The sequence below is a fragment of the Populus trichocarpa genome, chromosome 18 (assembly GCF_000002775.5).
Source record: "Populus trichocarpa isolate Nisqually-1 chromosome 18, P.trichocarpa_v4.1, whole genome shotgun sequence".
Lineage (NCBI taxonomy): Eukaryota > Viridiplantae > Streptophyta > Magnoliopsida > Malpighiales > Salicaceae > Populus > Populus trichocarpa.
In genome coordinates, this window is record NC_037302.2 from 7,216,628 (window position 1) to 7,280,164 (window position 63,537).

The window sequence follows — 63,537 nt, forward strand, 5'->3', positions numbered from 1 at the left end:
TGGGGAACACATATGTGCATCTCCATCTCTTCTATCTCGGTAAAATCATAGTCATAGCTCAAAGCTACGCTTAATCCATCCTCACAATCAAAATCAAAAACTTGCTGCACACACTTATCAACTTGGTCATAGCATGTGATAGAATAAACATTGCTAGAAGGATATTTCATTGCATCATGAAAATTAAATTCAATCTTTTCATCTCCTACTTTCATAGACAAAGTATCCTTACCAAGGTTGTCAATTCCGTTTCGGTAGGTGTTTCGTTTTTTCAATTGGAATGGAATGTTTCAGTTTCGGAGTGTTTCGGCGTGCCGTTTCGGGATTGTACTGTTCATATATATATATATTCAACAAACATAATTCAAATTCAAGATAAATTAATTATAAATTATGCAATACAAACACAATGCCAAACAAATATAATTTTAAAATTTAAAATATTTCTAAATAGTCAAGATTAAATAAATCTTTAACTTAAAGTAATTCAACTTAAACAAAATATCAAAATATTATGAAAGTAAAATGTTTTAACACAAATATTTTAAATCTAAAGTTAGGTTAATGTTATCAAGGCTAATGGAATCTAAAGCATCCTTTGTTTTGCTCAAATTCCTACAAAGTATAAACATGAAAAAAACAACATGAATATAAACCATATATATTAGTGATAAATCTAATTTTAAAAAATTAATATCATTGTTAATGAAAATAGTAATAATAATTTTCAATATTATTATTAATATCATTGTTATTGAAAATTATAATGAAAAAGAACTTTTTATAATTGGGTGGTTTAATTAATTAAATTGAACAAGGTTCAATTTGATTCAATGGCTTTTCAAGAGCGGAACGGAACATGTGGAATGAAACAGGAACGTTCCGGGTGGAATTTAGCCGAAAAATCCGGAACGGACCGAGATTTAAAATGAGATGAAATTTGTTCCGTTTTGTTCTGTTTTTTGAATTGGCATGGAACGTTTCGGCCATTCCGGGCGAAACGGAACGGAATTGACAACCTTGATCCTTACCACAATCTATCTTTGTATTGGCAGTTTTCAAGAATGGTCTCCCAAACAATATAGGAGTGCTATTTGATGAATCACAAGAATCATGTTCCATATCAAGAATATAAAAGTCGCATGGAATGACCAAACTATCAATCTTGACTAGGACATCTTCTATCACACCAAGTGGGTAAACAAAACTATGATCGACAAGTTATATTACAATGATAGTTTTATTCAAAGGCTCAAGACTAAGAGAATCATAAACATGTTTGGGCATAACACTAATGGATGCACCTAAATCGCACAAGGCCCTTTTGAAACTAGCATTACCAATAACACATGGGATAGTAAACGCACCTGGGTTTTTTTGCTTCAAAGGCATATTCTTTTGAACAACAGCAGATACAACTTCACCCATACTTACCATTTCATGACCTTTCAGTTTGAAAGCTCTCTTGGTAGTACACAACTCCTTCAAGAATTTGGCATACTTGGGAATTTGCTTGATAGCATCAAGCAAAGGAATGTTGAGTTCTACTTTCTTGAAAACCTCTAAAATCTCTTTTTCTTTGTCCTCTTTCTTTGACCTAGAAGAACTCACAGGAAAGGGTGCAATTGTTTTAAAACTAGAATTCATTGAGTGAGGACTTACCTTTAGAGTGTTGGTCGTGGTTTCAATTTGTGAAGGAGAAGGATGTTCCTTTTTTGTACTCAATTCAGTTTCTATCTCTTCTTCTTCCTCCATCTCAATTTGTTTCGACCTTTTCTCTTCAAGTTCTTTCCCACTTCGCAGCATGATCGCACTAACATTCTCTTTTGGATTCAATGCTTGGGAGGGCAATTTTCCATTCATTTGTGCTTCCAATTTCCCCACACTTGAAGCTACTTGCCCCATTTGCTTCTCCAAGTTGTGAATACTTGACCTTGTTTCCTGTTGAAAAGACATGACATTTTGTTGCAAGGTCACAGTGTTAGAAGCCAAAGTTTTCATCACCTCACGAGTATCATCACTGGATGACGACCCCATAACATTGGAGTTTGTGAATGCAGGGGGTTGTCTTGCTTGATAATTCTGTTGGGGCTGAAATCCATGAGGATGGAATTGTCGGCCTTGATTGCCTTGTTGAGACTGGTTCCCATACCATAGGTTGGGATGATCTCTCCATCCAGGATTGTACGTGTGGGAAAAATGATCATACTTACGCTGAGGTTGTCCATTGAATGCTCCATCAACTGCATTAGCTTGTTCAATGTAATCTTCTTGCATTGTTGGGCACATATCTGAAGCATGTCCTTGTAAGGAGCATATGCTACAAACTTTCACCTGTTGTACATTGCCACAAGCCAAAGAACGCACAAGAGAAGTAAGATCATTAACTTTATTCTCAAGGTTAGAAATACTTACCTCATTTACTCGTTTATTTGCGAAGTCTCCACGAGTGCCAAACTGTTTCGAGTTGGCTACCATGTTTGAGATCAATTGGCGTGCAGCCTCGGGTGTCTTATCTACCAATGCCCCTCCACTTGCAGCATCAATGATACTACGGTCAGTAGGCATCAATCCTTCATAGAAATATTCAATGAGCAGCTGATCGGGTAGTTGATGATGAGGGCATTGAATACACAGTTGCTCAAATCTTTCCCAATACTCGGAAAGTGTCTCTCAATGAGATTGTCGAATCCCACATATTTCTTTCCTTATGTTGGCAACTCGAGATGTTGGGAAATACTTCTCAAGGAAGATCTTCTTCATGCCATTCCACGTTCCAATTGAACCTGGGAGAATGGAGAAAAGCCATGCCTTTGCTGCCCCTTTTAAACAGAAAGGGAAAGCTTTCAACTTAACCTGTTCTTCATTAACTCCATTCGGTTTCATGCCAACGTAAACCATATGGAATTCCTTGAGATGAGTATGAGGATCTTCTCCTGCAAGACCATTGAAAGTTGGTAGCAAATGTATAAAACCAGATTTGAGCTCAAAGTTTACATTATTGTCGATGTTTATGCATAATGGCTGATTTTCCACGTTAGGAGCAGCAAGCTCCTTGAGTGTTTGTTGTCGTGCAACAGCCATGGTGTTGAGGCGAGCTTCCTTTCGTAACCTGCGTAAAGTTTTTTCTATTTCGAGATCCAACTGCACTTGACTTTGATTAGTAGAACGGGTTACTGGCATAAATCATCAAGAAAACTAAAAAAAAACCAACCACACAAGAGATCGAAAACAATGCAAATTGTACGAAAATCCTACGGTAGAAAACAAAAACTGCCTAAAAACCCTAGAAACAAAAGGCCGATACCTAATGGGGTGGGGCTAGTGGTTTACCACTAGTCCTGTTTAGAACGTCGTTTCCCTTCAGAAAACAAAAGACCGATACCTAATTCCACCAAACAATTTGTTTTGAACAGTACCGCTGCCGTAATGAACAGTACCGCAGCAAGCAAAAATTCTTTTTTTTTTTAAGAAAAAGAAATAACAATCACAGCAAATAAAAATAACAGCACAAGAATCAACTAAAATTACTTCCCCGGCAACGGCGCCAAAATTTGTTGTGATGTCGCGGTCGCACAAATTTTTTACCCTAACTTCAAACACAACACACAAGATAGTATAGAGCAAGCAAGGGGTCGATCCCACGAGGAATATTCAAGTCAGATTTTTATGCTAGATGAAATGCAATTTGGGGGGGTTTGGACGTTATCTAGGCTAAAGCAAAAGAAAACAGAAAACTATCAAACGAAATTTAATAAAATTAGAAAATTATCAAGAGAACAAACCTTGGTCACAAGCACACATCCACCTACAGAAATCAGAACTGATCATGGAAACGAAACATCAATTTATATTCTGAATATTTATCTCTTCTTAACATTGGTTAGTTAACGGATCCGCCGTATAACTAGCCCTAACCATCAAACAACCATAGTGTCCGCACTAGTAATTTAATTCAATGGCAGCCTTAAGAACTAGATAAGTTGATTAATCAAGAAAATATAATTGTCCGCAGTCTATGTTTGATTTGATTGAATGTTCTCCCTAAGATTAATAACGTAGATCCGCCACAATTATTAAACTCAGTTGCTTCACAAGTTCATATACCACAACTCCGGTTTTGATATCAAACTTAGCAATAGATTGTCTACAATAATAACTTAGAGTCCGCTCTAGCAATTAAAATAAACAATCATAGGAAAATAAGCATAGGAGAACAAACATATTCATCATATAAAATGAAAAGAAAAGGTAAAATAAATCTTACATTTCTTGAAATCCGAAGGTTTCCGTGTCCTTGCAACCAAGAAAAAGTGTTTAGCCTTGCATGTTTGTTGAAAAACTAATCAAAAAGAAGAAAGAATGCATAATTTAGGGTTTCTTAGAGGAAGGGGGTGTTTTTCTCTTCTTGGCTGGCTGCCCCCCTTCTTTTCTCTCATTCTTTTTATATCTTAGGAAACCCTAGGTCTCTATTTTACAAAATATTCCTCCATTAAATAGACTGTTTACATTTAAGTACTTCAATAACTATTTTCCTAAAAAAGGAGAAATATCCTTGCATGAAATCTTCAAGCTTTGACTTAGAGGAGCTAAATTGCTGAAATAAAAACTTGGATATTGGTTTAGATGCTTCGGAATGTAATTTGGACTCGTTTCTTCACGAAACCTGTTTGCTGGCAGAATTCAGATGTCATCTTTGAAAAATCATATCTCCCTCATATGACATCAGTTTTGGCTGAAATTTGGAGCTTTTATAGACCTTTGAGTCATGAATCCAAAAAAATTGAGTTTGAATCAATTGGACTTCTGTAGCTCCAGATATTCAAGTTGGAATGGCCGAAGGTCAACACTGGCAGATTGTGAGATTTGACTTTGAAGGCTGCGATTTCCATGCTCTTCCTTATTTTATTTTCTTGACTAAGATTTCCAGAAAGGTATGGATGTTAGCTTTTTAATGCCACTGGAATCACTTCATTTCAACCTCTAGAGCTCACGCTCTGCACAAAACATTGACTGAAGGTCAAATCTGCCAATTATCTCCAATTTACTCCTTTTTGCATCTTTCATCCAAAAGTGCCTTCAAAACATAAAACAAACAATATCAAGACATTTTATATATAAAACATAGGCAAAACACTAGTTAAATGTGGGTGAAACTATTAAATAATATGGTTGCATCAATGATGATACCAGTGAAAGTGGTATCGACAGTGTGTTAGGCGGAAATAGTTGTGGTTGATTTTATGGAATCTTGAAATGAAGTTGAAAATGGATGATTAAACAATTTTAGTAGTTGAATGAGAAAGAGTTCCAATGGAAACAAAAAGGAAGAATTGAATAGAATATGAATACATGTTTGCCTTTTTAAATTGTTGGATATTTGTGTTACTATACTTATTGTAATATTCATGTTCAATAATATGTATTTTGTTTCAAGAGCATCGCATGCACAACAGGAGTAGATCCTAGCTTTTGTTCACTTTTTTTTATCTAGTTCTAGGGAGTATATCCTTGTATTTTGTAATATTAAAACATTTATATAACTTAATTTGTATAATTAATATTTAAACTTGAATAGATGAACTTAACTCTGAAATTTATATAATCATGTTTCATGTATGTGTGCTTATCTCATTTATTCCTCTATAATGATATTTGTTGTTCAATGTATGTTATTAATATTATGGTTATGATGATGATGATGTTTGTGGGATTGAGACCCAGGACAAATGAGTCGTGATTGAATTATGAGATGTGAGATATTAGAAGTGTAAACAGGTTATATATCGATAACTTGGAACCTCCTGATATAGGGGAGACTCTGCCAAAATTTTGGTAGAAATTTCAGTAGATTTTTATATGAAAATTGTATAAAAAGTTTTTACCTTGTTTACCATTTGATATGTGATTGGTGTTTTATCTCGAATAAGAGGATGTTATATTTTTTTAGGGGATGTTTTACCCTTAACCATATACTTTTTGATTCATGTGTTGCATGTAATACTTAGTAGTAGAAATCAAATTGAACAACAAACATATGGTAGATCATAAAATGGAATTATTTTGAGTGAAAACACATAAGCTATAAAACACTTTAGTGTTAGAGAGTATACTAATGAGAGGACTTACTTCTTTGATATGACAAGAATTTCATTTAAGTTCCAAAGGCTATGGAAGATTCAAAAGTTGCATTTTTAATAAAACCATGAAATCTTATGCTTTAATCTCTTTTAGCTGTTTCTTGCCGATAACGCTTGTACGCTTTGATGTTATTGGGTGATTGAAGTAAAATTGAATGCTTAGGTGGTTTTGATCTGGTTTTCTTTTTAATTTCCTTGCTTTTATTTTGATTCATTTTTTTTCTTTCTTTTCAAGTTTTGAGTCTTATTTTTAGAGTCTATTGTCTTTACCTTTTCTTTTCCTTGCTCGAGATCATGTAAGATCTAAGAGTGGGGGAATTTGATACACTCATATTACTCTATCTTTTAGTACCTTATTCTTAGTTTTTTTATGCATGTTTTATATCTTACAATAACTTACTTAAATTGTTTTACACTTAATAGTGCTATACCAACACAAGTATTCCTTCATGAACCGTTTGTGTAAAATATGCATCGTTACAACATCTGGATCGAGAAAACTTTTTTATTTTTACACCTCTTGCATGGACACTTAATATCGCCTCCACTAATATTTCTCTGAATATATGTTGTGTAATTAATAAAACCCTAAACCTCATTATAATAATCCATCCTCCACAATCCTTGGTGAATCTTAATACATTCATGACTTTTATTGAACCTATATAAAAAATGATAACAACATGTATTAATTAACTACGTTAAGTAAATAAATTTGCAAAAATATTGGTTTAGCTCAAGATTATCCAACCTACTTTCATACTTCTCTTAATTCATTATCAATTATCTACGTAGATATAAATTTGTACACATTAATTTATGAAAATTAAAACTCGGCAACAAAATTGATAAAATATAAAACAAACTCATTAAACAAGCAATTATTTATTTTATCACAACACACCTAAGTTGAAAATTCGACATAAGTTTTAACAATTTACAAATAAATATAATTTTACAAAATCTAAAATAAACCATAACATGTACAAAATCATAAATCAATACAACAAGTTTGTTTGAGAAAAAACAATAAAACAAATAAACACCCAAACAAAAACATATACTACAAAAATATGCAATAAAAAAATTGACATTTTAAAATTGTGTTAAAAAATGATAGATTTACCCACTTAAAATGAAAAATCCGCAATAAAATTTCAATCAGAACACAAATGTTGTGACTGGAAAAGTTGAAGAAGGATGAGTTGTGTTGAGATGAGGAGGGATGTGGGGGGGTGTTTGTTTAGTTGCAGAGGGGAAGAAGGAGAAATAGGGGAGGGGAGGGTCGATGACCAGGTCACATATTAACTAATACTGATGGAGTGTTTTCGTCTGTCAATCCGTCGACAATTTTATCGGTATAAGTGACACATCACTATACGGGTTTTCCTATTTGAATCCAACTGTAATTTTGTCAGTAACATTATTCATAAAAACTTACACGTCATCATACTATTTGATTTTTTTTTAATTCCTTCTATTTCGATTGGGATTCCCTCGGTATATATCGACATAATATTTCTGTCGGTAAATACCGATGGAGTTAGCGATGGAAAAAATTTGGTCGGTAAATATCACCATAAAATAACGATAAAAAAAATATGTCAGTGATTTCATTTGTATTCGTAGATTTTCTGGTAGTGAGACCAAGTTCATACAGTTGAACAACATAAATAAAATTCATTGCAAGTTTAGAAATCAGATGTGTCTACAGAAGTTGTAGTGTGAAAAGGAAAGTATGCATGGGAGAACCACCAATAATTTCAAGAATGGGAGGTGAAAGCACATGGAACTAGGCGTCAAGTGATTACAATTAACAGTATCAAAAAACTAGGAGTAACATACATAATAATACAATGAGTGGTTGAGCTAGATAAAACTTGAGATAATATAGACTAAAGATCATCTAAGGATACAATATGGGAAGGGTAGAAGCTTTAGTGGTAATATTATAGGTGGCAAATGTAGTAGAGCGAGATACATGTTAAATTTGAGGGTGTTTGAGAGTGTAGTTGCAGTTGCTTTTTAAAGTGTTTTTCACTCAAAAATACATCAAAATAATTTTTTTTAAAAAAAAATTATTTTTGACTTCATCACATCAAAATAATCTGAAAATACAAAAAAAATATTAATTTGAAGCAAAGAAAAAAATAAAAAAAATTCAATTTTTTTCAAAAGCGCTTTTGAAACGCAAAAACAAACGATGCCAAAAAAACATGATAACAAGCCTTGAAATTTACGTATTTATCATGATAAGGGGACTTTACATGATAATTCTTCGGACACTATATGCCATAATCTTATAATTTACCCCTCTCAAATACCTATAAAAAAGGCAAAACTAGAAAATATTTCAGTGAAAAAATTGACAAGAAAAACACATTTAAGAAAAATAAAAAACAAAATTGAAAAAAAATTAATTAAAAAAGAAAAAAAATATAATTAAGGGTGAAATTGAGAAGAAAAATTGAGAAAGTCAATAAATAAGTGAATTGGAAAAAATGCCAATACTAATGAATTATTTTAATATAGTCAGAAACAAAATCGAGAGAATGGTTGAAATTGGCTAAAAATAAAAAGAAATTAAAGATCCAAAAAGTGAATTGGAAAAGTCGTCAATATTAAGGGACTATTTTAAATGCAATTAGTAACTAGATTGAAAGAAATTAAAAAAAAAGGTTGAAATTTACCAAAAGTAAATTAAATAAAAATCCAAAGACCAAACTAGAAAAAAAAACAACAAACTTTAGGGACCTATTTAAAAATATGAAAATTCTGACTTAAATGAAATGACATTTTTTACAATACTACATCATTCCATGCTTTAATTGGAAAAAGAAGAAAAAGCATGTCCAAAATGATGTTTTGGGCATGCTTTATTAGTACTTCTCCATAAATGACAGATCTGCAACCGTTGTCTTCATGTTTTGGCCTGCTTTTGACCACTATTTTCTCTCTCTCATGCCTCCCAAAAATTCCAAACAACACACCATTCACCTTCCCTTCATGTGTACTACATTCTCATAAAAAAAAGATATGTGTGTTATGGCCTTCTAAAACCACTAAAAAGCTAGTGCAAATAAACCGACTCAAGCATGTTTAACCAAAGTGTACAATCATGGTGAGGGGTTGAGATTAACCCAAGAAAATCAATGGTCATGATCATTCTACCAAGAAAGATTTCAGGAGCTTTATCCTCACCTATAAATAGGGAGAAATGCAAGAAACAAGAGGAGCCAAGCTAAAGAGAGAAAATGCCAAGTTTGTGTGTGTGTGTGTGTGAGAGAGAGAGAGAGAGAGAGATTTTTTTTTTTGCTAGAAATTGGTTTAGTTTGAACTAGGAAGTTTTGGAGGGGGAGAAGAGGAAGGAAGAAAGAAAATGGAAGAAACAAAATAAGAGAAAAAAGAAGCTAACTTGAAGAGAAACAAAGAAAACCTATAGGTAGAAAGAGAAACCACCCTCCGCCGCCAACACCGCCATCATTCTCCACCATCGGCAAAAACGATAATAGCCCCTTCTCATCTAGAACTAGTTGAGGTAAACCCTTTATCTCTTTTTCTTCTTTTCTTTTTCATTTATGTTTTGCATTGTTACTGTTCAAAATATCTTTTAATGACCATGTTATTACTCATGCATGGACATTATGATCACTCGTGCCTTTTTATTTTTATTTTCTTTGTGTTAACGTTATTTGCATTTTATAAAACTAAACTTTCACCTTTTTACATATACATAAATATTTATTTCTAAAAAGGAACAAAAAACAACGTCAACGAGTTTTTGTCAAGTTAGTTTCATGTTTTTTTTAATTAAGTTTGTGTTTTTATAACTAGGTTGGCGTGTCTTCTAGTTTTTAAGGACTGACATAGGTCTAGTGTGGTATTTTTAAACTTAAAATAAGTTCTATAATAAGTCGACGTGTTTTCGTTAAGTTAGCGTCAAGCTTGGATTAAGCTTAAATTTGGATTTTTAATAGTTAGATTGATGTGTCTTCTAGTTTTAGGAACCGACATAGTTCTAGTGAGGTGTTTTAAAAATATAAAACAAGATTGATAATAAGTCCATGAGTCTCCTTCGAGTAGGGACCGACGTGGGTCAGACTTGGTATTTTGTTCAACTTTTTTTTTGTTTTAAAAAATAAGATAATAAAAAATTTCATGAAATAAATAAATTATAGAGTTGTGAGACTCTTAATTTAAGGTGCGATGCTAACTCAACGAATATCCACTAATAATAAATAATTTATGAATAAATTCAAAAAATAAATTATATAATTAATGACATGTATAAAATATATTTATATGAAAATACATAGTTAGATAAACTTTCATTTAAAATGATTTTCTGTATTTTCTTAGAACTTAGAACTGGATTTAATTGACTAACGATTAACTGGTGTGGAATGGCGAGAGTAGCCAAAACCATGTCTGTGGGGCTAGGTTTCACCAGAGATAAGTTTAGAACCAGCATGCTCTCAATAGTAAATAAAGGATGGGGATGCAAGAGCAAGGCACGTAGGTTCAAAAATAGGTAATATATAGTGCCATAAAAACTGAATTAGACATAATTTATCACAATGAATTATATATTTACTAAAATTGGCAGAACACTCTTAGATTAGATTTATTAGTTATAGTATTTAAAAAGTAGTGATATTCTATCAACTTAATGAAGTTTTATGAATATAATTATATTATATTGTATTTTTAAATTACTTAAATTATAAATTAATTTTTATTTAAACAATGTATTTAAAGATATTTGAACTTTTCTATTATTTTATTTCATTTTTTTAATTGTTTAAACTGTTATTTACTACTTAACTAAAATTATCAATATATAATTAGTTAAAATATTTTACTAATAATTTTATAATCTAAATTTATTTACTCTCTAAAAGTCATTGGTTTGAGTTTCACAAATATTAGGGTTATTAAAAACTTACATAGTCGTTAACTTCAGGACTCATGAGATTAGTTGAGGTGCACGCAAGCTTAACCTATACACATTAATCTATATAAAAAAAACATGTCTCTCTCTCTCTCTCTCAACTCTCAACTCTCAAGCAAGGTTGTCAATTCCGTTTTGGTAGGTGTTTTGTTTTTTCAATTGGAATGAAATGTTTCAGTTTCGGAGTGTTTTGGCGTGCCGTTTCGGGGTTGTACTGTTCATATATATATATATATATATTCAACAAACATAATTCAAATTCAAGATAAATTAATTATAAATTATGCAATACAAACACAATGCCAAACAAATATAATTTCAAAATTTAAAATATTTCTAAATAGTCAAGATTAAATAGATCTTTAACTTAAAGTAATTCAACTTAAATAAAATATCAAAATATTATGAAAGTAAAATGTTTTAACACAAATATTTTAAATATAAAGTTAGGTCAATGTTATCAAGGCTAATGAAATCTAAAGCATCCCTTGTTTTGCTCAAATTCCTACAAAGTATAAACATGAAAAAAACAACATGAACATAAACCATATATATTAGTGATAAATTTAATTTTAAAAAATTAATATCATTGTTAATGAAAATAGTAATAATAATTTTCAATATTATTATTACTATCATTGTTATTGAAAATAATAATGAAAAATAGCTTTTTATAATTGGATGATTTAATTAATTAAATTGAACAAGATTCAATTTGATTCAATGGCTTTTCAAGAGCGGAACGAAACATGTGGAATGAAAACGGAACGTTTCAGGCAGAATTTAGTCAAAAAAATCCGGAACAAACCGAGATTTAAAATAAAATAAAATTTATTCTGTTTTGTTTTTTTAAAAATTAATATGAAATATTTTAATATTTTCAGACAAAATAAAACGGAATTAACAACCTTCTCTCAAGTCCATGCAAGCTCTCTCCCTCTCTCTTGCTTTCTTTGGCTATTTTCCAAGCTCGGTTTCTTCGGAAAATTTCTTCTTTTTGCAGCTCTAATGCTATCTCAAGCTACATTATTGCAACATTCTTAAAGTTTGCATCTTTCAAGTTTTAAGAGTTTAATTGCTCTGCTTGAGCAAGAAAGTTTTAGTGATGGGTGCATCAGGAAAATGGGTGAAATCCCTTATAGGTTTTAAAAAGTCTGATAAAGATCAAGACCATGTAAGCTAAACCACACTCATTAACCAAACAAATCCAACCCATTTGTTCTTTAATGTAGTAATAGTGATATTAATGATTTTTTTTTTCTGTACGAGAAGGTAAATGGCAAGAGCAAGAAATGGAAGCTATGGAGGAGCTCATCTGGTGACTTGGGGTCTTCATGGAAGGATTTTAAAGGGAAACATAGAACAGCGTCAGAGGCATCGGGTTCTTCACCATTAACTGATCCATTTACTACCGCAATGGCTACTGTGGTTAGAGCTCCTCCTAAGGGTTTTAGGGTTGTCAGGCAAGAGTGGGCTGCTATCAGGATTCAAACTGCTTTCCGTGGATTCTTGGTAAATGGGTTTCCCTTTTTGGTCTTGGATCTCTTTTAACTGTTTGTTTGCTGAGAAAATGGAGTAGGAGGGAGGGAAAGTTGAATGTTTTTTATTTTATGAATTGGGTTTGGCATTTACTGTTCTGTGGAAAATTAGGAACTTTCTCCCTCTTTCAAGGAGGAAAAAAATGGAACCTTTTGAATATACCTTACTGTTTGATTGCTGAGAAAATGGCAGAAAAGAAAGTTTGAATGTTTGATTTGGATTTTTGCTTTTTCTATCCATGGACAGAATAGGAACTTTCTTCAAGCTTTGAAATTGACAAAAATTGAAGACACCACACATCTGAGTTAAATGCACACAAAGTCTGTGTTAATGCGTAACCACTAACCACTAAACAGTGCGAAAAAAGCTTAACTTTTTTTCTTATGATCATTGACTCTTTTCTTTGCAATCTTACTGAATCTTAAGTGAGCAAATGAAACACTAATCGAACAAAGAAAACAGGTACTATAAGAGACGAATTTCCAGATTTAAAGCAAAAACTTTGAACATAATACTTGGCAAATCAATTGACAATGGTTGTTGAACAAGTGAGTGATTGGTTCTAGGCAAGAAGGGCTCTGAGGGCTTTGAAAGCAGTGGTGAGACTCCAAGCTATAGTTCGAGGTCGACAAGTGAGAAAGCAGGCTGCTGTGATGCTTTGGTGTATGCAGGCTCTTGTTCGAGTTCAAGCTCGAGTCAGGGCTCATCCTGTGCGAATGTCCATAGAAGGGCAGGCAGTGCAGAATATGCTAAATGAGCGACATAGCAAGGCTGATCTCTTGAAACATGCTGAGGTATCATAAAAACCACTAAATAGATATGATCCATTTTCATAGTCCTTAGCATTAGCTAGCTATTTCAACTCTTCTGCAATGCTCTAAGGAGTTTGATTCGATTTCAGGAAGGGTGGTGCGATGGCAAGGGGACATTGGAAGATGTGAAGTCAAAACTGCAAATGAGGCAAGAAGGAGCCTTCAAGAGAGAAAGAGCAATTGCATACTCCCTTGCTCAGAAAGTATTCTGCTATCATATGTTTTAGTGCCTTACTTTTTCACATATGCTAACCATGTTCACTAACTAATTTATTTTTTCAGCAATGGAGATCAAACCCCAGCTCAAATACTCGAACCAATAGCTCAGTATACTCATTCAAGAATCAGGAGTTTGATAAGAATAGCTGGGGATGGAGTTGGCTTTAACGCTGGATGGCAGCCAAGCCATGGGAGTCTAGATTGATGGAGCAATCCCACACTGATCCCTCAGTGACTCCACCGAAGTCGTGTAGATGTGAACATACATTCAAAATCCTCTGAACAAAGTTTAGTGAAAGTCAGAAAGAACAATGTAACTACTAGAATTTCAGCTAGGCCTCCAATTGGGCATATTACTCGCTCATCTTCCAGTCCAAGTTCTGAATTCCGCTTTGATGAGAGTTCAGCTTCTTCATCAATTTGTACATCTACAACACCAATATCAGGAAACACTGGCTTGGCCTCTGATAAAACAGAGGAGAGTGGTAACAGTAGGCCAAATTACATGAACCTGACCGAGTCAACCAAGGCAAAGCAAAAAACATCCGGTCATTTATCTCATAGGATCCAAAGGCAGTCTATGGATGAGTTTCAGTTTCTCAAAAAGTCAGGAGCATTCTCAAATGGAGATTCGAAAAACAGTACTGGTTCTGATCCGTCAGTTAATTTATCTAAGCCACTTTGCTTGCCAACAAGATTTGATAAGAACTCGACGAAACAACTAAGAGGAATGGATCATTTGTATGATTAGATGGGTTGATTAAGAAGTTTCAACAACTTCTTGTACTCCGTTGTTGAGATATGTGTATTAATTTAGAAGCATTTCTGCAATCATTATTGGCAAGCTGTAGCTAAGACAGCTTGGTGAGTTGCTAGTGTTTTGAGGGTTATCCATTCTGTAAAATAGTTAATTTTGGTTGTGCATGTGATCTTCACCAGTAGCCTCCAACTCATACCAAATTTTGACAGATAAATGGATTTTTGCAGGACCTGAATTGTTCTAGGACATCTGTGCCAGCACCAAATATCGTGAAATCACATTAGTATTGTGGCGTGTTTTCTCTGTCAAGAAGTGAGATTTAGCTTGGAACCAATCTGTTCCTACTAAATCATGGCCACAGATCATTGCATCTCAGAATATGCTTTGGATAAAAATTTAGTTGCTCTGAAAGCATGTCCTATCCATGTTAGTACTGGATAAATTCTTTGTACCGATCATCTTTTTAGTAGATTTATCAACATGAATATGTTTTTTTTAATATTTATTTGAAAGCAAGCTCTTTCCATGATAATTCTTCGTACAGGAGATATTTCTAGGTGATAGGAGATCTTTCTAGGAGATTTATCGAAACAAAGATGTTACAACCCAGCATAACAATCTTCAAGTTCGTTTTACAATTCTAAGCTTTACGCCATGCCTGAAGTTGAGAACTATGCCAAAGTCAAGTTCAAGAGGTTTTTCCATGTGAGGGGAATGTCGAAATAAATATTTCCGGTATAAATGTATCAGTGAGAGCTTGATTTCTTGTATGGAAAATTTCTGGCCAATACAAGCTCTAGGTCCAAGTCCAAAGGGTATGAGAGCATAAGGATGCCTTCGTTTCTCTTCTTCACAATTTGGATCAAACCTCTCCGGCTTGAACTTGTCTGGCTCTGGGAAATTCTTGGGATCTTTTGCTAGAACTCCAGGTGCTAACCAGATCCATGTACCCTGCTCGTCAAAAAAGGAAAAGAAAAAGAAAGAAGTAATGCATCTAAAATAGTAGGTGTACTAGTTATAGGTACATGATCAATTATACCTTTGGGAGAAGATAACCTCCTATCTCTACTTCTTTCGATGTTTCTCTTGCAATTAATGGAGAGACAACGTAAAACCTCATTGCCTCTTTAACTACCTGCAATTAAACCATAAATCAAAAAATGGAACTCCACAGTTCGATAACACACACCATGAAACATGGAGATCAAATTTGCAATGAAATGGACATCATTGTAGGTCAGATAAATTGGAGAAAATAACAACTCGGCATCATTGACCGATAGAAAACTCGAAGTGAACTTGAAGACTTGCCTGGTCAAGGTAGGGGAATTCGTTTTGAAGATCTTGAGCTGTTGGCATCTGCTCATGTGGACCAAACCCATCAATTTCAGCAAGCAGTTTCTTCTCGACTTCTGGATGTTGAGCAATTAAATAAACAACTGAAGATAATGTGAATGCTGTTGTAGCTGATCCTGCAAGCAGATGCTCATAAGTAACTGCACTGATATAGTCCGGAGTGAAAGCATTCTTTGACAGAGTCTCTGATTCCCTTGCCCGTAATATGAGTGACAAGAAGTCCTTTGAACCCTTATTTTTCTCTTCCATTTTCTTTCTAACAATCTCCTCAAGCCGGCCACTTATATTCTTATTAGTCCTATCAACTTTCCAGTCCATAGTGCCAGGAATTCGCTTAAGGATCTGCCTAAAGGGCTCCTGCAGTATTGGGACAAGTAGACCAAGAATAATAGAAAAGGAACCTGATAAGTCCATCTTAAGTTGTGTTGTTGAGTAGATATGTTGTTTAATGAACTCTGAGACATCAGTGTTGTCTTTTCCTTGGCTATGGAAACTGTTGAATGAATCACTGGTTGATTGTGGTTTGGAGAGGCCGAAGTCAACACCGAATGCAGCTTGTCCTATTACATCTGTGGCCAATTTGAGGGAGAGGTTGGAGAAAGTGATTTCTTCTTCTTTAAGAGATTGGAAATTCTCAGTTGCAGACTCAATGAATGATTGCATGGTGGGCACTAGGCTGGCCAAGTGTGATGGCTGGTAGACTGACAGTATTGAGTTTCTCATGGTTGACCATATTGCATCCCTGCAAGTTCAAATTTCACCAGAAACTTTTGAAAATCCGCTCATAATCTGCTTTTACCTGTATACCATTTTGGGTGAAGCCTTGGTGAAAGTAAATGAATGAAAAGATATATACAAGAGAAGCACGCTTGTTCCTGTAGTCATGTTACAAATTACCTGGTGAAGAAGAGACCTTTCTGATGAAGAGGTGAAGCTGAGATGGGAGAGGGTATACTTCTATTTGGGATGTCTTTGAACTTCTTTATTCCAATTTCTCTACAAAGCTCTGGGTCAGCTACTATGATCAGTGGTTGTCTCCCCATATGAAACCTGCTCCACACCAGCCTAAAATTTAGTCTGTTTTTCAATTCCAAATTTGTCAGTAGCCTAACCGAGTTTCAGCGTTTCACCATTTTAACCAAAGGGCTCTAGCAAAACAATAGCCGTTATGTAGATATTACATTTGACATTTACAATATCAGATGCAAATCCACAAGCTACACTTGTATGAGACAAGAGTGCACAATACAAGTTACAAAATGCTAAAATTTTGTTCTGTTTTCCTGACCAAGTGGTCATTGTTTCATCTTCTATTCATATTCAAGCGAAGCTAGACATTAATCTCTCCACTTCCATCAACCTCTCTTTCTTCTCCAATTACGAAGTTAGAAGAGTATAAAATAGATCTAACCTGTCACAAAATGTCTTTCCAGAGACCGTAATATCACAACTCATTTCACTAAGAAACCCACAAAAAAAGAGAAGCAAAATTGGACTTTAAATTAATCCTCTAAACAAGCTCAAAAGTCGAAATCACAGAGAATGAAGCAAAAGCTAAACGTTCAAGAACTTTCACCAGCTTTAACATGGCAGCAAATTTGAAGATTAAAACCAGTAAGCTGACCTGAAAATGGGGCCATAAAGCTTTGCAAGAAGTGTGAACACATCAGGGCCATGCTTTGCCATCAAGGGAAGGTGACCCAACAAGGGGATCACAGGCGGGCCTGGTACCTTCCTAACACCCCAGTAGGGCCCATACAAGTAACCCAATAGGCCTAATAGCATAGCCAACACTGTACATAAAGGTGTGACCATGGGTGTGAACAATACCTGTAAATCCGTACTCATCGTCCTTTGGAGAGTATTAAAGCACTCTAAGCTGATGCTCTCGTTTCAGAGATTAGAAGAAAGGGGAGAGCCATGTTTATAGCCCTACCAAAAAGGTGGGGAATGGAGAACAAGTGGTTCTCTCTCTAAGCATCTTTTTGGGCCCTATGTCTTTGTCGGTTTTCTGAATCATTATACCGGTGACTCTGTCTTTGATGCCCCTACCCTGTACATTATTTCTCAAGACTTGTTTATATACTTTTTTAGTGTGTGTGAGATAATCGATCCCCTCAACTTTTTTACATGGTCTATTCAAGGGTTGATGATTTAATATTGAGAAGGCAAATAGACACAAAATACATTTCGTATGGTTGGCTGGCTGGCATAGGAAGTAGGATCAAGTGACAAGGATATCTGGATTATTCCTATTTTGCCTTTGTCTTGTGAATAATCACAATCATTATTTTATATCTCGGATAATATTTTTTACTACATGGTGACTCTATTTCTTGCTGTGGTGGAAAAAATTGAGACAAACATGATATTCCACTATATAATATACAATATAATCTGTATATTATCATAACTCGATTTGACCCCTTTTCCTATTATATTTTTTTAAAAAATAAAAATACAAGAAAACCCCAAAAGATATTTTCAACCAATTCAACTAATTTTCAGCTATTTCATAAAGAATTTTAAAAAATCAGAAATTTTTTCTAAAAATAATTAAAAAATAACAAAGAAAAAAGTTTAGGATAGCACCTATCAACAACAGTGACAACCATTGTCATCAACCCCACGACACCAAAATAGCAGTAACAACAACCATTTATAAAAATAATAGAGAGAGAATTGAGAGAGAGAAATAAGAGAATTGAAAGAATACTGAAAGTTTTTCAGGCAACAGATCTCCCATTCCAGGCAACGGTGGATCTCATCGCCAATACATAAGGATGAGCTAGTAAACAGAGGCACACCCATCCCAACCATTCACGCGTCTCCAGCTTTTTTAGAGCATGAATCCACATGCCAACAACCTTCTCAACGCACTATAGTGTCTCATACATGCGACATCTTTGTCGAAACAATTCCAATAAACTCCGATCAACCTCAGCCACTTTAAAAGGTAAATTTTAAATCCCATATGAATTTTGGACAATTTTCAACATGATTTTGAACATTGTGATAAATTATTTTTGGTTGTTTGAGATGATTTTAAGATTGATTGTGTATTATTGTAAATGATTGTGATATTTGAAGTGTTGAGATCCACTTCATTGTGTGGCAACCCCTAGGGTTTGATGCCACTAGAAAATTTATTTATGATAGAATAAGGTTGAAATCAATAACCTATGACGGGGTTGGGAGGATCAGATTGGAACAAGTTTATCTGATGTGTAATGGCTTGGTCTCAATGTGAAATTTGTGTGTTGATATTGTTTTTAATTGTTATTTTATGTGTGTATGTTGTTTTCAAATTGTTTTATTGTGGTGAAATCAAATTGTTTGTTAAAACTCTTATTATGTCAATGTTTGTTCGTTTATGTCAATGTTTGTTCATTAATTATGAGTTTTTGTTATTAAATGTCGAAAAAAGTTTGATTTTAAAAACAAAAGTTGTTTTTATTTGTTTTAAGGATAATGGCTAACAAAAAAAATCGTTTATGGTTTTATGTGTTAATTGTTTCTACTACCCATTAGATAACCTAGGATGGTACGTGTCCAATGTTGGCCCCTATCCCTTGGATGTTGGTTATTAGGTAATATAACCATTTAATACATGATCCAATTGAAGATATGATTTTAAACTTGTTTTTATATGTTAATTGTTTCTATTATTTCGAGATTCCCAACATGGGATGTGTGAGATGTTGGGCCATGTCCTTTGGATGTTGTTTATCGGGTAATAGAACCAATTGATGTATGATCTTTTTTTTTAAGATATGAATTTAAACTCATTTTATTGATTGTTTCTATTACTCGTTGGGCAACCCAAGATGGCATGTATCTGACGTTGAACACTATCCTTCGAATGTTGTTTACAGGTAATAACATCAATGAATGTATGACATTTTTTTAAGATATGTTATTTAAGCCTGTTTTTATTAATTGTTTCTATTATTAGTTAAGCAACTCAGGATTGTATATGTTTGATGTTGGGCCCTATCCTTTGAATGTTTCATAGTAGGTAATGAAACCAATTAATACATGACCCTTTTTTAAAGTGCAAATTTAAATTTGTTTTTATATGTTAATTATTTATGTTATCCGTTAATCAACCTAGGATGATATGGTCTAATGCCAAGCCTTGTCTTTCGGTGTTGCATAGTAGATAATATGGTCAATTAATACATGATCCTTTTAATATGATTTTCATCATTTTACTTTAAAATAAATAATAAAGGTATTTCTTCTTTCTTATGAGAATATAGACCGGTGGGTTTGAGGGTGCCCTTAACAGTACTTTTTAGAGCTACTATTCCAATTATATAGTCATTCACCTTTAAAGAGCAGAGTCACTTTTGGTGACAACATTATTTATTGATAAATGTAAATATTTTTTAAAACATAACATTTATTTATTGTAAATATTATTTTGTTATTTGAATTTTATTTATTATGCTCGTGTTGACGTGTGCGTTGAATTTATTCTAGTGTTCTTGTTTTAAGGATATTTTCTTTGATGTGGCGAGCAAATTTGGTTGGATCGATATGATCCTATATAGGCCCACAAAGTAGGAGTGGTGGTCTTCAAGCCCATTTCCATCATGTAATCTTGAAAATGATAATACCTGTCATTGGTACACTATCCTTTTGAATCCAATGTTAGTATTAAAAAAAAAAAATAAGGATTAGGTTTTGTCACCATGCTCAAATCCAAAATCACTGTCTTAGGTCATACCCCTTACCCAAAATCTTTGAAAGATCAGTTAGGGTTTTTAGTTATTATAAAATTAGGTGACGACTCATGTTTCTACATTTACCTTTTTTCACATTTAGTTTGCCTTAATGTCCCTTGCAACAAAATGACGAATCCACTGGGATCTTGTTAAGGGCTAAGGTTTATTTGTTTATTTTCTAATGATAATGTGCTTGATGAGCTTTAATATATGCTTTGAATGTTTGTTTACCTAAACTGATTAATGTGTGGTTATTGTTTGGTATCGTTTCATGTTTATTTTAAATTTTTTAAATTGTTTCTTGTATGCCTAAATTTAATGCATTGTTCCTTTAAATTGGTTTGTTTAGATTGGATATGGAGTTGTGCCAATGCACACACAACTCAACACTTATATTTTGCACAAACATTGCTTGAGGTTAGGATGAGGAAGTGGTGATGCCTCAATGGTCTTTGACCTGGGAAACACTCATTAAACAACCAAAAATCTTATGGATAGTCTACTTGGTTGTGATGAGTATCCAATGTGATATTGTCCCGATCTATATTTTTTACAGCCTCGATTCAGTTCATTGAGATTGTTAACTAAACAATGGGGGACCTTTAGAAACCGATTTAGTTAGTTAACCTACCCATCTAGAACATGATGTTTCCCTATGTTATCATTACTTCACCTAATCGATCATTTTTTTTATTTTTATGAATATTTGTATATACAAAAGTTAGTTTTGAGTTCTTATAAAAAAAATGGGGAAAGAAATACAAGTTGTATTTTGAAAGCTCAATTTCCCTATAGTATGTTATTTTCCTTTCTAAAAACCAAGTACCTTAAGCACCTCTACCCGTTTTTCAACCTAGATATCATGCTTTTTAAAACATAGAAATTCTAAACCATAAAAAGAAGCCCTATGAACCATCTGCTTTTCCAGTTTCCCTCATTAACATCTATCAACATCTTGTGAATATGCACCAGATATATCCTCAATGGTTCAAACTCGTTCAACCATATTTTCTTAAATGGTATAACAATAGTGTTAAGTATGAGTACCATGCAGGAGCTGTTGGTCATTCCATTGACCACTATCAAGGTTTCAGGAAGCAAATCGACAAGTTAATTCAACATAGCTGATTATCATTTCAAGAGAAAATGGTGTACTCATTATAGCTATAAAGAAGCGCAAGGCCAATGAAATATGCCATGTGCCAAATGTTGGCCTTTCTAGAATATTTAAAGTTCTCAAGTTTGTTAAGTATATAGGAGCTCAATATCTAGAGACCCACCTCAAAGTGTACTATCGTAAAATGGCTAAATTTATTAATGATGAGAAACTTTTGATCAATTATTTATATTTAAGTCTGGTTGGACCTGCTCTTAACTGGTCTATAAGGTTGAATGACTCTAAAATAATGAAAATTAATCCATGTGCCAAATATTGTTTTTTTTTTTAAATTAAGTTCTCAAGTTTGTCAAGTATATAAGAGCAATGTCCAGATACCCATCTTAAAGTGCATTACAGTAAAATGGTTGAAGTTATTCATGATGAGAAACTTTTGATCAATTATTCTGGTGCAAGTTTGATTAGACTTGCTTTTAGTTGGTCTATGGGGATAGATGACTCTAAAATAAAGAAATGAGAATATTTGGCTAACATCTTTTTGAAATATTTTGGTATTAACTTGAAGGTGACTCCAACTAGGTCTAGCTTTCAAAGAACTTTGGAAAATTAAAGACAACATCAATAATAAAACACGAGGTATAATTTGAAAAATTATGATCGTAGTGAGATTAATCATTAATATGACCAAATCAATGTGACAAACTTATAAGATCTCCACATATAATTAATGATCATATATTTTTGAACCCTTAAATACCTTTTGAGCCTTATAGATATCTTATTCTTTTACAAACACAAGCTTCAACCTACATTACATGCTTATAAAAGCCTTTTATGATTAAAAAAAAAATAATTTGATTTTGTTGATAAGTTTTAGCCTCCAAAAAGAAGAAAAATGTTTTTCAAGCAAAATCATGAATTAAGCAAAATCATGAATTGTTTATGTGTTGCATATCATTCTTATGAAATTAAATCATGAGTTTTCACCAATAAATAGGCAAGATCAATACAACGTGAAGCAAGATACCTTTTGATAAGATAAAAAATCTCTTTAAAACCAACCCTTCTTTATAAAATAACCCTTAATTTATTACTAAAGAATCAATTTGAGCTATTCATATTTCAAAACATAGCCAAATTTTTCGGATAACCATTTTTTTCATAATCTCAACCAACACCCATTTCTTTATATACCTAGCAAAAAAATATAAAATTGTCTCATAGCATTTGAATGACATGTTTAGGGTTTACAAACAAAGAAATAAATGTCCATTTGATTAAATATTTTCAAATTTATAACTCAATGCTTTTAAAATCAATCCTGAGACATATATATGAATGTAATCATTAAAGTTTATGGCCTACTCCTGAAACATAAAAGATGATTTCTTGAAAGAAAAAAAGAAGAATTCTCATTGATTGGGTTTGCAAAGTTCTGTGATGATGATGATGATTATGATGGTGCATACATGCTTTTGACAACCGTTGGAAAGATGATAAGATCTAGATTAGTCGGGGGCAATTCTATTTAAAGAAACATTTTGCAATGACAATAGTCAAATAATGACATGAAGAATTTCATAATAAACCTTGAGTGGTAGAGGAAACAACTTTATCATGATGGTGATGAAAAATAAGCAATAATGAACAAGTACCCTAGATTAAACTTGGAGATGATGATAAATAGAACCAATATGGGATAAGATGATGGATGAAACATGTCTATCTAATAATCAAAAGTGGGTAAGATGAGAAGACAAACCAGTAATGAGCATTGAAGACATTTAAACAATTCAAGTAAGCCAGTGACTGATTGAAGACACTTCTAAAGCCAAAGATTTTTTAAGATACAGATTATGTAAAAACAAAATATTGAGCTTTCTACAATTTGTGTTTTCCCATTAATTTCAAGAATTTTTTTTTTACATAAGATCAGAATAGCTTGTTAGTACAAGATTGATATTAAAAAGAAAAAAAAAACAATAGGAAAATAACAAGAGCAAGTTAAGCTATGCAATCTGGACATTTTCACCAAATCATGTGGCCATGTAAGTCAAACCAAGCTCTACAATAATGATTTTTTTTTTATTTATTTCAAAGTGAAACCCATTAATTTAATGAAAATTTTATTTCAAATAAAACACACCAAATGACAAATTTTCTTTCAAATCTTTTTTTTTCCAAGTGAAGCCCATTAACCCGATGAAACTTTTCTCTCAAACAAAGCCTATTAATCCTATGACATTTTTATTTCAAAATGAAACTCATTAATCCAATTGCACTTTCTTTCAATCAAAACCCATTGATCCAATGACATTTTTATTTCAAAGTGAAGCTAATTAATCTAATGACACTTTAATTTCAAACAAAACTCATCAATCTAATGACAATTTTTCATTCAATCAAAGCCTATTAATCAAATGACATTTTTATTTTAAAATGAAACTCATTAATCAAATGACACTTTTATTTTAGACAAAGCCCATCAATTCGATGAAAAATTTTCTTTCTAGTGGTTTTTTTTTCAAAGCAAATCCGATGGGAAATTTTCTTTCAAAAGACATTTTTATTTCAAAATGAAGCTCATAAATTCAATGACAAATTTTCTTTCAAATGATTTCAAGTAAAGCCCACCAACCTGATTGCAAATTTCTTTTAAATAGCATTTTTGTTTAAGCATTAATTCTTTTATTTTGTTTACAAACTTATTATACAAAGTCAAAGAAAAATAATTTTTTTCTTGTCTTTGTACCGTAAGTATTGTAAAGAGGGAGCAACTATCATAAATCGATTTTGACCCCTATTTTGATCATATTTTCAAAATAAATTTCTAATATATAAATATTTCCAAAAAAATATATTTTCGACATGATTTGGCCAATGTTAGGCTATTTCATAAATTTTTCAACCTTCATGCTTGTCATATGCATATTGATGATTTTTTTTATATATAAAAAAACTTGCATTCGTATGTGAGTGAGACTTGTTTAGGATCAACATTATATTTTTGGATTCATTATTATGTTGAACATTGCATGCTTTAATTTGGGATAGATAATATCTTATAAAGCAAGATATAGCATACTTTTTTTCTTTAAGATTATTGAAGTACATCTTTCCTTGTAAAAGTTGTATGAGTTGTGTGATTATGCATAAAAGACGAGTGTGATGCTTTACTTGTGATCATCCCTTTTGATCTAGTTCTAAACATGGTTTAAGTAAATAGAGTAATAATTATTAGACAATTAAATAAATAAATGTGTACAAAGTTCTATCTACATCAATGTTTTGAGTTGCTTAGTAACTAGGGGTATTCATCACAAATGTTTATCTTTACGTCAAACAGGAGCATGAAATATGAGTATGCAAAAGCACTTTAAGTTTGTGACTTTGTGAGTAACCAGGTGCATTCATCACAAATGTTTGTGTTCGCGTCAAAAGGGAAGTGACCACTTAAAAACATAATAAATAATATCTCCAAAAAAAAAGAAAGAATATATATATATATATATATATATATATATATATATATATAGTTTGCTACCTTGTTTGTAGTTGTGGGAAGGGAAGATTACAAGTTGAGTTTTCGCGTGAATCAATTATGTTGGTTGCATGATAAATACGATTGAATTTGGAATTTTGTATGGATATTTGATTTAGAGAATGTGAGTATGTTTATTTTTCTTTATTCGCTATTGTGTATACACTAAGTTGAAGATACCAATGTTTGCATGATAGGTCCTTCAAGTGTGATGAGCCGAGCCTAATTATGGTTATTATTATTCTTTTTATTTCAAATTTGCCTTAAAAATCAATTCTATTCCAATCCTAGAAAAGATTATCATATGATCTATTTCAAGCCCAAACTTGCCTTATGTTGTGTGCAAACTTCAATCATCAAACACTCAAGGTTTCAATATCAATCTCAGCCCAAATAATAGGTACATTTGTATCCTTATATGATGCTTAAATTCAGCCCCAAATCAGCCCAAGCACAATCCATAATCTTACATGTCTACACAACAAATAACATTTGATTTATTTTGGGTAATCCATTGATCCAAAAGGGTAAGCACATGGATTGAAAGCTAGAGGGGACATTGTTACAATATTTTGGGTCAAAAATAAGAAAGAGACAGCTCATAAAAGAGGAAGAAAAACATGCACCAAAGTGTTCTCCAAGCTGGCCTGATTTGATTTTCCAGAACACCTTTTGGTGTTGTGCCCATAACTTTTGACTCAGATGTCCAAATTCTCTGTTATTTAATTATCTCGAAAGCTGACAGACTAGCCTATAAATTTGTTTCTAATAGACATCTCCATAGGAGGCTTCTAAGAGAGTCTAATTTCTCCAATAAAGCATGAAATTGTAGGATAATCAAGGTCTTTATATTTCAAAACATTATTGTTTTGAAGAATGACACTTACTTGTTCGGCTAAAAAGGCTTTCTTTTTTACATTCAGTTTTCTCTTCACGGTGCACAAGTCTTTCATAAATTTAGCATAATAAGGTACCTGTTTAATAGCATCCAACAAAGGTATATTGATCCTTACCTGTTTGAAAGTTTCAAAGATTTTTGAATTGTGATTGACTTTCCTTTGTTTGGTCATGGCATGAGAAAATGGAAGTACTGGTGGGGAATCAGTCTTTCTTTTTTTTGCAATGTTCAGGTTCAACCCTTTCCTTACCCTCAAAGAGTAACTCATCATCTTTCTCACAAGGTTCAAGAATAGGTTTTTCAATAACTTTACCACTACGGACAGTAATGACTGATTTGACTTGATCCATGTGTTGGCTTCCAGAGCTACTCGCTCTTAAATTGTATTGCCCTTTGGGATTTTGCTGAGGTTGAGATGGAAACTTACCTTTCTCTTGAAAACTGAGAGTAGATGTGAACTTTGTCAGAGTATCTTTCAAATCTGCCATAGTTTGAGCATTTTGAGTGTTGATTGTCTCTTGCTTTTCAATGAATGCATGCAATATTTCCTCAAGATTTCATCTAGGAGGGCGAATACAAGGAGGTGCATATCCATGAGAATTTTGAAAATTATGGTGTGCTTGAAATGGTGGCTGTGAAGTTTGTGCATTATTGTTACCATTATTCCAACTGAAATTTAGGTGATTTCTCCAACCAGGATTATATGTTTATGAGTATGGATTCTAATTTGGCCTTTGGAAACTGTTTAAAGCATTGCCTTGTTCATGGAGACATTCCTTGAAAGAAGGCAAAGTTGGACAATCATTGGTTGAGTGTTCATTAGTTTCACAGATTTGACATACAATTTCTTGAACAGATTTCAATTGACCACTCCTTTTCAATTCTAGTGCCTTGACTTTTCTAGCTAAAGATGCAAATTTGGCTTGGAGGTCATGATCTTCTCTAAGGTTATACATACCTCCACTAGATGTATGAGGTTGAGATTTACCTGGTGTCTCACAAGTACCTGTAGTGTCCTAATTTTGAGCATTTTCAGCTATGGATTCTAATTTGGCCTTTGGAAACTGTTTAAAGCATTGGCTTGTTCATGGAGACATTCCTTGAAAGAAGGCAAAGTTGGACAATCATTGGTTGAGTGTTCATTAGTTTCACAGATTTGACATACAATTTCTTGAACAGATTTCAATTGACCACTCCTTTTCAATTCTAGTGCCTCGACTTTTCTAGCTAAAGATGCAAATTTGGCTTGGAGGTCATGATCTTCTCTAAGGTTATACATACCTCCACTAGATGTATGAGGTTGAGATTTACCTGGTGTCTCACAAGTACCTGTAGTGTCCTAATTTTGAGCATTTTCAGCTAACAAGTCTAGGTACTTCATTCCTTCATCAGGGTCTTTATCTTTAAAAGTTCCATTGCATATTAATTCCACCATTTGCCTATCTGTAGGTGTTAACCCTTTATAAAAGTGTGAAATCAATCTCCATGTTTCAAAACCATAATGAGGACATGTATTAAGCAAGTCTTTATACTTATCCCAATACTGGTAAAATGTTTCTCCTAGCTTGTGAGTGAATGTGGTGATTTGTCTTTTAAAAGAGTTTATTCTATGAGAAGGAAAAAACTTCTTTAGAAACTATTGTTGCATTTCATCTCAAGCACGAATGGATTCTGACCTCAGGTTTTGTAGCCATGTTTTAGCTTTATCTTTTAAAGAAAAAGGGAAAAGCTTTAATCCGATGGTGTTCATGCTACAGTTTGAGTCACTATAAGTGTTACAAACTTCTTCAAATTCTCTCAAATGCAAGTAGGGATTTTCTTGATCTAAGCCATAAAAAGTAGGTAAAAGTTGAATAATGCCTGGCTTAAAATTGAAGTGAGATGCATCAGGAGGGAAAATTATACATGATGGTGCACTTGTTCTTGTAGGATTCATGTGGTCTCTAAGTGTCCTAACTCGATTATTCTCATTATTCTCATTATGAAGCGATTAATTATTCTCTTCGCCATGTTTTCTAAAAATAATGAAGATTTCCTAGGAAGTCTACCACTTAATGTGCATGTCCAAACTCTCATGCAAGTGCAGAAAGGGAAAAAAAAAACAAAAATTAGAAAAACATTAAAAGTGAAAAGAAAAATAAAATAAAATATATAATTTATACAGTAACTTACCTCCCCGACAACGGTGCCAAAAACTTGACACGATCAAAAGATTGATGTATTATCCCAAGTACAGGAGTGTCGAAGTAATAAATAATCCGGCAAGACCGGGGTCGAACCACATGGAGGTGAAATATATAAAATTACAAATAATAAATGAAAAGGAGTTGAAGAAAACTTTTGAGATGTGATATTGATGTAAGGATCAAACAAGGATAAAACAATTGTCAAGGTTAGAGGATCCACTAATGATATTTCAAACAAGTATAATATAAACTCTTTTTAGTACTCAACTGGAAACCACACACAAAGGAGGTTCCAATCGGTTTATAAATTATTAACATGATTGTCACACGTGTGCGGCGTCACGGCGATAAATATCCACTCTCAATATATTTTATTATCTATCTATTTGGCAAATATGGGAAGACAAAGAATTCTTGTCTCTTATATATGGAAAGAAGGAATGAGAATTGCCACCTAGTATTTTGGTCACTAGAAATCCTAACTAGTCTCAGAGATCGGGTACGGGGACTGGTTGCGTAAAGGGAAGGTATTAGCACCCCAAATACACCCTACCTAAGGTAAGCTGCATTGTTTTATTGTCTTATAAAATCTAAAGTCTTATCGTGTTTTCTAGTTGTTGGTCCGTCTATGGTTTAAGAAAAATCCTCCTCGGTAAAGAGACTCTTATCTTATCGGGTAAAACCTAACCGTTCTAACATCAACAAAAGAATTTAATATCTGGAATACGTCTTACGTATAAGGTCGTAACCCCAGAAAATAAAATAATTTATTTTGGAATTTTTGAAATATTGACCTAGTTCTCGTGACTTTAATAAACTGGTTATTAAAGCCAAAATGCATGCTAATACATATTTTTGAATTTGTTTTGTTGTATGAAAATATAATATGATTTTTTATTTTTGAGACTTGGCCGTATGCATGAAAACAAAAAAATATTTTTTTTATTTTTCAATGTTTTGATGAAAACTGGGTATTTTAATACCGGATTTGTATATTTACGGTATAAAAATACAAACAAATACTAAGCAAAATTCAGTAGAATAAAAATTTAATTTTTTTTAGGTGGGCCCAGCTCGAACCATGTGGCTGGGCTGGACCCAGCAACTCAAACCCGGTCTCTGGCCCAAGCCAGTGACCCGATTGGCTGAGACACATGAATTTGTTTCACGCGTGCATTAACAGTGCAAAGGTAATTAAATTACATTCGTATAGTGTATATGCTCATTTGTAGATTTAAGAGAATATGAAGACGAACGCACCTGGTTTCTAGAAAAACTGAAGATGATGACAATTCTGGTCTTTCATTCTTTTTATTATTCTAGACTTTCTCTTTGGGTTTCTTCCTTTGCTTCTATTTCTTTTGTTTTATTCCCTTGCCTTTGGTTCTGAAGGTCAAGGGACATCAACGATGGAGGCTGGTTGTTGTTGGGTTTTTCTTGCTTCTGTTCGTTTGTTCCTCTGTAACCGTCTTCCTATGCTGCCCAGTTCTCCTTCATGTCTCCCTCCGTTTCTTTTTACTCTCCATGTTCTCTTTTTCTCCCTCTATGTCTCGTCTTTCTCCTTGGCGCTGGAACCTGCTGCTTGCAGTTGCAGAAGAATATGACAGTGTGGAAGGGTTGTTCCAACACTGCTTCCTCTCCTCGTTTTTTTTTGTACTCTCTCCTTCCTTTCTTCACTTTGCCTCCCTGTTTTACTTTCTGCCTCTCTGTTTCTCGTCCTTATCCTCTTCCCCCCTCTGTCTCGTCTTTCTTCGCGTGTTCCCCCCCACTTGCTCGGTCCTTCCTCTGGCTTTTATAGCAAGAGGATGCAGACGTTTCCGACAATAACAAAGTAACGGTCGGCATGCATCATGGTGGCGTGAAACATGCCCCCAGATTGAAGTGGCTCCATTGCTAAGGGCTTCATTGCATTTACTGTCGAAACCATCGCGGATGAAGAAGGCGATAAACAATTGTCGAGGAAACAACGTCATTTTCAAATTCAAAAAAGAATGTTTCTGATTTGGTCTTTGGATGTTTTTGCAATTCCAGCATCCTTTTATCACTCCTATTATTTTTTTGGATTCCTTCCGAATATATATTTTTTAATATGTATTTTTTTTGTATATTTTTTTATTTTTTATGCAGGAACCCAAAAATGGGTAACAACAATGATCATATTAATTATCTTATTTAAGTGATGTCAATACTAGTAAATGTTGTCAAGTATTCATAGTGATAACTTATGGTAACAACAAATCAAATTCCTTTCATAGCATAGGTGTCGGTTATACTATACAGCTGGCTATGAAAGTTCCAAGTATTTGTTGTACCAAGGGTTGTACAACACAAATCAAGATTAACCATTTAACAAGCAAGGTATTAAGAGTAAGTAAGATAACAAATGCAAAACATGTTATTATCAAACATTAAAGTCCATGTTGAGTTTATACTATACATATTCTTACACCATTAGTGTACCATTTTCACATTGACAAAATAAACTTAGCTAAATATAATGAAGATGAGAAACATAAATAAACAAAATAAAAACATAATAATGATATACATTAACTAATTAAAGGAAAGGAAATGAAAAGTATAAACAAGAGATTAATATAACATGAAATAAAACTTGAACATTACAAAATACGAAGAAAGAGAGCAAGAGCAAGATCTTAATCTGAAAACCAAGATGTCTAAATGTATGGAAAATGCCTTCTTTTATAGGCTAAAATTTAAAACTATTGATTTGATGACTAATTATTGAGTGGGTGGCCACCTCTTGACTTGGTGACAACCATTATCTTCTTATCTGAACAAAACATCATTGCTAATATCGTAATTTGAATAAGAATAAGCTCATTTGGACTTCTAGAACTCGAGATATGGGCTTACCAGTATCTGGGCTAGAGGACAGGTTCCGACTTCTCTTTTGTTGCTACAATTTGAACTTGAAAACGGTTGTTTTGAATCTTGGAGTCTTCATGAAATTTTTAAGCCTATGACTTAGATTTCTATCCATATAAACCAAGACCTAAATCCAAGTTCTACAGCTCTAGTTATGATCCAATAACCGAATGGTTTTCCAGTTTGAATTGAACCAGCATCTCTTTTTTAAGCTTAGCCCTCTCTTTATCTTTTCACTTTCAATAGTTAAACACATCAATCAATCCTTTAAATTATGAGATATGTATGCATTCAAAATAAGCATTTACCATAAATTAAAGATATCTTATGTTATCAGACTTGCTATTATAAAACATGCTCAAGTTAGGGAATTTAATGATATTTTAAGTGCAATATAATGATATAAAACCTTGATAAAAATGCACTTGTAAGTACTAATCAAATGGTGTGTGACATTTCATGTAATTTTTTTTTAACTCTCTCAACCTTCTGATGGCCTTAGTCTGTTGGTAATTTCATTAGTAATTTGTTTAATACTTTTTTTAAAAAAATAAAACCAAATAAACATAACATAAAAAAGATTAAAAGAAATAAAACTAAAATAAAAACCAAATATTTATTACAAATTTTAAAATTATCATTTTGAATACAATTCATTTAGAGGTCAAAAGTTGAAGAATGAGGAGGAAAAGGCAAATTTTTGTCGAGACCGAGTGGGCGACGAGGTGGACCATATGTACCATCGATGTTTGACAACACCTCCACATATAATCACCTAAGTTTGGCAATCTCAACATTAGGTCGTTCTGTATTAGCAGTAAGCTAGGTCATCTAAGCTTCAACTTGTTATCGTATAATCATTTAGAACTCTGGAGATTAGAAGCTCGAACCCGATTGTGAGGAACCAACGGTCGATACACCACAACTCGTCCATATATTCGCAACCATAGTGTTTGAGATACCATAAACCTAATTTCTATCGAGTTCACCTGACGTTCCGGCCTCCAACCACAAATCCAAATTCAATTTCGGATGGGTCAAATGATTTTCTACAATTGAGTGGTATGTGTTTCTTGAAAAAAAAAAAACAAGAAGAAAAACCAGTCAACTAAATTGAAAAAATAATAACTTCATAAAAAAACTCTTGAAATCCAATTTACAATGAACTTTTAAACATGGCTATCCACGAGCTAATGCACCATTTCTGATGGTCATCATTCCGCATGTGAGTTTGTACAAAAAAGCTTTATTGGTCTTGGTTTGCGTCCAAGAACCATATTCTGCAAAAAAAAAAATTGTTTTTAGTAAAAAAAAAGATGTAATAAAAAAGAGTCTTATTATCAAAATTAACAAAACCACATAACATGGCGCAAAAAAAAGGGTCATCAAACAAACATAATTAACCAACAAAAATCTTATTGTTAACCATAAAGAATCTAACCAAGAATCCATGAGTAGTCAAAACTCAAAAAACATAGCAAATAAACCGCCCCCCTAAAAAAAAAACCCTTATCGTGGTTGTTGTTGTTGTTTTTACTCTATTAATCCAAGTCAGTGAGACTAGCACAATTGTTTGCAAAGATTAAAGAAAACAAACACTTAGGAGCATCATAAGAAAAAAAATAAGCTTTGAAAACCTAAAAGTTGCAAGATATTTACTTAGTCTGTCAGTAATTCAGTCGGTATTTACATTTTGTCTATAATTCAATCGGTATATAATAATTTTTAATTACAAGTGTTATTTTTCTTATCTATTCAACCTGCAAATATAGTAAAATCACAAAACAATAACACCATTTTTATTCATAATAATAAAATCACAACAATAAATGTTTCATCTTTGTTAATAACAGTTTATTGTAAAGAAACAACCAGAAAGATTACAATAAAGTTAATTTCATTACACATTGACATTTTACAATTTAATCAGAATTGTCTTCTTCTTCTTCTTCTTCTTTAATTTTATCATCACCATGTCCAACAAAATCTATTTCATTGAATTGATGCTCGTCGATATCATCATCTTCATCAACTTTTACATGTCCATTGGTTCTTAACACATTATTTAACTCCTCAATGTTAACATCATTAAAAATATTTCTAGTGATATGAAAATTTGAATTTTCTTCTAAGTCGGTCGACAGAGAAACTCGATATGCATAAACTAATTCATCCATTTGAAATACATCGTCTCTCGCATTTACTTTATTATTGCCTTCCTGAACAACATGGACACGACCTCTGAGTTTGGTTTTCATTATTGATAACCATTCAACTTTAGAACAATTCTTTCTAAATGAAAGAGTGTATGTGTAATAAATTTGTTGGCATTACTTAGCAAAAATAAAGACATTGTCGATGTTGTGAAGTTTAGCCTTTGTATTAATTTTGACCAAAATATAATATATACTTTGATCCCTCTATCAGCGATATTATACCAATAACATTTAAATGAAAAGAACTTAGTTAAGCTCGTTATGATATGTAGTTCAATAACCTCTTCAAACTTCCTATAACAATCAACTTCAAACTCATTAGAAGTTGATCCCTTAACACAAACTCTATTATTATAGGTCTTTTTACCTTGACCATACTCTTTAGTATGAAAGACATATTCATTGTCATAACTTCATTTTTTACCCCCTACTTTTATAAAATTTTCCAATATACAAAAAAATAAAAAAATATATTCTTGATGTATTTTCATCATTGTTAACATTTTCAGCGTTGCCTCAAAAGAATTCAAATTTTAAATTTCTTTTCAACACGTTCAACTTTTAACGCGTTATTTTCAAAATTGTTGATTTTTTCTCATTGAGTTGGTGTTGATGCTTCCTTTTTTTTAAAATGAAAATACAAAAAAAAAAACAAAAAATATTTGGACAGAAATGACCAAAATGAAAAGGAAGAAAACAATGGACTAAAGTGAATTTATGTTGCTTGTTAGACTAAGTAATCAGGAAAGAAAACAAGATTTTCCACCTATAAAAAGGTAGTTATCCCACATAAGAAAGGGGACATTACAAGAAATCTAAAGAAAACACCTACCAAAAATAAAAAAACCATAGCCCTCATTTTTACAAATCCTAGTTGCCAACCACTGGAGATCTTTCAGCCAAAAAAAATATCAATCTTGTGGCTCTCTTTTTTTGTTCAACTGACCCGATGCCTCCTATCCAATGTCGTTTCGTAGTCATGACTGCCAACAACGCAGTCTAATGCCACCACCACAACCCACATACTCTAGTTTTGACTGTCAAACCAACAACCCCTTCACCAACTGATTCCTTTACCACCAGTCCCAACAACACCGTCCCCTCTTCCTAGCAACAGTGTCCTTCGAAGCGTGTCCTCACCGGAAACCCAACGACTGAAACCACTACACACCGTGACCTAACCGTGCACCTCCCAACACCCCACATGCAACCATCCTTTTCAACTAAGACTTGCCCACCACCCACAGCTCTTTCCACCTCTTTCTCTCGGCCTAGCACAACGACCTCCAATGTGACCCCAGCCACTCTTCTCTTCCATCCACGCTGACAACAGTAACAAAGTTTCAACAGCTCCCTCACTCATAGTAGACCACAACCACCAAAGTAAAGCATTTCCTTTATAGCAGAACCGTCAGCCACTTGTAAAGGAGAAGAAAAAAGTGAAAAAAAAATATGAAGTAAAGAAATTGAAAACGGATTGCGTTTGTGTGATTCATTTTCTTTTACAGGTGAATATTGCTGATAGTATATAAAGCAAGAGGAGAAGAAACACTTTTAGGGTGTGTTTGTTTTCTAGAAAGTGGTTTCCAGGAAACTACTTTCCAAACTTTCTTATGTTTGTTTGCCATTAGGAAAGTTGGTCAACGGAAAACACTTTCCTGTCATATGAAAATTTGGCTTGATTTCAAGGAAAGTGTTTTCCTTTTATTTTGGGCGGAAAATACTTTCCAGAAGTTGTGAAAATTTTAAAAATATCATATTATTTGCTGATTATGTCAAATTTGGTCCTCAAACTTTTGATTGCTATATATTTTGTTTGAATATTTTTTTTTTCAAATTCATCCCTTAAAACTTGATTTAATTTGATTTTTATATTAACTTTGGTTCTTATTTTTATGATTGTTATTTACTTTTCTCTTATCATTTTTTAAATTGAATTTTTTTTATCTATCAAATTTGGTCCTCATTTTTTTAATTGTTACTTATTTTATTTAAAATAATTTATGAAATTGTAATTATTGTTATTTTAATTTCATCATCTTTTAATTTTTTTATCTCTTAGATTTGATCTCTATTATTTTGATGATCATTATTTATTTTATTTGAGATAATTTATGAAATTAGATTTTTTCAATTCTGTTCTCATTCAACTTTTTAATTTGTAAGATTTGTTCCTTATTATTTTAATAAACTTGAAAAAAAATAAAACATTAATAAGCTATTTTCTATAACATAACCAAACACTGGAAAGTGTTTTCCAACTCACTTTCCATGATACTACCAAACATCAAAAAATAATTTACTTTTCCGGAATTTATTTTCCAATGAAACTATTTTCCAAAAAGAAACTACTTTCCTACAAACAAACAGGGCCTTAGATCCATCATTTTTCTGCCTTCACCAGTGACGGCACGTGTGCTTACACGTAGCCAGTAGCGTGACACGTGATACCAATATGCCGCCACTATTCTTGCGAGTTTGGAGGCTTTCCACCTTTAAAAGATCAATTTTTGAAAATTTTAAATGCTTAATGTGTGTGCTTAAACTATTGTTGAATTTTGAATTTTATGGTTTGTAAAAATGTAATTGTGAGGTGTGTGAGTAAAAACGTAGTAAAAAAGAGTGTGTGTGTGTGTGTGTGTGTGTGTGTGTGTTTTGCATTTTTTTTATTACCTTTTGTTTTGCATTAAAAATAGTGAAAAGATAAAAAAAAATTAATTAATCAAACGTTTTGATTGCATACAGTCAAATCCTAAAAGTTTTCCAAGCATATTTTTATAAAAAACAAAAATGAATCCTTCTCATGTTTTAAAATGAAAAATGGATATTGTACCTAGTTTATGATTATCCGTTAAGTTTTGGCAAAAATAACAAAAACCATTCACCAATCATTTTGTTCACTGTATATTTCAAGTGTTAAGGTTTAGCTGTAAACTTTAATTTTGCTCAATTTTACAAGCGTCTATTTTTTATTGTATAATTAAATAAAAAAATTATTTCAAAAAAACAAAGTTATTAATTTTGGTGAAGTCAAATCGTAACTTTGGTAGGTAGGTTGATTGAAAATCTAGTTTCATAATTTGTTTCGGTTTGCTTTTTATGGGGTTATTATGGTCTTAAACAAGCATTCTGATATTAGGTTTGTGCTTGATTTTGTAAGCGTGTTTTTTATACTATAATTAAATAAAAAATAGTTTAAAAAAAGTTATTAAACCTAGTGGAGTCTATGATCCAGGTTGCGGGATTGACGAGTTAACTTGGATTGATTGAAAATTGGCTTTATGATTTGTTTTGATTTGCTTCCTATGAGGTTATTGTATCTTCAAACAAATATCTTGGTATTGAGTTATTGCTCGGTTTTGCGAGCAATTTTTTTTTATCAATATATAATTAAATAAATAATAATTTAAAAAATTATTAAACTTAGTTGGAGTTTATGATCCACGGGTCGATCCAATATGTCGTTACTCGGTTTTGCGAACAAATTTTTTTATCAATATATAATTAAATAAAAAATAATTTAAAAAATTATTAAACATGTTGGAGTCTATAATCCAGATCTTGGATTTGAAGGATTAAGTTATAAAATTAGAGTCGATTCAATATATCATTGTCTTAATATATAAAAAAAATTATTATTTTGATTTTTTAAAAAAATTAAATCATGTTTTTACTAATGATGTAACTTGTTTTTTAAAATTGCTAGTCAATTAATTAATGTTAAAATAGCTACCACATAATTTAATATAAAATCTAATAAATCATAGTCAAAAACATTTTAAAATTGACTTCTTGACTGTTAAAAAGTTTTTTTTGCAGTATGAATATTTTTAAATGTTTCAAAAACTTTGAGGTGCGTCGCGCGAATTGGGGCTATCTATCTAGCATATATCAAGCACCATTGGCGCGTGGGCTTGAAAAGTAACAAAAACTCCAACAAGCATTGATCCCAAAGGAAGAAAGAAAGAAAGATAAAGATACTCACAGTACTTTGTGATGGAAGCAACCCCCCTTCCCCTTCTCCTTCCCCTTCTCCTTCCCCTTCCCCTCCATTTATAAATATAAAAACTCCTCCCTCTAAACTCCCACTTGCTCCCCCCGTCGACATCAAGTCTCTCTCTGTCCCTCTCACTCTTTAAAACACAAACACTTCAATTCTCCCCCCTGGCGATGCAAGGACTACGACAACGTTGCTCTGACGACGTCGATCTTCTCGACCTCAGTTCCCCACTGAACTCCTCCTCGTCCTCTTCTTTATCCATCGACGAAGCAGAATCCACGGAGACAAGAATCCAACGGCTTATATCTGAGCACCCAGTTATCATTTTCTCTCGATCTTCTTGTTGCATGTGTCATGTCATGAAGAAACTCCTTGCCACCATTGGTGTTCACCCTACTGTAAGATCTATGCCCTCCCTCCCGCGGCTGAAGACGGCTCATTGGTGGCACCTGTGTTGGTGGCCTTGAGTCTCTTGTTGCTCTTCACCTGAGTGGACATCTTGTGCCTAAGCTTGTTGAACTTGGTGTCTTGGCTTTCTCTTCTGGGTATGGTAATAATAATCATATCATATTATCATAATAATATAAAAGGGTAATCATATTAATTTTAAAGCTTGTAAAATTAATTGATATGCACACAAACTAACTCGAACATTGATATTAATTAAAAAATATATATAGGAACAACTCAATTTAACTTCAAATACAACTAAAGGAAACAAGATTCGAGATTGTGGAAAGAAACAGCACGAATGGTGGAAACTAGGACTTGTCCTTTTTCCCTTTCCTTCTTAACTGGAATTTAAAAGAGAGTAAAAAGGTGGTGCTTAGTCATGCCTTAGACTACCAAGAAGAAGTTGTGTTTGTATGGATGATCCATCCCCATGCATGTAGATTACTTGCTTCATTCATTTGCAGTAAACAAAACGAGGCAATATATATGAACATCTACAAGTAAATTAAAGAGGTTTTCAATCCCTGCTTCTTGATCAGATGACTTGGCAGCGATCTGTTCTTGAAGAGTTAAACTTAGCTGTGGCTTAACTGGACCACACGTACGAAATAGAGTGAGCAAAGTCTTAAGAAACACAGCCCTTTTGCATTATTTTATCTTGTTTAATCTGTTAAAAGTCAAACAACATAGATAACAGGGGATAAAAAAAATTAAATGGATCTAATTTATAATTTATAAAATATCACCATTATAAATCCAAATCTGACCCATCTATGTATATTAATTATTTTATTTTTATTAAATAATTAATAATAATAAAATATTAAATATTCATATAAATATTAAAAACCTAATAAATAGTTTTTTAATTTTTTACTAGTTAAGTAATCGACAAGATAAAGCGTTGATACCTATTATCATCTGCTATGCAAGGCTCATGACTCGTGGCATCGCTTCTCTTTAACCACCTGGCCTGACAGCCTGAGATTACTTGCCATCATCGATCAATCCACTTCCTTGTCAGAAATCGAATTTTTTTTAATTCAAATAACATTAACATGGCATCATCCATAGTCTTTAAAGTCGGTATACTCCATGTTTGGATTTCAGGTTTTGATCAGATTATTAAATTTTAACCAGGTTGACTGGATGGGCTAGATCAATATTTATTTAAAAAAAAATTCAAAACAGCGTCGTTTTATAAAAAAAATAAAAGTCAACAGGTTGCAACCGGGTTTTTGATCGGTTTTTGCCGAGTCACCGAGATCAACTCGTCGGGTCGGCCGGGTCACATCAGGTCATGACTTTTCCTATTTTTTCATCAACCCGGCCTCATTCCAGTCCCGAATCGGCCGGGTCCCGGGTCAACCCACTGAGTCGGGCCGGGTTTCAAAAATATATCATCATCACTCATCATGGCTGACCACATATAAAACACCACCTTGTAAACATCTCGCTGAATAAAATATATATGTTCCCTCTTCATCTCTATTTTTAAACAAAATTCTTGGGCCATAATAATGTTCTTGTTGATATAATATTTCGTTAAGAACAAGACAATTTCATTAAACCAAATAATATCATTTTATAATGTAATACTAGATTTAAATAAAATTATCATATAAAAATTGAATTATAAAATATAAAATAATACATTTAAATAATAACTTAATGTACATTTATTCTAGACAAATTACTCTTTTAGCAAACATGTTATGGAGGCTTTATAAAAATAGGAGGGAAAACATCTAAGGAAAAAAAATTACCTAAGTATTCTATAGTAAATTAATGTATTTTACACTCTACTTTTATTATTTAAAAAATTACAAAAAAAGTATCATAGTCAACAAAAAAAATTTATGTATTTTTATTTGATTCCAAATAATTATTATTAGTTTAACTCTTGTATTTTCGTTACGGGTTGGATCTAAATTTTTTGAAACATAAAAAATTAATATCTAGATTGTTATAAATTTATTGGCGTTATTATTAAACTCGGTATAATAGTTTAAACTTTAAAAATCTCGAGTCAACTCTTTGATTAATATTTAGCGTCAACCCACTAAACTCGAGTTATGAACTCTACTAGGTTGAATTATTTTTTTATTTTATTATATGATAAAAAATATAAAAATTAATTTACCATCAATTAATCCAATATAAAAGGATAAGATTCAATAAATAAAAAATATCACTAAATAATAGAATTGTAAAAAAAAAAGATAACAAACAGTTAGACATGTGAGTTTGAGGGAGGCACACGTGCCTTGCCCAATATTTTTTTTCTTTTTATAAGGGGTGGACCTTTTCTTAGAAAAAAACAAAAATGACAGATATGTCATAAACTAATTTTGGGTTGCAAAATTTTTCTTATTTTTTCAAGAAAATACTTTTCTATAAGAAAGAAATCCATAAAAAATTCAAAATTATTTTGGGTTACAAACAGACATTTATGTAATTTTCATAGTTGGTTAGAACACCATGTTGATAGATAATTTAGGGTTTGACTGAAGAAAATTAATTGAAACTAGTCAAAATTGCATAAATTAGAAGATTAAGGATCAAAATGGACAAGGTGAAAAAGTCTAGGAGTCCAATTCTATCAATCAAGGACTTAATTGAAAGAGATTGAAACTTGAAAGGGCTTAATTGATCTAATCCAATCAAGGGTTTAATTGAAAAAAATCAAGTTTGGGAATCAATTTGGATAAAATTATAAGAATTAATAGTCCAAGGATCAAAGTGTAATAGGCATTGAAAGTGAAGGAGCTTGATTGAAGGGTCTGTTTGAGAGTGTAGTAGAGGTTGCTTTTCAATTTGCTTTTTGCTCAGAAATGCATTAAATAATATTTTTTAAAAAATTTATTTTTAATATCAGCATATCAAAATGATTTAAAAGAATAAAAAAAATTAATTTGAAGCAAAATAAAATAAAATTCAAAATTTTTCAGAAGCGTTGTTCAACCGTATTTTCAAACACACCCTTAATCAGGGATGAAATTGGAAGAATTGAAAGTTTGAAGGCTCAATTAAGAGCCAAAATAAGCAAATCAGAAACTTATGACCATTATATAAGGCACATGGAAGTTCAGGGGTTTAATTGAAGAAGATCGAGGGTGAAAATGCAAAGATTCTTGAAAATAGTGCCAATTTAGAGCTCAATTGCAAGATTTTTAAAATCAAGAATCAAAATTAAAAAGAGGCTGTAATCGAAACCGTAATTTGTACCCCTCTTGGATGACATGATGTATGGTTTATCGGATGTCAAGTTGTTCGTTCAACCCTCAACTCAGATGACTTGTCGTTGAAGGTAACCTTAATTTAGAGGGCTAAGAAATGACGTGTCTTCACAACCCGGATTTTTTGCCATATCCCGAATGACCTGTCGTTCACTTGAGAGGGTTTGAAAATGGCACTGTTTCATTAATGTCTACTATTCATTTTCTCCCACTCCTATTCAAGTTTAAACCCGAGAGCATGCAAGGGTCTACAGCAATCTTTCAAGCCTAATTGGTTCTCCATGTTTATCCTACCAATCAACGGTCCTAATCCTCCAATTCCCAACCTTTTCCTTTCCCCTCAAGACTCTCCACAAGATACAACAAAACCCAAACCCAACCAACCATATATTCTTACCAAAAGCAATACAAACATAACAGTACCCTACTGTGTCAACTCTCAAAACCAAACAAAAGGACACCCGTAGCTGCCACTAATGGTGTTGATCCCCTCCAAAGAATAAAGAGTTGAGGTCCCTCCAGCTCATGAACCCTAGAACCCTCCTTTTTCTCCTATAAAACAACACCAAAACCCTACCTAGAAGAGATGACTTAGACAAGAAACCCTATCTTTCAAGCCCTAGCAGCCACCATCTCTGCAACCATAAAACCACCATAGGAGAGAGCAGAACAAAAGGAAAAGGAAGCAACAAGAAGAAAAAGAAACTACAATAAGAGAGAGCTGAGAGAGGGAATACAATAGAGAGAGAAGAAAACAAAAGGGAGAAGAAGGCAGAAGCAAGAAGGAGAAGCCTAGTGACATATGGTACGTAGTGCAAGTGTAATACTAAGCTGTCATTTTAGTTTTCCTTGTTTTCAACCTGGCTAAATCTTTTTTGGTTCTTCTTTCTGTTTTTGTTCCTTTTATGATCTATTTTCTTATCACATATGGTAAGTCTATGAGTGCTTGCTGTTTATGTTAAGCTTTAAGTCCAGAATGATTAGTTTCCTTTTTTGTAGTTTAATCTTGCTGGTGAGTTAGGTTGTGGGGTGGGAAAGTTTGTTCCTCGGCTTTTCTATGGTTTAAAGTCAATTTTCCTAGGATGGCCATGGAGCTTTCCTTTCTCCTTTTGGTTATGGTAAGAGGTACGTATGTCACTACCAGAAAATCGGAGAACACCAACGGAATTACCGGCGGAATTTTTTCGTCGGAAATATTTAATGACGGAATTAATTCCGTCTCAAAAGTTGTCGGTATTTACCGACAGAATTATTCCATCGGTATATACCGACGGTATCGCCGACGGAGAGAAACTTTTTTTGAAATTTGCAACAGCGTGATGACGTGGATTTTTTTCAGACGAATTTACCGACGGAAATACCGAGGGTTTCAAACCCGGATAGCTGTTCAGCGACGTGTCGCTTCCACCGGCGGAATCACCGACGGAAAGTTTTCGTCGGTGAGTCCGTCGGTAAAAGCCAGTACATACTGACTCTGTCGACACTCTCTTCCTTTGTTTCTCCTTCTTCTTCCCATTTTTCTTCCCCATCCCACATCTCCCCTCCCAAACTGCAGCCAACCACCCATCCCAACTCTCCCCTCTTCTCAACACAAGCACTCAAGTTTTTTATATTTTTGTACGTGGTCACAACATCCGTTAATTCTTGTGGATTTTATCATTTTTTGTAAGTAAATTTATCCTTTTTAGTTTTAACTTTTAAATGTGAATTTTATTGTTTTTTTAGTATATGTATTTTGTTAAAGAAACTTGTTGTATGAATGTATAATTTTGTAGTTGTTATAGTTTGTTTTAGATTTTGTCAAATTATATTTGTTTGTAAATTGTTGAAATTTTGCTTGAATTACACCGAATTATATGTGTTGTGATGAAATAAATAATAGCTTGTTTAACGGGTCTGTTTTAATTGTTATCAATTCTATTGCGAAGTTGTGATTTTTGTAAAATTATATATGTATAAATTTGTATGTATGAACGTTGATAGTTGATAATTGATAATGAATATTTAACATAAGAAACCAATATTTTTTTTTGATGTTTTATAGAGATTCAATAGAAGTCATGGATGATCGTTCATGGATGTATCGGGACTTACCCCAAGGATTGCGGAGGATGGATTATTGTAACGGTGTGCAGGGTTTTATTAATTTCGCAACATCTATCCTGAGAAATTTTACTGATGGCGGTATTAGGTGTCCATGCAGGAAGTGTAAAAATTTAAAGTTTCTGCATCAAGATGTTGTAACGATGCATCTTCTAACCAAAGGATTCATGCAGGATTACCTATGTTGGTATGCACACGGAGAACTATTTGTTCCTAATGAGAGCATGGTTGAAAGGATGGTCGGGTCAACTTCTAGTGCTATCAACATGCATGAAGTTGGAAATGAGAACAGTAATCCTTACAGGAATATGGTTATGGATGCAATGAGAATGAGTGAAGGTAATGTCAATGAATTTCCAAACGTAGAAGAAGAATCTAATGCAGATGCATTAAGGTTTTTTGATCTGTTGAAAGATTCTGACGAGCCATTATGGGATGGCTGCACGAACCACAGTAAATTATCGGCCGTAGCACAGGTGTTCACCATCAAGTCAGACCACGGGTTGAGTGAGGCCGGTTATGACAAGATTATCGAATGGACGAGAAGCATTTTACCTAAAGGGAACAGGCTGAAAGAGAACTTCTATGCTGCCAAGTCCATGATGAAACCCCTCGGTTTAGGATACCAGAAAATTGACATGTGCCCTAACTTCTGCATGTTATACTACCTTGAAAATACTGAGCTGACCGAGTGCATGACATGCGCGCATTCCCGTTACAAACCCAGAACTGGAAGAGTAAAGACTCTCGTGGCATATAAAAAACTTAAATACTTCACAATCACACCTAGACTGCAGAGGTTATTCATGTCACCAAGAACTGCTGAGCACATGACATGGCACCAATCACATCATGTTGTTGATGGAGTGATGGTGCATCCTTCTAACAGTGAAGCCTGGAAACACTTTAACAGTGTGCATCCTCACTTTTCAGCTGAATCAAGGAACGTGCATCTTGGGTTGTGTACAGACGGATTCAACCCATTTGGGTCATTTGTTGCTCCTTATTCTTGTTGGCCAGTCATATTGACAGTTTATAACTTGCCACCGGGGATGTGTATGAGGCCGGAGTTCATGTTTCTATCTATGGTCATACCAGGTCCGAGCAGTCCGGGGCGAAATAAAGATGTTTGTCTTCGTCCGTTGATTGATGAGTTGACGCAGTTGTGGTCCTCTGGAGCTTTGACTTATGACATCTCGAGGAAACAGAATTTTGTTATGAGAGCGGCTTTGATGTGGACTATCAATGATTTCTCAGCTTATGGAATGGTTTCTGGTTGGAGCACGTATAGAAAGCTAGCATGTCCATACTGTATGGAGAATAACAAGGCATTCATGCTAACAAACGGGGGTAAAGCTTCTTTTTTTGACTGTCACCGTCGCTTCTTGCCACCGAATCACAGGTACAGAAAGAACAGGAAGGATTTTTTTGTTGGCAGAGTTGAAAAGGATGTTGCACCCCCGAGTCTTTCCGGTGAAGAATTGCTTGATGTTGTTTCAAAGTACGGTGACATTGTGTTTAGTCTCCAATCAGGTAAGCAGAAGTTTCCTGGTTTTGGTTTGACCCATAACTGGGTGAAGCGAAGTATATTTTGGGAGCTTCCTTATTGGAAGACCAATCTTCTCCGCCTAACCTTGACGTCATGCACATTGAAAAGAACGTGTTTGAGAATATTTTCAACACCGTCATAGATGTGAAGGGGAAGACAAAGGATAACATCAAGGCTAGATTGGATGTAGCGTTGTTATGTAACCGTAACAATATGGAGTTGGTTTATGATGGGTCACGGGTCGCAAAACCAAGAACAAGCTTCGTGTTAGAGAAAAACGCACAACTACTAGTCTACAAATGGCTTAAGATTCTGCGTTTCCCCGATGGACATGCCTCAAACATATCAAGGCTGGTTAATACCGAGGAATGCAGATTATATGGAATGAAGAGTCATGACTGCCATGTGTTTATGCAAACACTTATCCCATTAAGCTTTTCGTGATTTGTTGCTAAAGGGGATATGTGATGCACTAACGGAGATCAGTCATTTTTTCAGAGATATATGCTATAGCAAGTTGAATGTTGATCACATTGAGAGGCTTGAAACGAATATCGTGGATACAATATGCAAACTTGAGATGATATTCCCTCCATCATTTTTTGACTCAATGGAGCATCTACCCGTACATTTACCGTTTGAGGTAAAAGTTGGAGGACCGGTCCAGTACAGATGGATGTATCCATTCGAGAGGTTAGATATTACAATTGCTATGTAATTCATAATTAAATGTTTTTTTTGTTTTTTTTATTGATAATTTTTTATTATATATATATATATATATATATGCAGATACTTGTTCAATCTTAAAAAAAGGGTTAAGAACAAGGCGCATGTTGAGGCGTCAATATGTGAGGCCTATATTGTTGAGGAGATCTCAACATTTATCTCATACTATTTCGAACCTCATTTGAGAACGAGGATCAACCGTGTTCCACGGCATGATGATGGTGGTGAAGTGCCTTCAAGTGAGAACTTGTCAATATTCTCGAATCCTGGACGACCCACACCTAAAAATATCGTGAGGGGAAGATATTTGTCTAAAATAGAGTTCAGACAAGCACACAATTATATCTTATTTAACTGTGATGAGCTGAGACCTTTTATCAAGTAAGTAGATGTTCAACATAAACTTTGTCAAGAGTGTACTATTTATGTTTTGTGATACCATAAACTCATATAATTTGAAACAACCTTGCAGGCAACATCGACGATACTTATTGTCCAATAACTCACAGCTGATCGAATCCCAGATCTTTCAATTACAAGATGAACAATTTGCCACATGGTTTAGAACACATGTAAGTCCTATAACAAACTCATAATCTATTGCAATGTAATTCACTGTACGTCAATATATATTACATAATATATGTTTATTGATTGTTGTTGTATTTAATATACAAGGTTTATCAAATGGGAGTTAATGTTGTTATTTCACTGTTTTTACTAAGCCTGGGCCCTGAAAGAAAAGTCAAGTGCTATAACAGGTATTTTGTCAATGGATATATCTTTCATACTGAAGAATACGGGCATGGAAGAAAGACGTACAACAGTGGGGTTTGTATTAAAGGATCGAGTTCTAGTGAGTTTGAAGTTGACTACTATGGTAGATTGAAAGAGGTCATCGAACTGCAATATCATAGCGAGTAGAATAGAGTGTTTTTATTCAAATGCTATTAGTATGACACAACTGACAGAGGAATCAGAGTAGATCCTCACTATGGTCTCGTTGAAATCAACTCAAAAGCTAGACACCGCAACGTAAACGACATCTTTGTTTTCGCAAAGCAATGCCAACAAGTTTATTACACATACACCATTTCCTTTAAAAATGACCGATCAAGAGTTGATTAGTTATCCGTTTTAAAAATAAAACTCATGGGTCGTGTCGAGGTTGTTCAGGATGAGAACGAAGACACAAGTGTGATAGATGAAGTCTTTCAAGCTAGTGAGTTGGTTGAACCATACCGAGTTGCTCCTTCGATTGACTTAGAAGAAAATTCAAATTTTCGTGTTTTCGACGATAGTCTTGTTGATGTTGACGCAGAGGAGTTGAATGTCGTTTTGAGCTCTACTAGTGCAGTAGAGAATGTTGATGAAGAAGATGATAACCACATTGAAGAGTGCGATGAAGTGGATGATAACAATTCAATTGAGGACGAAGATGAAAACTTTGACTAAACATGCTGTAAAACCTTATTTTTATAATGTAATATTTTGGAACATGAAATATTTATTCTTTTTTAATTGTCAGCTCATGTTATTGTGTTGTGTGTGATCTAAGTGTGCAGGAGGATACACAAAAATACAGGGCGAAGCTGTAGAAATATTGACTGTTTCACCAACAGAATGGGGAAATTTCCGACAGGTACACCAACGACCTAGTGCCGTCGGTATTTTACAGAGAGTTGGAAACAAATTACGGACTTGTGCCACAATTTTCGACGGAAATCACCGACGGAATGGGTAAATTTCTGACGGGTACACCGACGGCCTAATGCCTTCGGTATTTTACAGAGAGTTGGAAACAAATTACGGACTGGTGCCCCAATTTCTGACGAAAACCACCGACGGATATTACACATCCCGGAGCGCCTATCACCGACGAAAATCGCACATCCCGAAGCGCACGCCTGTTAGAGGCACGATTACCGATGGAACAATTTCCGACAGAACTTACCGTCGGAATTACCGACGGATCGAAAAAAAGAGGCGGCATTTTCAAAATTTTTGGTGCGCATTTCAACTTATTTCCGTCGGAATTACCGACAGAATTGAATGCCACCGACAACAATTAATGTTCTGTCGGTAATTCCGATGGAAATATTGCTATATAAACCCCTCCTCCCTTCATTTTGTTCATTTTTTTCTCTTCTCTTCATCTCCATTTCTCTTCTCCTCTTCATCTACATATTAAAAGGTATGTATTCTTTTTTCTTTATCTTTGTATTTTTTTATTTTAATTATGATTATTTTTTTGGTGTTCTTTGTTTTGTGTATTGTTTATAGATAAAATCTAAAAATTAACACACTATTAAGGTAAGCATTTTTTATTCCGAAATTTGTTTTGAATTAATGTATTGTTTTTTTAGTTTTGTGTATTGTTTGTTTTGTATTTAGGTTGTTTTGTTTAGTGTTATTTAGTTTTTCATTTTATTTATTAATTTTAGGATATTATTGTTTGTATTGAAATAATTGTTATTGTTGAATTAATGTTATAAATGTGAATTGATATATAGAATTAAATGTAATTAGTTTATATTAATTTTAGGATATTATTGTTTGTATTGGAATAATTGTTATTGTTGAGTTAATGTTATAAATGTGAATTGATATATAGAATTAAATGTAATTAGTTTATATTAATTTTAGGATATTATTGTTTGTGTTGAATTAATGTTATAAATGTGAATTGATATATAGAATTAAATGTAATTAGTTTATATTAATTTTAGGATATTATTGTTTGTATTGGAATAATTGTTATTGTTGAGTTAATGTTATAAATGTGAATTTATGTTGTTTCTTATTTTGATTAATTTTAATTGTTATTTATGAATTTGTATTGATTGTAGTTGAAAATATATAGATGTTGAATTTCTATAGATGTTAGGTTGTATATAGTTGATTTTGCAATATTTTTGTAATTATCAATATTTGTAGGTATGAAAATCGTGGGTAGTCTCTAATATAAGGGAGGTGCTGTCGAATTTTTTTTAATGATTGAATTGGTATAGATATTAGGTTGTATATATGATGTTGGTGGAGATTATATGGATTGTGGTTATTGTAAAGATTGCAGGTTTGAAAACTGTGGGTAGTCTCCAATATAGGGGAGGTGCTGTCGAATTTTTTTTAAAATAATCAAAGTTAATTTATGTAATAATTCATATATATTTGTGTAGATGCGTCGAATGAAATCTACAGCAGACGGTTGCACATAGTTCTTCTAGCAGCGAGGAAGACATCTCCTTAGGTGCTGATCACGGCGATGCATCTGCGCCACCGTGTGATGCTGCCTCTTCTAGCGCGGTTTCACAGCGCAGAAGTGGTGTGCCTTCACAGCGGGGTCAATTCACCCGCAAGTACCAGACACAATGGAAGGATGACCTCTCAATGTAAGTTTGTTTATGTTTTATTTTTTTTTAATACTTATAACATAATTTATGAACAACTAATTAATTTTTTATTATTTAATTTCAGGTTCACAAACATTGAGGCTGCCAGGACAATTACATTGGCGTTGAAATCGTCAATGGAGATTCCATTGTTTCAATGGAGTCAGGTCTCCAGACATCCTGAGTGAAGACCTAATATCAATGCCTGGTTTCGGCAATTTCAGGTAGGTGTTAATTTTTGATATTTCCAGTTTATTTTTAATAAATAATTTTTGTAATTTTATATCTTGTACTATTTTTATTTTCAATGAATTATTTATATATACAGAATAAATTTGAGTGGGATAGCGCGGACAACAATGTTGTCAGGAGAGTATGGGAGAATCACGTGGCAACTAGGTAACATCGAAAATAATATTTATTTTTGATTTATAATTTTATGTTCTAAATTCTAATTAGTTACTATGGAAGTAGGTTGCGTGATTTTTGATATGACACCCAAAAAAAGGCGAAAAGATATGCGAGGGACAACGATCTTGAAGGCTGGAATGAGGTGGCGATTTGGCGGGAATTTAAACCGCCATTCATCTCGGGAGATATATGGGCGGCATATATTGAGCACGTGATGTCTGAGCGGTTCTCACGACGCTCACAATTCGAAGCCGTCAACCGGAACCGGCAAATTCATGATTCAGTGACCACGCACACCGGCGGCTCCGTCCCGTTCAGCGCACATGTGAAGCGGATGGTAAGATTAATTTAAATAAAATATATCGTTAATTAATTTATTGTTGCTTATAAATATATTTAACTTGCAATCTTTTTTTTCCTTACAGGCTACGTCTCTTGGACGTGAGCCGAGTCCAATGGAGCTATTTGTAGAGACGCACGATCGGAGTCAAGACCGCCAAAAGGGGGTGCAGCAGTACGTGGACAACCGTGCTCAGCATTTTGTGGTATGTTCGATCAATCATTTTATTTCGTAAGTTATTATTTTCTTGAATTGAATATGATGATTTAAAAAAAAAAAATTCAAGAGACCTATAATAGCCGGTTGAGAGAGAGATATGGGGACGATCCTTTGATCCAACCAGATTTCGATCTGGATTTGTGGATGAAGGTCGGATCATCTGGTGGACCCGATAAAAATCGGGTCTACGGGCTCTCCAACACTACGGCTGAAAAATTACGGTCGACCGGTAGTGTCTCAACCGTTGGGAGCTCTCCATCAGTATCGAGCACCCAGTCAGAGGAGTTTTTAGCCTTGAAACAACAATATGAACACCTCTCGACGAATTATGCTCAGCTCCATCAAATGGTCATGGAGATTAGATTAAAGATGGGTGATGATCCATGAGCTACTTCTTTTTGGCCGTACGGCCCCGGCAACAACCAACCTCCTCCTCCTCCTTCTCCTCCAGCTCCGCCGCTATTTTAATTAGTTTAATTTTGTTTTTTAAAACATTAAATTTGTAATGAATATTTTGATGAATATTATTTAACGTCATTTTTAATGTTTAATGCAAATTTATTTGGTTATTAAGTTTTTTAACTGTTAATAAATAGAGACAATATTTGCTAACTATTATTTGTAACATTTTATCAAGAATCAACTTTTATCAAGAATCAACTTTTATTTAAAATATTTGTAACACAATTTGGATTACAAGACAAATTTGCTAACTAAGACTTAAAATAATATATTAAATTGATTTATTATTTATATAAATAGTTAAACTAATCTCAATAATTTAGTTGTTCTGATAAATAGTTATAATCATAGTGTTTGTAAAATATCACGAGTTTATTTTTTAAAATACTTTTTTTCTTTATATATAATAATTAAAATAAATATTTTTAATAATCATAATATTTTAAATTATGAGAAAATGTGTTTTTTAACCAAAATTTCATTTTTGTTATGGCTGAGGTTTGTTTTGGACTTCAAGGGGCGGCACAACAATAACATATTCGGATGATTCTTTTCAAGTAAAAATTTTATGCAACAATTATTTCTTCTACTGTGACACATTAAAATTAAAAAAAAAAAAAGAAGAAGAAGAAGAAGAAGAAGAAAGTTTCAGGCTTAGCCCGATTTGGTTATAGGCTTATAGCATTTGAACCAGCCCAAAGTATACAAAGAATTAGGGTTAGGGGTTAGGGCTTTGATTTTCTTTTAGACGGGGAGAAATCTTGTAACTATAAATACAACAATTATAGTTCCTCACCGCCTCCCTAGACCCTAACTGAGTTCTACAGCGAACAGAATGGTTCACGTCTCCTTTTATCGGAACTGTGAGTTGCCTCTCAATCTTTCTTCTTTTTTTTAACCTTTTCACTATAATTTCAACATATTTTGTATTCTAATCAATCCCTGGACTCTTTTTTTGTTGGGTTTTAGCTCATTTTCTATCTTCTTTTCTTTGTAAACTATAAAGTAAGTGAAACATGGAAAATTTGATGCGCATTATTTTATTTAGAATCCAAAAAATTCAGCTTCCATATCTCTGTCCTCAATAGAGTTTAGCATCTGAGATTTGCATTTTGATCTTGATTTGATGATTTGAATGTACTTGGTGTACCACTAGAGTTTGGCGTCTGGATTTTGAATAATAGAAGTGAGATATTTGTTTTTCGTTTTCATATAGATGGGAAAACTTTTAAGAAGCCAAGGCGTCCTTATGAGAAGGAACGTTTGGATGCCGAGCTGAAGCTTGTCGGAGAGTATGGGCTCCGTGCCAAGAGGGAACTCTGGAGGGTTCAGTATGCTTTGAGTCGCATTCGTAATGCTGCCAGAATGCTTCTCACCCTTGACGAGAAGAACCAGCGCCGTATTTTTGAGGGTGAGGCGCTTTTGAGGAGGATGAATAGGTATGGGCTTTTGGAAGAGAGCCAGAACAAGCTCGATTATGTGTTGGCTCTCACCGTGGAAAACTTTCTCGAGCGCCGCCTCCAGACTCTTGTTTTCAAGGCTGGTATGGCTAAGTCCATCCACCATGCCAGAGTGCTCATCAAACAGAGGCACATTAGGTATACATAATAAATTCTTATGCTTACTAAGCTGTTAACGATGCAAGTTAAAATTCTGGATGAAAGACACAATACATTGGCAATTAAAGTTTCGCCTCTTTGATATTGATTGTTTTTCCTGTTTGTCTAAACTTTGGGTGCTTTTCTTTCCTTTTTTTGGCTGTAAAATCTTGTGATTTCAGAACTTGAGAAGTCTCACCTCGAATGTAGTTATTTCACTCTTTTAGATTCTATATTTTGAAGTTTTGCCTCTGATTGATATATATTTTGGCCCTGCAGGGTTGGGAGGCAGGTGGTCAATATTCCATCCTTCATGGTGAGAGTTGACTCGCAGAAGCACATTGATTTCTCACTGACAAGCCCCTTTGGTGGTGGACGCCCTGGTAGAGTGAAGCGAAAGAACCAGAAGGCTGCTTCCAAGAAGGCTGCTGGTGGAGATGGAGATGAAGAGGATGAAGAATGAGCTGTAATGTTCAGTGATAGTGATTTTCATTTAATGTTATAAATTTGGTTAATAAAAAGGAAAAGGAAGCAACAAGAAGAAAAAGAAACTACAATAAGAGAGAGCTGAGAGAGGGAATACAATAGAGAGAGAAGAACACAAAAGGGAGAAGAAGGCAGAAGCAAGAAGGAGAAGCCTAGCGACATATGGTACGTAGTGCAAGTATAACACTAAGCTGTCATTTTAGTTTTCCTTGTTTTCAACCTGGCTAAATCTTTTTTGGTTCTTCTTTCTGTTTTTGTTCCTTTTATGATATATTTTCTTATCACATATGGTAAGTCTATGAGTGCTTGATGTTTATCTTAAGCTTTAAGTCCAGAATGATTAGTTTCCTTTTTTGTAGTTTAATCTTGCTGGTGAGTTAGGTTGTGGGGTGGGAAAGTTTGTTCCTCGGCTTTTCTATGGTTTAAAGTCAATTTTCCTAGGATGGCCATGGAGCTTTCCTTTCTCTTTTTGGTTCTGGTAAGAGGTACGTATGTGAAGGGTAGACATGCCATAAGTTTTTGTTCCTTGCTTGTTATGTTGAGAAAAGTTATGCCTTGATCATTACTACCCATTTTCTTATATGAGTTTGAAGTAAATGCACACGTAATTAAGAGCCTTAAAAGCAGTTTACTCTCAGTTTGTGCGAGGATAACATGGTGAAGGGATCATTGGGTTCTTGCCCTTAGATCTTTGGTTCAATATATAGATGAAGCTTGATTTGTGAGAAAGGCAGGGAGCTGGCTTACACACCACATGCAACTTTGTTTCCTGCATTTGATTGTTTTCTTTAGGTTGTTCTATTATCTTTGTTAATTCACTGTGCAGTATGCGCTGCCTCTTTCTTAGTTAATTATATTCAAGCTGTCGATATTTATGCTTATTTCTCTTTACATTACGTGTATGGCGGTAGGTATTTTTCTCTTGTCTATGCATCTGACTTGCTGCCCAAAACAAGAAACCATGTGCATTTCTTCTCTTTTTTTTTTTTTTAAAGTCACAGGGAGCAGGTTCCTTGGTTTGTGTTTAGATCTAGTGATGTGGATAAAAGACATCACATGTGGATGAACTTGTATACATTGAGAAAAAGGGGGGTAACGTACCTTGAGAGGACATATATATTAATGCTGGAGGCCTGGCCAGGTTATTTAATGGAAGGAACCTTGTGCTTGTATTAGCATACGAGGATGGGAAAGTTTCTTGCATGCCTAGTACCCTACCTTGACACTCTGTGCATTCTTATGAATGAGGTTGCTCACTGTTATTTATGGAATTGATAGTAATTAAAAAAATATTAATTTAAATTAAATAAGTTTGAATTAAAAAAATGATAAATAATTAGTAATGTATTGATTACTTGTTTTTAATTGGATTTATTTAGTTAAAAATTTGATGCATCAATATATTTTTGTACAAAAATAATAATTGGTTATTAAATTATGAATTTATTTTTAATTACCAAATAATAATTTTAAATTGATTGTTACATTATTAATAAATGTTGTTAGCATTGTTCTATACAGGTTTTTTAAGTAATGGGTGATCATTCTTGGATGTATTGAAATTCACCCTGAAAGTTGTATAAGACAGGTTATTATAAAAGGCAGAGGGTTTTATTAATTTCACACTTTCAAATCTCAAAGAATATAGAATATTAGTGGAAGCGGAATTAAATGTCTATATGCAAAGTGTAAAAGTAAAAAGCTCCACTAATTAGATGTTGTAATGATGTGTCTTCTAAAAATAAAATACCGGAGAACCCTATGTTCCTTACAAGACCATATTAGAAAGAATTGTTAGCTCAACATCTAGTTCTAGCAACATACATGAAGTTGTAAATTATAATAATAATCGTTATAAAAGTATGGTGATAGATGCAATAAGTTATAAATTATGGTTATTCTAGTGAAGGTTCATAAGTGGATGAAATACCAAATGTAGATGCAGCTAGGTTTTTTAAACTTTTGAAAGATTTTAATGAACCATTAGTGAATGGGTGTACAAATCACAGTAAATTATTGGTCACTGCACGAGTGTTTACCATCAAATTAAATTATAGTATCAGTGAGGTCAGTTATAATAGCATCATTTAAATTTTTAAATGTTATACTACGATGAAAATACAAATTTAACCAAGTGCAAAACATATAGATATTTTTTATATAAATCCAATATTAATAGGGAAAAAACACTTGTCGTATACAATATACAAAGATACTTCTTAATAGACTGTAAAATTATTTATGCCTTTGAAGAGAACATAGAAAATGATATAACATCATTCATATAACGCGGAGGATGCTCCACGTACTCTAGCAAACGCCTTCTTTCCCAGATAGTTTACTTACCAATGACCAACTGCCAAGTATTTGCTCTATCTTACATCACTTCGTAAATGAAAAAACAAGAAAGAAATGAAAACTCCCATCTCTAAGCTGCCAAAAATATTTATGATGTGATGGATATATATGATAAATTTCAACAGAGCACTAGCTAGATGCCGTGCTTTATTTAGTTTCGGATCAAAAAAATTTCAGTATAAAAAAAAATTAGGTGTCAATAATTAAAAAAAAAAAATTTAAGAATTAGATAATGAAAAAAAAAAAACCACATGCATGGTTAGAGAATTGATTCGGAAAAAAAAACCAAACAAAATATCATGAAGTGAGTATTATTTAATCAATTAATTTAAAAAAATAAAAATCTCATAAAAAGCAAAAAGGAAACGGAGTCCAATCACTAATTAAATAAAAATTGAATGGAAAAAAAAGGTCTAGGTTGACTCGCTGGTTCAGTTTGAGTAATTGAAAGAGACCGTGCACACCGTGAAAGCAGTGACCTGGAAAGCAAACAAAACAAAATACTGTGAAATGAGCATCTAATGCATATATTCAATCAATTAATTTAATTTAATAAAAAAAATTGTTTTTAAAAAATCTAAATTTAATAAAGACAAAAAAAACTCGTGATATTAATTTAATTTAATAAAAAAAATTGTTTTTAAAAAATCTAAATTTAATAAAGACAAAAAAAACTCGTGATAACATGTGACATTTTCAAAATCAGTGAAGATTCTCATAGAATGGAAAAAAATGCCCAACCTCTAACTAAATAAACTATGAATAAAAAAAGAGCCTAGATCAACCTGCCTAGCCGATTCGAGTTTTAAAATAACAGGTCTTATGATCTTCATATAAGAATGACCTTAAAAATATAATGAAATTAAAAAAAAATCTTAAAAAAAGAAAAAAAACAAGTAATCTCATGTGAACCTTCTAAATTCGGGTTAATCTATCAAACTGACAATTCGTTAAATCCTAAACATGACTTCAATTAAAAAGCTCAACACCCAACTAATTAACATTGAGGGATGAATTTGGAAAAAAAAAATATGAATTTTAAAACATTTTCAAGGTGAAAAAAGTAGCAATAAAAAAATAAGAATCAAATTTAATAGAGAAAAAAGGCTAAAGGAGGATGGAATTGTAAGAAAAAAAATCAATTTTAGAAATCATCTAAAAAATAAAAAAATAATAAGGACCAAATCTAATACCTGAAAAAATCAAAAGGGGATGAAATTGCCAAAAGATTCAAGTTTGATAAATTACTCTAAACAAAACAATCCAAATCTGGTAGACATTATTCACGCACCAGCTTTTTTTTTATAATAATTTTCATTTTCATAAAATGACCATCTCATCCCTGATATAACATGATAATGACATGAAAACCATGATAAAAAGATGAAAACACCTTTAAACCCAACCTAATATTTTTTAGTCAAAGAGTAATAAAGTTAATTTACTGTGCTAAAACAAAGAAAAAACTAAAAAGTCCTTGCTTTGTTTTTGGCAACAAGGTTAAATAAGTAATTGATGTTAAAAAAAAACGTATCTGCTCAAATTAATTTTGACAACGGCCAATAAATCCAATGAAAATGACAAAAATACCGTAACTACCCTGGCAATTGATTTTTAAAATGAAGGGTAAAATAGTAAAAACATTATTACAATTAACGGTAAAGGATGTCTTGGACTTTAGTGGTTTGCTAATTCCTTTTAGGTTTTTGTTAATATTCTTATTATTCTCTCTCTCTCTCTCTCTCTCTCATTCGAGCCCACTACTTCAATATTATATAGTACCTGGTTTAATAATTTATTTGTTCGTGTTTTTTTCTTGGGGTCTAATTGTTCTTGATGCTTGATGGTGTAATGGAAGGAATTAAAGATAATGAAATTGTTATTTTTTTATTAGTCAATTAAACTGAAACCAAACATAGAGGATTCCGAACACTTGTAGCTGGCAGCACATAGTGGTTTGTCCAAGATAAGATTCGATTCGATTCGATTCTTATGATTTATCAAGAACCAATGCTTGTTAAGAGGATCTTTGAATTTGTTCCAACCGGATCGGAGCACTTATCATTTTATTTTTAACTTCTTTGAATTATGGTATCCTTAGCTATCATATATAATTCAAATCTACCTTTAAGCTATGAGAATCAAAATGATTATAAATCTCTCAGTCATGGCTTGGATTACGTGGGTTTAACCAAGAAAGAAAATGGCAGCATAACACAAAATAGAGTGATCACTTCCTTTTATGACATCAACCCAGCAGATGTTGTGACGGCCTGAGCCACCACCCAACGCTTCCACGGTGCCAATTCAGGTTCAGCTGCTTCTCCAGACAAAATCTCCTTCAACGTATCAAACCCACCAAAGTATAGGCTCCTGTGAACAACCATTCCGTGCAGAGATGCAGGAAGGCCTCTATAAGCTCCTCGTATCCCATCTTTATTGTATATGGTAGTCAGGAAATGGCAAATACCTCGAAATTGACGAACATCAGTTCTACCAATGTCAGCAGTAAGGCGGGTGTGTGCTATCTCAAGTGTGTAGATTAAGATCAGTGTTGTACAGCCAGCTGCAGCACCTGCAATGAAGTTGGCAGGTGCACCAGACAGAATTGAACCGTTTTGATGGTTTCCATTACGCAAGATGTTTTTATAAAGATCCTGCAGAAGTAAGACTGACCATGAGATCATGGCAGCATAACACAAAATAGAGTGATCACTTCCTTTTATGCAACGTAATTACTAAAAAAAACCCAATTATTATCTTTATTTGCATCATTAGATTTGATCATGCCATGGACATTGACACTTTCTACTAGCTCAAAAAGACTATTGATTTTCCATATCTTCAAAGTTCGAGTAGAAATCAGCCAGCTAAGCCAGACCAGTCCTATTTATCACATCTTGCAATCAACAAAAACTTTAGCGAGTGGTATGCAGCTTAACTATCCGCATGCCCTAAGAAAAAAGCTTAAGCTCAGTTAGTGTCACCATGAGGTTTCAACATCATCACCAAGCCCTTAAAAGTTTAAATTTATGGGAAAATAAAGGTCAAAAACCAACCTAAGCATATCGATAAAAGGTTCTGTTTGGCCTTCAATGCATTCAATAGAATCAATACCCCCATTAATTTCTAAAGTTCATCTGTAATTCATTGAACTCTTTTTGCTCTACTTTTGTGTGGCAGAGTAGTTCTTGAATCTTCTTTTCTACAATCTTTCACAAACCAATGAATCTGAAATTGAGCTCCCACCATCTTATCTCTCAAAATTGTGTTCGTTTCATTCCTTGGAAAAGTTCACTCTCAGATCTGAAATTTATACCTTCAAACTCATTCACCAAAAATTCAAAATCAATCCAACAGTTTCAGATGACATAATGATTAATGAAGTCAATGCATAGCCAGGAAGTCTCTAATTACTGGCAACATCAAAACCCTTCTTCAAGAAAATTGCTTAAAACCTTCTCCAAATTCAACTTTATCAAAATCCAGTTATCAACATTTTCACTAACAAGTCTTATATCCTCATTCCCCACTAGCAGCAATCAGTTGCAAAGAACCTTTCTCATCAACTTCTATCAGCTAACGCCATATCTTCTGATAAATAGCCCTCCTATTTTTGTTCAAACTACATCATGAAAAAACACAAATTAGAATAAAGAACCATCCTTTACATCAAGAACCATCACAAATAATAATAATAAAAATAAAAACCAAGACACTGAATAACAAATCCACCCACTACTCACACAGACACAATTCATCAAACACCTTAACCTCAAACCATAAACCAAAAATAAACCAACTTAAATCGCCTTAAGAGAGAAATTAAGAGCAACAGAAGGGTAATATCTAATCACACTACTGCCATTGCCTCTCCAAAGCGAAAGAATCCCTTCTTATACGGACAATACAATCAACCATTCCTTTGAATTTCCTGCGTCCATTCCCTACAATAGCCAAATTGCTTTCTTGGGTTTGTAACTGTTAACGCTAGCAAGAGACAGATCAAGAAGATGTTTTATTAAGCTGCAGCAGTGGCTATTAAATAGCCTTACACCGTGACAAAGGAAAATAACAAACTCACGATTTTACAGGATGCAATCGTGGTTAACAAAGGGAAAGAAACGTGTTCCTCAAACCAGAGAGGAATTATTCAACATAACTAAAAATAATCCTAAGACTCAGGAAACAATCTGGAATATTTCAACATTTTATCATCCTCCCTTAAACTGAGTTCTGTCAGTTTATATTTGGAGATTCACACACACCCAGTAACCTTCGCATCTTCAGAAAGACATCCAGCTTCAATGGCTTTGTTAGAATATCAGCAACTTGTTCTGTTGCAGAGCACGTAATTAGTTCTAATGAACCATCCTTAACAAGTTCTCGGAGAAAATGAAACTTGATATCTATGTGCTTGCTACGGCCATGCATTACGGGATTCTTTGAAAGTTTGATTGCTGAAATATTGTCACAATATACCTTCGTTGGAGTGTGTTGTGTCTGATTGAGACTCTTCAGAATTCTACTTATCCATACGACTTGGCATGCACTTGAAGCTGCTGCTATGAATTCAGCTTCGGTGGTGGATAAGGAAACAACTGGTTGTTTCTTCGACGACCAAGAAATAGCCCCTGAGCTCATAAAGAAAACATAACCCGAGGTGCTTCTTCTATCATCTTGATCACCGGCATAATCGCTGTCCGTGTATCCAAAAAACTCTGCATTTCCTCCCTTTTTGTAGAATATCCCAAAGTTGATCGTGCCTTTGATATACCTCAAGACCCGTTTGGCTGCTAACAAGTGACTTTCAGCAGGACTTTCCATATATCGGCTAATCAAGCTGACAATAAACATCAAATCTGGACGTGTAGCAGTTAAATACATGAGGCTTCCCACTATTTGTTTATAGAGAGTACTGTTAACTTTAATGCCTTCTTCATCTTTTGTAAGTTTAAAACCAGGAACTGCTGGATTATGAACTGAATTGCACTGATCCATTTTAAATCTCTCCAGAATCTCTTGTGCATATTTACGTTGACTGATAAATATACCGTCTGTTCTCTGTAATACTTCAATACCAAGAAAAAACCTCATTCTACCAAGATCAGTCATGTCGAATGCAGACATCATGGAATTCTTAAATTGTGCAAACAACATTTGATCGTTGCCGGTAAAAATGAGATCATCAACGTAAAGACACACAATTAGAATTTTACCTCCACCAGCAGTTTTAATGAACAAGGTGTGCTCGTATAGGCACTTTGTGAACCCTTCTTTGATGAAATACGCTTCAATGCGACTATACCAGGCTCGGGGTGCCTGTTTGAGTCCATATAAAGCCTTCTTGAGTCGATAGACCTTGGATTCGTGTCCTTTCTGTTCATAACCTGGGGGCTGATCAACGAAGACTTCCTCATTAATTTCCCCATGCAAGAAGGCGGACTTGACGTCAAGTTGATAGATCACCCAACTGTTCTGTGCAGCAAGCGCAATGACAATTCGGATGGTATCCAAACGGGCTACTGGTGCGAATACTTCAGCATAATCAATTCCATGTTGCTGACAGTAACCTTTGGCAACTAGCCTTGCCTTGTATTTATCTACTTCCCCTTTCTCATTGACTTTAGTTTTAAAAATCCACTTTACTCCTATACTCTTCCCTCCTGATGGTAATGCCGTGAGCTCCCATATGTCATTCCTCTCTATGGCTTGCATTTCTTGGTCCATGGCACTCCTCCATCTCTCAGATTTTGCTGCTTCTTCATAGGTCATAGGATCACTGTCACCTAGCAGGGCCAAGAACATTGAGTTTCCAGCTTCTTCATCGGAGAACCCTTGACCAGCAGAATAATCTTGCATCCAGATTGGTGGTTTCCTGATTCGTCCCTGATGCTCCAAAATGTTGCTATTTGGAGTATTTTGTTCCTCATCATCGACTCCAGGCTGCAATCCATTTAATGCAGACTCTTCCTCGTCAAACTCAGGCTCCTGTTCGCCTGAAATTGCTCCCAGGTCTGCAATTATTCCAGAATCAGCTTCCTTTTCTGCTGAAATGGCTCCCAGTTCTGCATCTGCTCCAGAGTCAGCTTCAATTTCCCCATCATCTGTATCTGCTGCTTCTTGTGGCTCCCACTCAAGATCAGTCAATAAATTATGTTTGTGATTGTCATCCCAGCACCATTGTTGATCTTCTTCGAACACAACATCACGACTAACAATTATTTTGTTTGATGTAGGATTAAACAGCCTATAAGCTTTAGATTCTTCACTTACCCCAAGCAGAATGCATTTTAAGCTTTTAGCATCCAGCTTCACTCTTCTACTGTCTGGTACATGCACGTGGGAAACACAACCAAAAACTCAAAAATGGTCCACTGAATAACAAATCCACCCACTACTCACACAGACACAATTCATCAAACATCTTAACCTCAAACCATAAACCAAAAATAAACCAACTTAAATCGCCTTAAGAGAGAAATTCAGAGCAACAGAAGGGTAATATCTAATCACACTACTGCCATTGCCTCTCCAAAGCGAAAGAATCCCTTCTTCTTATACGGACAATACAATCAACCATTCCTTTGAATTTCCTGCGTCCATTCCCTACAATAGCCAAATTGCTTTCTTGGGTTTGTAACAACACCTTTGCCCTCTCAATTGGTGCAACCATTGTGTGCACTACCCCTCCCAGCAATGCACCTGCCATCAGATCTTTGTGAAAATCTGTCAACCATTTTACGGCCCTGAAGATATTGGCGGCTTTAACTTTCCCTTATCTCCTGGATCATCATCATATCTACTCATTGTTAAAATCAAGAGTTTAGATTACGTTTTTCTCAATAAAGATTGAATCTTTTGGGTTTCAAGAGAAACTCTTTTGTTGTCTCTCTTATAGGATCTCAATGTAAAGGAGAAACAGTGAGTTTTATGTTTATTGCTTTTTGTTGGGATTGGTGTGAGAGTTTCCAAGGGAACAATCTTTTTCCCTCGCTCTTTCTTGATAACTTTTTCTTTCAATCTCTCTCTGGTTTGGGGAAATAACGGGAATTCATACTAGGTCGTTCATTTCCCAATTTGTAGTTGATGAAGACTAGCAGGCTTATACATGCTTTTCTTTTTTGTATTTTTCATTAGTAATAAACATTAACAATTAACATTAAGATTAACAATTATCAAATTTTATTAACAAAAACCTAGAGGAGTGGCTAAAAGCCTAAAACACTGTATACATAGAAAGTAAATATTAACTTAAAAACTAAAAATGTGCGGGGGTAAACGTTACGCAATCGACACTGTTTATCCTATTATAAAATATTATAGATGATATTGTTTATTTTTTTACAATTCATTTTAATTTTTAAAGTTTTATTTTAGATGATTTGATTCTAATTTAAGACTAATTGCTTTTGATTTTTTAGTCAATTATAGAATTGGAAGAATAAAGATCGAAATGAAAAGGGTATTAAACATGGATGACGTGCTATAAGTTTCGAGAAATATACATTTTGGTTCTCTAACTTTAAAAATAACGCAAATTATACGATTTCGGTGCCTCAATTTTTTTCCAATTTAATTTTGGTATTTAAGTTTATTTTTGTTATTTTTTAGTCCCTGATTGAGAGAGGAGAGAGAGAGGTTGTTAGATTTTGACAGTAGAGAGAGAAATATCGTTGATACCGATTTAGACCACCAAAATAATTGATGTTTGTGCAAATGATTCTATTTGATGATGTGAGTTCATATTAGGTGTTTTTTTTTTAATTTTAAAGTTAGTGAAAAAACAGATCTGAGCTCGATTTGATTTTTGGCTTCGAGTTGATTTCGGTTTTTGGAATAGTTTTTTTGTTTTTCTGATGTTATGGATAGGTTTATCATGGTTCTTAAGGTGTTTTGAGTCAAAAATAGGTTGAAAATAGATTTTGGGTCTAGAAAAACTTAAGCACCGATTTTTCATCTACTCTAGCAGCCAAAATCTGGGAAAATCAGATGACACATCGTCTAATTGTTTTTTTCAAAAACAATTTGGGTAGGCGACATGTCATCCGCTCTAGTTGCAACCAAAAAAATATAAGGGCCCAGTCGTACAAGTCTGCCTTGACGAAATGGGCCAGACAGACTGGGCTAACTTGCTAGGCTAAACAACACTTGACCTTTGCCTTCTTTTTTTCTAATTCTTTTTTAAAATTAATATTTTTTTATATGGTTTTTTTCTCTATTTTTTATATTTATATTAATTCCTTTCTCTCTTACATTTTGTTTAGAGAGTCTTTTTTAAGTTGGATTTGTTTTTTGTTATGCATTTGAATTTTGAAGAGTTTTTCTAATTCATCTATAATTTTTTTTAATCTTTTATATAGATAAATTTTATTTTTAAAAAAATTACTTTCAGATAATATTTCTAATATGTGCGGACATAGTGTTTTCTCCGCCTGTTTTTTCTTCTTCTTCTTCCATTGAGGTGGAGAGTCTTTCAAGTCAAGTCTATGATTGATGTTAAGTTATTTTTCCTGGTATGGTCTAATTGTAGCTCTTAATTTTATAGATGAGCCATAAGGAGAATTTGGGGAGGGGTAATTCTTTGGCAGTTGCCTTATTTTTCCTTCAAATCCAAGACCCTGTATGTTTGGTCATAATAAGCTCAATAATTTAAGAATAAAATCAGGTCTGAATTTATTTTAAAATATCTACTAATAAGTTTTGTAACATTAAGCATATCTTTTAAATTATACATCAGATCGAGCTGAAATTTTATAACAAGATACTAGATATATGAAACTATATTTTGATAAACTTTAAGGTCAAATGGAGTTTGAGAACATATTATTTCAAAAGATCGAA

General features: G+C 33.6%; 3 protein-coding genes, 1 long non-coding RNA gene and 2 pseudogenes across 8 annotated transcripts; 4 read left to right on the forward strand and 2 right to left on the reverse strand.

The window, feature by feature from the left end:
* Positions 1–12,003: 12,003 nt before the first annotated feature.
* Positions 12,004–14,669, forward strand: LOC18107710 (protein IQ-DOMAIN 6-like; annotated as a pseudogene).
* A 223-nt stretch (positions 14,670–14,892) lies between these two features.
* Positions 14,893–17,841, reverse strand: LOC7463709 (cytochrome P450 711A1). 4 transcript variants are annotated; one of them, XM_052449190.1, is made up of 5 exons: positions 17,402–17,841; positions 16,675–16,854; positions 15,729–16,519; positions 15,461–15,552; positions 14,893–15,372 (listed from the first exon to the last, which is right to left on the reverse strand). In XM_052449190.1, exons 1-5 carry the CDS (start codon positions 17,623–17,625, stop codon positions 15,043–15,045), a joined length of 1,617 nt encoding a protein of 538 aa, XP_052305150.1. In that variant the 5' UTR covers positions 17,626–17,841; the 3' UTR covers positions 14,893–15,042. The 4 variants fall into 4 exon arrangements, with proteins under 4 accessions (XP_052305150.1, XP_052305151.1, XP_006372017.2 ...); XM_052449191.1 differs by having other exon boundaries at positions 16,675–16,827; positions 17,402–17,839; XM_006371955.3 differs by having other exon boundaries at positions 15,461–15,556; positions 15,733–16,519; positions 17,402–17,839.
* A 19,579-nt stretch (positions 17,842–37,420) lies between these two features.
* LOC18107709 (glutaredoxin-C6-like) lies at positions 37,421–37,951 on the forward strand (annotated as a pseudogene).
* A 3,510-nt stretch (positions 37,952–41,461) lies between these two features.
* LOC127904736 (uncharacterized) lies at positions 41,462–52,657 on the forward strand. Its single transcript, XR_008058135.1, has 2 exons — positions 41,462–41,855; positions 52,509–52,657. It is a non-coding gene; the product is annotated as an uncharacterized LOC127904736 (long non-coding RNA).
* Positions 50,956–52,900, forward strand: LOC7467928 (40S ribosomal protein S9-2). Of its 2 annotated transcripts, XR_008058134.1 has the most exons (4): positions 50,967–51,114; positions 51,468–51,849; positions 52,129–52,500; positions 52,695–52,900. XR_008058134.1 is itself a non-coding variant. In XM_002324694.4 (3 exons), the coding sequence occupies exons 1-3, from the start codon at positions 51,087–51,089 to the stop codon at positions 52,310–52,312; spliced, it is 594 nt and encodes a 197-aa protein (XP_002324730.1). In that variant the 5' UTR covers positions 50,956–51,086; the 3' UTR covers positions 52,313–52,657. The 2 variants fall into 2 exon arrangements, 1 of the variants encoding a protein (XP_002324730.1); XM_002324694.4 differs by lacking the exon at positions 52,695–52,900 and having other exon boundaries at positions 50,956–51,114; positions 52,129–52,657.
* Positions 52,901–56,840: 3,940 nt separating this feature from the next.
* Positions 56,841–58,197, reverse strand: LOC112325002 (probable ADP,ATP carrier protein At5g56450). Its single transcript, XM_024590110.2, has one exon. The coding sequence runs from the start codon at positions 57,378–57,380 to the stop codon at positions 56,934–56,936; it is 447 nt and encodes a 148-aa protein (XP_024445878.1). The 5' UTR covers positions 57,381–58,197; the 3' UTR covers positions 56,841–56,933.
* Between the last annotated feature and the right edge of the window lie 5,340 nt (positions 58,198–63,537).

Excerpts from the sequence above, each read along its gene's own strand:
- LOC7463709 (XM_052449190.1), bottom strand. The coding sequence starts at position 17,625 with ATGAGTACGGATTTACAGGTATTGTTCACACCCATGGTCACACCTTTA. Across the intron at positions 16,855-17,401 it reads CTTTATGGCCCCATTTTCAG|ACTAAATTTTAGGCTGGTGT; the intron begins GTCAGCTTACTG and ends ATTGAAAAACAG. Across the intron at positions 15,553-15,728 it reads CCCCTACCTTGACCAGGCAA|TTAAAGAGGCAATGAGGTTT; the intron begins GTCTTCAAGTTC and ends AATTGCAGGTAG.
- LOC7467928 (XM_002324694.4), top strand. The coding sequence starts at position 51,087 with ATGGTTCACGTCTCCTTTTATCGGAACT. Across the intron at positions 51,115-51,467 it reads CGTCTCCTTTTATCGGAACT|ATGGGAAAACTTTTAAGAAG; the intron begins GTGAGTTGCCTC and ends GTTTTCATATAG. Across the intron at positions 51,850-52,128 it reads ATCAAACAGAGGCACATTAG|GGTTGGGAGGCAGGTGGTCA; the intron begins GTATACATAATA and ends TTGGCCCTGCAG.
- LOC112325002 (XM_024590110.2), bottom strand. The coding sequence starts at position 57,380 with ATGATCTCATGGTCAGTCTTACTTCTGCAGGATCTTTATAAAAACATC.